At 32.5% G+C, this 72,089-nt stretch overlaps 7 protein-coding genes and 1 long non-coding RNA gene across 8 annotated transcripts in view; 5 read left to right on the forward strand and 3 right to left on the reverse strand.

Moving 5' to 3' along the window:
- Positions 1–5,393: 5,393 nt before the first annotated feature.
- LOC25489270 (calcium-binding protein CML24) lies at positions 5,394–6,419 on the reverse strand. The gene has a single exon (XM_013605181.3). The coding sequence runs from the start codon at positions 6,009–6,011 to the stop codon at positions 5,595–5,597; it is 417 nt and encodes a 138-aa protein (XP_013460635.1). The 5' UTR covers positions 6,012–6,419; the 3' UTR covers positions 5,394–5,594.
- A 2,131-nt stretch (positions 6,420–8,550) lies between these two features.
- LOC25489271 (putative F-box/LRR-repeat protein 23) lies at positions 8,551–12,752 on the forward strand. The gene is made up of 3 exons (XM_013605182.3): positions 8,551–8,699; positions 10,311–10,689; positions 12,117–12,752. The coding sequence occupies exons 2-3, from the start codon at positions 10,343–10,345 to the stop codon at positions 12,673–12,675; spliced, it is 906 nt and encodes a 301-aa protein (XP_013460636.2). The 5' UTR covers positions 8,551–8,699; positions 10,311–10,342; the 3' UTR covers positions 12,676–12,752.
- Positions 12,753–22,405: 9,653 nt separating this feature from the next.
- LOC112419816 (uncharacterized) lies at positions 22,406–27,803 on the forward strand. The gene is made up of 3 exons (XR_003009876.2): positions 22,406–22,630; positions 23,682–24,053; positions 27,215–27,803. It is a non-coding gene; the product is annotated as an uncharacterized lncRNA (long non-coding RNA).
- A 4,332-nt stretch (positions 27,804–32,135) lies between these two features.
- On the forward strand, positions 32,136–33,429 carry LOC25489272 (putative F-box/LRR-repeat protein 23). The gene is made up of 2 exons (XM_024777689.2): positions 32,136–32,425; positions 32,787–33,429. Exons 1-2 carry the CDS (start codon positions 32,136–32,138, stop codon positions 33,427–33,429), a joined length of 933 nt encoding a protein of 310 aa, XP_024633457.2.
- A 5,945-nt stretch (positions 33,430–39,374) lies between these two features.
- Positions 39,375–46,080, forward strand: LOC25489273 (putative F-box/LRR-repeat protein 23). Its single transcript, XM_013605184.3, has 3 exons — positions 39,375–39,664; positions 39,781–40,117; positions 45,916–46,080. The coding sequence occupies exons 1-3, from the start codon at positions 39,375–39,377 to the stop codon at positions 46,078–46,080; spliced, it is 792 nt and encodes a 263-aa protein (XP_013460638.3).
- Positions 46,081–47,987: 1,907 nt separating this feature from the next.
- Positions 47,988–49,892, forward strand: LOC25489274 (putative F-box/LRR-repeat protein 9). The gene is made up of 2 exons (XM_013605185.3): positions 47,988–48,357; positions 49,004–49,892. The coding sequence occupies exons 1-2, from the start codon at positions 48,017–48,019 to the stop codon at positions 49,686–49,688; spliced, it is 1,026 nt and encodes a 341-aa protein (XP_013460639.1). The 5' UTR covers positions 47,988–48,016; the 3' UTR covers positions 49,689–49,892.
- A 578-nt stretch (positions 49,893–50,470) lies between these two features.
- Positions 50,471–54,240, reverse strand: LOC25489275 (probable serine/threonine-protein kinase PBL7). The gene is made up of 6 exons (XM_013605186.3): positions 53,498–54,240; positions 52,645–52,902; positions 52,377–52,549; positions 52,015–52,094; positions 51,753–51,900; positions 50,471–51,299 (listed from the first exon to the last, which is right to left on the reverse strand). Exons 1-6 carry the CDS (start codon positions 54,045–54,047, stop codon positions 50,946–50,948), a joined length of 1,563 nt encoding a protein of 520 aa, XP_013460640.1. The 5' UTR covers positions 54,048–54,240; the 3' UTR covers positions 50,471–50,945.
- Positions 54,241–71,599: 17,359 nt separating this feature from the next.
- Positions 71,600–72,089, reverse strand: part of LOC25489277 (pentatricopeptide repeat-containing protein At1g77360, mitochondrial) — a 2,607-nt gene continuing 2,117 nt past the window's right edge. Inside the window, exon 2 of the mRNA XM_024780044.2 lies at positions 71,600–71,964. The gene's annotated coding sequence lies outside the window, so the exon portion shown is untranslated. The remainder of the gene's footprint in view (positions 71,965–72,089) is intronic.

Genomic DNA, 72,089 nt, shown 5'->3' on the forward strand with positions numbered 1-72,089 from the left:
AAATACCCTTATTAATTGTAGTTAGTGGAGTAGTTAAGTTGGATGAAATTCAATTAATAAGGGTAAAATAATGGAAATTAATAATAAATGTTACATTTTTATTCTAAAGTGACAATTATTTTGAGAAAAAGAAAAAGTGCTAAAGAGACAATTATTATGAGAGAGGGAGTAATTTTTTTAGCCCATTGTTGTGATTTTACCAGGTCTTCTTTTTGTTTGTTCCCCGCTTTTTACTACCAAAAAAGAACAAAAAAAAAAAGAGTGGGTCTTCTTTTTAGCCCATGATCCTAAATGCGTCTCACATCAGTTTCATGATCATGAATGCGTCTCGCATGATTTAGCATTATCAAATTCAATTTTGCAATCCTTTTAATCAATTCAAGAAAGTTGACATTACTATAATTATATAATTTAATTTTTTTGGAACATTTGAAAGACAACATTAAGATTAATTTCTCTAGTAGGCCTATTTTCAACTAAAATATAATTTCTTTTGTTATAAAATTATCTCAATTTTTTGGATAATAAATATGACTAATATATTTAATATTAGTGAAACACATTATTAGGAATAAATGGCCCAAAAATATCACAAATTTCTTCGATAATAAAGTTTCTGGCACATTAGTAAGAAAAACCAAAAAAAATTATAGGGAGGGTGTATATAGAAATCTTTGTATATGTCGGGGTATATATAGAAAATTGAGACAAAAGGGCAATATTAACAGGCTTCAGCTCAGCCTTTCATCATGGCAATGTTTGAGCCTTTCAATGAACATTGCTATATACATTCCCCAAAACCAAATATTTCTTTATACACCCCCACCATAAAAAATAAAATAAAAAAATTAGGTCCCCCTACCGGCATGGGCCCTAGGCCGTTGCATCCCCGACCTATTCCTAGGGCCGGCCCTGCCTTCCAAACTACTCCCTTGGGTTATTATAAGAGAAAATTGCTTTTCTGACATAGAATACTTCCTATTGACACAAGTAAATGACGCTTTTACCCCCAGCGGTAGTTAACAACTGTCAGGCCATGCGCCGGAAGTTAACCGCCACTGGCTTCCAGCGGTTGTTAACTGCTGTTGTGTTCGTGATATATTCAAGTCAGTAGTCATAATCCAGACACTCACTCCATCATCACCATCACCATCTTTCTCTCAAATTTTCACTCTCTCTCTCTATAAAAAAAAACTCTACCAAATCATCCAAAATTTCTTCCACTAAATCACAAGTAAGTTATCACTTATGCTATTGTCATACATTTTAGCTAGTATATGTGTTTATATGTTTATAATTTTAGTAGTTGTTTAATTATTAAATTTTGAATTTTTGTTTTTAATATAGTTATGTTGTAGATCTGAAATGCTAGGAACATATGTTATGAATACATGTTATAATGAAGTTATATTGCTTGAATTTATATTTTTTTTTTCGAATTTCATAAAAATTTTCGGGTTTGAATATTTGTTTTTAATATAGTTATGTTGTAGATCTGAAATGTTATTAACATATATTATGAATACCTGTTATAATGAAGTTATATTGCTTAAATTTATATTTTTTTTTCGAATTTTATAAATTTTTTAGGGTTTGTTTGGGATTTTTAGGGTGTATGTCAAATTTTTACTGTAAGTGTTTGAACGAGTTTTTCATTGATTATTTTTAATTTCTAATTGTATAGATTTGAAACAATGGTCGGGTGGATCGATGTTCATTCACAATTCAACAGCGGAGAACCTCAGAGGTTGAAGGTTCGGTGCCTTGGTGTAACGTTAAGAGGTCTCAAGAATGAACTGACTGAATTCAACCAAGGAGTCAACCCCAGAGACACAAGGAGGGTGGAACACGTTCGGTATAAACGTCCAACGCTCGACGAGGGGAGAGTATCATTCACTTGGGTGGAATTAACGAACGACGAAAACGTGTCAAGCATGTTTTGGGAGCACAACATGTTCTAGTGGATCGATATGCGGGTGACGTTGCTGAGATCAACTGAAGATATCATCAAAAGTTTGATTCCGCCAGAAGATCGTCATTAGGTACGGAATGAATGCACCTTCCAACTACAACAATTTTCTTCCTTTGAATGAGGTATTTCAAACTTGCCAAACGGCAGGAGTCCAATATCTGACCGACATTCTCATTGTTCCTATCAAAGGATTAAATTCTTGTTAGGCCGGTTTAAATGAAGGTATTGAAGTGTCAAGGAATGGACCTTATTCGTTTGACATTTAAATATCATCATTTAATCACAGCCTAACAATAATTTAATCTTTTGAATGGAACATTGGGAATGTCGGTCGTATATTGGAGTCCTGTTGCTTGGCAAGTTTGAATTTACCACATTCAAATGTAACACAATTGTTGGAGTTGGGAGGTACAAACGTCCAACTGCAACAATTGTCTTCTTTTGAATGGGGTAATTCATACTTCTTAAACGACAAGAATCCAGCATTCAATGAACATTTTGAATGATGGTATTCAAGTGTCAAGCTCATTCTTTTGACACTTAAATAGCATCATTCAAAATTCTCATCACATGTTGGAGTCCTGCTGTTTAGCACGTTTGAATTTGCCCCATTCAAGGGTAAGATAATTGTTGCAGTTAGAAGGTACATTCCGGAATGTAATGTAATACAATGTAATGTGATAACATATATAGTTGAATATACATAATACATTTTGTTTTGAATGGAACAATAATTATCTTATTTATTCACTTTTCGAATTTATTTATTCATTACACAATTTTAATTAGTTGAATTCACGTTAGATTTAATTAGTTTTTATTCGAATACGCAATTATTCAAAACGCGACTTTAATCGAAATTATTCCAAATGCGAATTTATTCAAAGTACCAATATGTCAAGCAAAATGTACCATAAAAAAACATATAAAAAGATCCAAAATAATTAGCTATTACAACCCATTACATTCAATCATCTTCCTCATCACACAAGTCAATTGGGTTGTCTTCGACAGTCCATGGGGCACCTGTTTTTGACTGAGGACCAAAACAACATGTCCACCCGCTCCTCCTCAACCTCGAATGATATACACCAGCACCTTTGAAATCCTTCTTTTTGATGGATCCATCACATGTGATTTCGTGTAATGTCATCGGCGATTTTTCTTTCTTCTTGTCGTCACCCTCCTTTTTGTTCACCTCAACGTTTCCCTGATTCTGAGACATATCTACATAAACAAATCGACGATCAAAACTTACATCATGTTGTAACAATTTTACAATAATTCATCAAAACCTAAACTAATCCTAAAAATTATACCGTAACTAATCGTAACAATTTTATCACAAATTCATAACAACAAAATTTCATAACAACCTAAACTAATCGCAACGATTATACAACAATTCATCTAATCCTAAAAATTCTACCATAATTTCATAACAATTCTACAATTCTAACAATCTAAACAATTCTAACCTAAACCTAACAATTCAAACAACCTAAATTATCATAGCATCATAAACTCAATAAACTTGTATAATCGCAATTTAATAAAAAAAAAACACTAAAAAATCAATCACAAAATAGCAATGTAATAGGATGGTAACAAGTTACTTGATTTTGTGAGCGTAATTGACGTTGAATCCGCAACAATTGAGAAAAATGACACCTCTTGATCTTCAATCTGCAACAATGGAGTTTTGGAAACTCCTATGTTGTTCTATTCATATAACAGAAAGCAATAACATTTAACAACCGCTGGAAGCCAGCAACAGTTAACTAACGGCGCATGGCCTAACAGTTGTTAACTGCCGCTGGGGTAAAAGCGTCATTTACTTGTGTCAATAGGAAGTATTCATGGTCAAAAAAACAATTTTCATTATAAGAAACAAGAAGCCTCTCTCTCCATTCCTCAACCCAAAATCAATTGAATCACAACCGACTCACTCTCATCCTCCTCTCTCTCTCTCACACATACAATCACACACTTTTTGGATATGGTTACTGCATTGAAGAACAATTTGAAGTGGTCTTGTGGAAAAACATGGAATCCAGAACCTCCGCTTCATATGTTTTTTTTTTTTTGATTAATTTTAAAATTATTTTGATTGATGATCATTGTGAATATTTTTTAATTTCTGGATTTTATTAATGTGGTTAATTTATGGGTTTGAATGTAAATAATGAAGATGGTTGACACACTTGTGTGAGAAGAGAGAAGAAAGAGACAATGGTTGAAGGAATGAGGGAGACTATGCAATTAATTATTTTTGAAATATAACCCATTTTTGTTGGTCTGGTGGTATTGGTTTAGGACTTGGGAGTGTGCTCATCCTCGAGGTCTTAGATTCAATTCTCTTAGTGTTAATTTAGGCGGGTTAATTTAGCATCTTCAAAAAAAATTGAAATGTTTTAATGAATTTTTAATTTAATTTTTTTGATTTGGTGACATGTTAATGTCATTTTCCATATATGCAATGCCACTTAAGGGTTTTTCTGAACACATCATTACAAATTTGGACACAGTGCTTTTGAAGACCAAATAGGGGGTAAGGATCAAAAGTGTAAAAAAATATAAATAGAGGGACATGATTGTTTGATTTTAAAAAGGGGGACCAATTCCGTGAGTGGGATAAAATAAGGGGATCAAAAGTATAATGTAATTCGTTGTCATTTTATATTATTAACATGAATATTGTGAATTTATTTGCATCTGATTTGTTTATAGCGAATTTGTATGGTATCAATATACTATATCAATTTGAATTAATATAATATAATTTTAGTAAAATAAACAATGATTAAATGACCATCAACGATTATAATATTCTCATAAATGTATAACATATCTGGTCCTCACAAAGAAAAGGTCCCAAAATCCAAATCCTCCATTGAGGCAATATCCACACGGATGCTCACCGGCAGGGCAAATTAACACATTCATATGCAGGTTTGTGTCAAGGATTGTGACAAATTCAAAAGCTATTTATCAATGAGGATGGGTCCAATAGAAGAGTTTATACTCTTACAATATGGTAAATTATTATTCAAATATCACCTCAAAGATGTATTTATATTAAATGTATGTCACGACTCAAATATGATTAACTCTTCGGATGGAACATATGAGAAATGAAAATGAAAGAAACTATTTAGACTTTAGAGATTTAGATTTTTCTCATTGTAATTTTGATTTTTAATAATTTCATATTTTATACATGGAAAACATAAATTTTAACCTTAGAGAAAAAAGTGTATTCCAAATTTCATTTAAGAGATGAATGTAATTCGAGTTTCATTCAAAAGAGATATGTAAAATTTTCTTATATGTTTTGTATAAGAGAAGAGACGAACGTATATAAATGGATTATATCTTTTACAATTATATGTAAGTACATCAATAAATTAATATCATAGTATTTGCGAAAAAATTTAACAATTGTTTTAATTAACAAAATGCACAATCAAACGTTAGTTTAAAATTCGAATACATTCATGGATTATGGACTATTGTGGATAAGATAACTATTACACTATATAAATTAAGATAAGATAAAAATTAAGAGGGTTGAGTAAAAAAAGTATAGGTAAAATACATTTTAGCCAATCACCATTACATCTTAGGAGCGACTCATCATCTTCTTAAACTCTTCAAAATTCACATTCCCATCAGCATCAGCATCAACGTTTCCGATCATTTTCCGGCAATCACCAAGCGAACATTTCTCCCCCAACCGCCGCATCACCGCGTGAAGCTCTTTCGCCGAAATCAACCCATTCTTATCCAAATCATACATCTCAAACGCCTCTCTAAGCTCCTTAGTATCACCACCGCCGTTGTGTAACTCCCCGAATTCCTTTAGATCAATGTAACCGTCTCCGTTCCGATCAAGCTCCTCCATCATACGAGTAACTTCCTCCGTCGTTGTTTTAGATCCGAGCGCCGTCATCATTTCCTTCAGCTCCGTGCGTGAGATCTTCCCGTCGCCGTTTTTGTCGAATTTGTTAAAGATCTTGCGAACTTCTTCTTGGTCCATGGCCTGAGAAATAGAAGAGTTTATGTCTTTCTGATTTTGAGTTCAGTTTGTTTGGTATTGTGATGTGTGATTTATAGAAACGTGATTTGGTCACGGAAACGCGTTTTTTAGGTAAAAAGTTGAAGAAAAAAAGAGAAATATTGAGGTGGAATAATTACAAACGCGGTTTTTGAGTGAAGTGAAAGTGAAATGTTATGTTTGGGAGTGAAGGAAAGTAGATACTATGATAAACACCACAAGAAAACAGGAAGCGTGTTTTGAATTATGGTTGGAAGTTGGAACACACGAGATTCATGATTCATTGCATGTTATGTTGTGCTGTTATTGTTTGTTCGTCAATCATAAGTTTTTGTGGTTAAGTTAAAAGTTGGTATGACAGATATTTATTTTTTTAATCTTTACAAATTTTATTTTATTTTATCTAGTACAAATATTAATTTTAATTTTTTTTTTTGTTCCATCAGAGGGTAAAGTTCAAGAAAAAGAAATAAAATATATAGTGAAACGACATTCCAAATCATGAAGGTATAAAATACATTATCAAAGAAGAATATATGAAGGTTCTCATGAGCTTAGCTCAATTGGTATAGACAATGCAAATATGCAATGTTCGGGTTCGAACCCCAACCACAAAAAAAAAAAAAAGTAATATATGAAGATTATTAGGATGAACCTTCAAATTAGTAAATTAAAAGACATGTAATCAGCCAAAATTGAAGATTGGTACCACTCCCTATCTCATAGACAAATCCATACTAATTACACTATCCTAAAGATCATATATATCACTGATTGAATGAATATAAAATATAGATTTTTGCTTATAATAGTGATCGAAGGGTGTATATATCCACGTTTCAACATGGAGCGCATCATAGACTCCAATTTTATTGGCATAACTAACTAGAAAAATGTCATTGCTATCGTGAAGAAAGCCAACACAACTTGAAAGGTTAATTGAGCTTTTTGTGTGTCTCATCGTAATTGAGCTTAATCCATCCCTTCCGTGGGCACTTTCAACCAATGAAGATAATATCTCTTTGTTGAGGCCACCTACTTACATATGTTTTTTTTTTTTCCACTTATAAATCTTCCTTGCCATCTTAAGGATCACATGAATTGAATTGTTGAGGCGTTGGAAGTCCTTTTTAAAAAAATTAATCGCAAAAATTGTTTGCCACCCATCCTTGTGCACTCCCACCATTGTACTGTTCAATTAGTTGAAACTCCCGTCCCTAAAATTCAAAGAGAACAGGTGAGTACTGTTCAATTAACATGATCCAAATCTAGGTTGGTTAAACACAATATCTTAGAACATGGATGATTGTTTCATTTGTATTTCGACAAGGAGAACAGGTGAGTAAAACTTCAAGTCCTCATCTACTTCTATGATAATTAGTAACCAGCCACTCATGAGCAACAAACAACATGAAAGTTTGGATTATATGAGGACTCCTTCAACTCAACAAATTTTTCCAATTTTCACTAAAGGTAAGGTTGTGCTCCCAATGGAGGTTGGAAACGCTTTGAAAGTGAAGATTGTCATGAGAAATGAAAGATTGCTTCTTTAAGTGTTGGAATAATAACTGATATGTTTAAATTTTATAATGTGGACTTCAATAGCATTTTCACGAGTTTCCATTAAATGTCAATGTGAAATAACTTTACATCGACCATGTATATTTATAAAACCCTTTAAAAATTATCAAATTATTATGAAATTTTGTTCAATTTTTATTTTTAATTGCCATTCTTTGTTACAAAACCATCTTTCAAGTTTATTTAATTTTTAAAAATATTTTTACAGAAAATATTGTTAAAAAATTATGTTTATTTGTCATCAAAAGATTAGACAATTCTTCTTTCAAATTATACTTACTTGTCATAAAAAATTATATAATAAAAAAATATCATTAATGTTGTAAAATGACTTATAATTTTAAATTAAGAGAGTGGATAGTAACAAAAAAAAAAAATTAAGAGAGTGGATAATCTAAGACCCGTTTGGATTATGCTTTATTTCGAGTTTACGCAAAACAACATAGTCTTTTATGTTAATTTATAAGTTCTTATTAACAAAAATTGTACATTTGTAAATTATTCTTTTTATAAACTACATTTTTTTTTTGTCAGATAGCCTATTGCCTAAAATTCACCTTATAAAGTGAATAAGTGGGTTGACCGGGTTCGAACTCAGGCCCCTGCATATAACAATGCATTATCCTACCAATTGAGTTATGCTCACAGAACTTTATAAACTACATTTACTAACTTATGAATAACACATAAAAACTTATTTATTTGCATAAACTTAAAATAAGTCTGATTCAAACGATCCTAATGGTTGTTGGTCTTTTAACCATAATGATGATTTTTGAATAAATTATCAAATTGATCTCTATATAAACTCCTATCAAATTAGTGCATAACTCTATTAATAATATTTCAAACTAATCTTTTATCTTTATTAAAGATTTCTCAATTAAGTCTTATATCATGTGTAAAAATTTAAAGACATACTTACACTTAATAGAAACACTTTTGACGAATCAAACAGGGACCAATATGTTGAAGTAGTTCGGAGTCTCACTTCACTTCGGTGTGCTTCTCTGTTCTCAACTGCTGCCGTCAGCATACTGCCCACCGTCAATCGGAAACCCCGGAGACGCTATCCCTTAACCACATCTCGTACGGTTCTCAATCTTTCTTTATTTTTTCTTTTACTTATTTTTTTTCTTCATTCTCTCATACTCATTGTACCATGAACTCTGTTTTATTATTAAAATATAGAAAGCATCCTCAATATTTTGCTGTTTCAATGCTTATAATTCGTATTCATTGATGAACGTTATACCCATTTAAAATTATAAATTTGTATTCTTAGTTGATGTATATGATCTATATTATAAAACTAAATACATCAATTATTCAATGAATTCGAAAAAAGAATGTTTACTTACAACAGTGACTGTTGGAGGAAATAGCTTTCAGTTGAAATAACAATTGATATCTGTTAGGAAATTATAGGGAATTTAGAAATTTAGGCAATTTTGATGCTCATTTATAATATATTATAGAAAATCACAGGAATGAAAGACAAACATACAACAAGCTGTGTCAGTATTATTTTTCTATATGACAAAACCAATCCTCTTAAAAACTACATTTATAGACCTCGAGGTATAATATTACTATGCATGACCCTTTGAACTCTTTGTAGAATAATATCCACGGTCTATAGTGTTAGTAAGCTAAAATTGTGAAACGAATTGTTTGGATAGAGTAAAAAATTGGAATTTACATAGAAGAATTAAAATTCCTTAAAAAAATTACATAACTTGTTAAAATCCCTCATCCAAACACATTCTTAGGGTGTGTTTGGATGGAGGGTTTAGGAGGGGAGGGTTTAGTTTTCATTTTTAAATTACGGACACTATGAAATGTTTTTTAAAAAGTTTACATATTAACATAATAAACAACGATCATATAGTACTTTAATCACACTTGATTTATTTTAGAAAAACATGTTATATAGTCCGTAATTTAAAAAAGAAAAGTAAACCCTTCCCTCCCTTCCCCTCCTATACCCTCCCTCAATCCAAACACACCCTTAGAGTTATATTTTCATAAACTAGCTCTAGCATATTAGCATTTGCACAACACATAGCCATTGATTTGTCAATTTTTGGGTTAATTGCACTTTTGGACCCCTATCTTTCCAAAAGTTGCGGTTATGGACCCCTAACTAATTTAAATATAAAACAGCCCCATATGTTTTGATTCTTTGGCAGTTTTGGACCCCCAAGGAAAAATAAAAAAAAAATTGACACGTGGCACCTCACTTAGGGTGCCACGTCAGCGTTGACCGAGTCAACAATGGACTGGGGGTCCAAAACTGCCAAAGAATCAAAACATAGGGGGTTGTTTTGTATTTAAAATAGTTAGGGGTCCATAACCGCAACTTTTGGAAAGATAGGAGTCTAAAAGTGCAATTAAGCCTAATATTTTTTTTAAACTTGATTTATGTCAAATTCAGTGTGATGCAAATACCAAACATCTGATGATCACGTATTATGTTATATCATATATCTCTCTCTGTGAGCTTAGCTCAGTTGCTAAGGACAATGCATAATATATGCAAGGTTTGAGGTTCGAACCCCGGACACCAAAAAAAAAAGTATATCTATCTTTTTGCCCTTTTCTTTATTTTTTTCTCTTTTATGTACCTAAAGTTTATTGGAAATGGAAACTGATATACTTTTATTCTACTCCATGGTGTTTCACTCTGAAAATGTTTAGGTATCACTTAAAATTTTATTCGACTTGTTTGTATGATGGCACCATTTTTGAGATCAGCAAGGAAGAAAAAAAGGGAAAGCACAATGGGGCCAAATTGGCTTGAACTTCCTAAAGACATTACAGAAAACATTCTTCAAAGGCTTAGTACCATTGAAATTGTGACAAGTGCATGTCAAGTGTGTCCTCTATGGTGGAACATTTGCAAGGATCCTCTCATGTGGCACACCATTCATATGATAGACAATGACAGTTACCCCTACAATAATATAGATCTGGTAAAGATTTGTCGTTATGCTGTTGATCGAAGTTGTGGTCACTTGCGAGACATTGAGATCGCGTCTTTTTGCACCGACGATCTCCTTCAATACATAGCTAGTTGGTAATATTATTCTCCTTTTGCTCACTTTCAAGTCTTGTGAAATTACTTATTCATTTATTTATGATGTTCTATTATGTAATGTTGGCTATAATACTGATTTTTTCCTTTAATCGGCAAATATTATTCTCTTTGAAATTGTGTAAGAAACACAATTCTCGTGGACAAAATTAGTACAAGAAAAAACGAGTACAGTGGAACATTAATACAATGGTGCCATTTAAAAATGGAAAAAACACCTTCCAAACCCGCCCATACCAAAAGCTAAAACAGAAGCTTTACAATCCGAAATTGCTTACTACTAAAGGGACAAAAAACACAGTAGCAGCAGCACAACCGAACCAAACAAAGCTATCACAACTTACACAAACAACAGCCCAGCGCATCTAATAATGATGTTAGCGTATTCCAACAGAAGTTTAAACCAGCCGCACCACGTGGCTGAGAAAACAACATAACAGCAGATACCAAAACTAAAAAAACGAGGAATACCCCAGCCTCACTATCAAAACTGCCATCAGCTGTGCCAATCCACCCCTTACCTCATTAGACAATCCCTCGGATTCCAATCCCATTCATAGAATAAACAGGCTGGAATATTGATTCTGCTCAATGCCCACGTCTAAGACAAAACCTTAATTTCCTCCATTATGTCCTCTATTTGTATTCTGCCATTTTTGAATATTTTGTCATACCTAGCTTTCCATATGCTCCAGATAGTTGCATGCCAAATAAACCTATGGCCATTCTGAATCCTCTTATTCCTAGCCTCCCCACTCCAACACTCCCAATGGTGGAACAAAGTTGGAGGAATAATATAGTTGAAATCCAACCATATCATTACCTTATTCCAAAATTCATAGCCACCCTGCAATGGAGAATTAGATGATCCACTACCTCATCACATAAAACACAGTTTTGTGAACTTTCTTGGGTTAATACATTTCTACACGCACGATTCATTCTTGTCGGAATTCTATCAAGGAGTAGTTTCCAGGAGAAAGTGATCACTTTGGATGGAGCCGGACTCTTCCAAATATGCTCAAAACTCTCTTCTCATCATCACTTCTATTATTCTCCCATACCATCTTCTATAATACTAATGATGTCTTACAAAGTCTTGTTACTTGGTTATTCTTTAGCCTATTGTATCTCATGTCCATGCATTGCAACCCATTTTTTTTAGTCATTGGTCATGATATGTAATGTGTTTCATTTTTGTTTTATTTAACTAAATAGCATGTATGCATTTGAGGAATCAATCTTGCTTTTGGTACATCTTTTATCCAATATTTGATACATCCTTTTGAAATGAGGAACTTGCCGGCAGTTATATTTTATGTATTTTGTGGTGCTGATTTTTCAAATGTATTTTATTCTTTTATCGATCATTTTTCCCTTTCATGATTTTTTTTATTCAAATCTTACAGTGGAAGTCAACTACGTCGCATACAGCTTACGAAATGCCGAAATATTTCGCACAGACAATTTAGTAAGGTTGCAAACAAATTTCCTCTGCTAGAGGAGCTTGACATTTCATTTAGCAACCTATGTAAGGATTCTCTTGAAGTCATTGGTCGGAGTTGTCCACTTTTGATATCACTAAAATTTAGCAGGATGTTCTGCAAAGACATTGAGTTGAATGATGACGCAATTGCTATTGCAAAAACCATGCCTAAGTTACGCCATCTTTCGATGTTTGGAAACTTACTCACTAATGTCGGATTGCATGCCATTCTTGATGGATGTCCCCTTCTTGAATCTGTTGTCCTGCGAAATTGTTTCCATCTTGATTTGAGTGGAAGCTTGGGGAAAAGGTGTCGTGATCAAATCAAAGACTTGGTACTTCCAACTGATGTAGATGAAAATTGTGATGATGAAGATTATTTTTATTTGAGCAGTCTAATGGAAGATGAAATGGATTTGGATTATCTATTCTTTTTAAATATGTATGACTTTTTTTTAGATTTACATGAAAATGATAACTAGATGGTGACAAATGTTATTGATAATGTTATTCCTTTGGTTCATGATGATGGTAGCAGTTTGCTACATTTATTTTCTAATTGGAGTTTTAATAATGTTTTCCATAAGCTTGTCTTTGTTTGTCTATGGACACCATGGAAAACAATCATCTATTTAGTGAATATCAATTTTAGAAGCCATCTGCAGATAACCGTGTGGTGGTGTTCAGTGGTTAATAGTCTTATATAAGTGTAACTAACTAGTTTCTTTTTTTTTTTATCAAAAAATTTTTAGAGTGAGGGGATGGTGCCCCAGTTCAAGACAGGAAAACCTTCGAGCTCAAAGAACATTTACAAAGGTTTACATTTACCTCCCTAGTGTCTAATATTATAAAAATATATAAAAAAAAAAATCATGAAATTATCATGATAATGTTGCTCCCGACACATTGCATAGCTTTGGTAAAAAACGGCAAATAGCGAGAACAAGAAAAACGAGATTTTTTTTTTAACTTTGAAAAGTATAATAAAGTTACAATTACAATCCTATCCATACGTCAACACTGTTTTAGAAAACAAGAAATAGGTTTTTTATAGTATCTAAAAAAATCCTTATTCCTTAACTTTTTAATGTTTATATTTAAATTCTATAGTTACAATAGCTGGTGGCTTGTACGATAAACCACTCTTTTGTTCATTGTTTTACGGTCATGATATTCCAACATTATAAACTTTAAAAATATTTAATTGGTCCCAAGACCAAATGCATAGTATTTATGCGCACACAATGAAGCACTTGTTCTCAAAATGTTTATTTTATTTTATTTTTTATTATTAGAAAAAATGTCTCTTTGCATGTGTGCCTAAACACTATACATATGGTCTTGTGACCATAGAAGAGTGTAACGCCCTACTTCTATTAAAGTGATAAAATACATGAATAATCGATATAATTAAGAAATAGATGCTACGTCATTATTCAAAATTCAAACTCAACATGCATGCATATAAATTTCAACAGTCGCAGCGGAATATAAACCAGAGTACTCAAAATATACATGTCATAAATCAATTATTACATTAACATAGATGAAATCTCAAAACCCCAACACGCGGGTATATCTCCAAACATAACAAAATCCAAAACAAAAGACAATTTAGACCGACCGACGCCTAGATCAGAGCCAACCTAAATCATATAAACACTGATACCGGAGATAGCTCCCGGTATCCACCAAGCACAAGAACTCATCAAGCAACTAATCCTGCACAATGTCTACCCATCCATACAGACAGGTAGGCGGTCAAAACCACTGGGAGTAAGTATTACATCATCATAATCCAAATAAAAGTTAATATGGATATTTCAATATAAACATCATGCACTTGATCAATAATAATGTTCTCATACATATACTTACATCAAACCCCAATATCTCACATCAATAATCACCAATCACATGTGTCATGAACAAATATCAATTCACAATTATTCATACACAATCACCAATCACATTTCCAAATAAGACTCATGTCATGATATGCACCTATTGACACAAATGCATGTGGTACCAAATCACCTCAAGGTCGTCACCCGAATCCAGACCACCAAGGGTCTCTGCAAGACCAAAGTCTACAAACTAGATCTCAAAAGATCTCTGCAAGACCGAAGTCCACAACTAGATCTCAAAAAGATCTCTGCTAGGCCGGAGCCCAATAATGAATAAAACATCATGTAAAATCTGAACACGACTATGATGCATGGACATGTACAAGGACTCGATAATGCGACAACAATCCACAATTTTCACCTGAATATATTGGACAACACCCAATTATATTGATTATCTCCACAACTTTGCTTTATCAAGAAAACATGCACATACACAATTAATTCATAGTATTCATCATTGTAACGCCCTAATTGTTATTTTATTATTTTTAGTCTTTTATACGATTTTAAATGATTTATGCTGATTTTGTGGTGTGGTGTATTTTATTAAATGACTATTTTTATTATTTAATAGAATAAGTGAGAATTAGGATTTAATTGGAGTTTTGGTGTTAAACGAGAATTAAGTGAATTAGGTGGGAATTAATTAAATATTGGGAAGTTATATTATTGAGAAAATTAGAAAAATAGAAGTCAAAAGCAGTTTTCACGTACAACTAAGTTTTGGGAGAAAAACCAAGAGTAGAGCCAAGAGGGGAGAAACTGATTTTCGTAGAGCTTGTTCGTCAATTCAAGGTAAGGGTGAGACTAACTCTCAATAGTTATAGTCTATATAATTCTGATTCTGTTTTAGCAAAGGTTCTGATTAATTTTAGAATTTGGGATTAGGGTTAAAAGTTGTAGATTGATGATTAATTAATGAAAACATGGGGAATTGGTGCAAAAACAGTGTACAGACCTTAGAAGATTCATAGGTTGATGTTTAGAATCAGTTTTAAGGTTAGAACAATGAGATTGGGTGAATTTTTGAGAAAAACTGCAATCTGCCCGTACAGACATTCATCGCTCGCCTCCGCGAGTAGCTTGTCTCGCCTCGCGAGCGAGCAATATTCATCGCCCGCCTCGCGAGCAAGATCGCTCGCCACGGCGAGTACCAGAGAAAGAAACCTTGATTTTTAAAATGTTGTTTTAGGTAGTATGTTGGATGATTTTGAGTGCCTGGATGTTTATGGAGAGGACTGATCAAGTTTTTAGATCAAAAAGAGGATTAGGGAGCTTAAAAATGAAGATTTAGTGAGAAAAATGTCAAAACTCCCGAGAGCACCATTTTTCTGCTCGCCACGGCGAACAACATACTCGCCATAGCGAGTAGCCTATTTTCTTGAGTTCGCCTCGCGAGTTGCTCAGTAGCTGAGGTCGCATCTGTGTTTTTGAATACTTTGTGGTTGGATTCTCGTGTAGGACAAATGATTATGATTAATAATGCTATTTTGCCAGAGCTGTTGAGTTGAATATGAGTGATTGTTGTTTGATGTACATTTATATCTAATTAAATTGTACAAGATTTTGAATACCGTTGTGCAAAGGTTGTCGTGTCACAAATTGACAATGTTGAGGTGTAAGTCATGAATAAATATGTACTGTTGTATACTCGGAGTAGTTCTCCATGTTGTCGTTGTCGTAGGAGAGTTGTATGTTGATATACACAAAGTCGAGGTCATTGTAAACTCAAAAACTGTTGAGGGCTTATGCCCTGGAATGCTTTGTCATTCAAATTGTTGAGGGCTTATGCCCTGGAATGCTTAGTCATTCAACACGTGGAATACTGTAGTTGTTGGTTGAATCTTGTTGTTGTAGGTGTTGTTGAGTAAGATGTTGTAGATGTTGTTGAGTGAATTGTTTTTGAGTGAGTTGTTGTTGAGTGAGTTGTCGTTGAATGAGTTGTTGTAGGTGTTGTTGAGTGAGTTGTTGTAGTTGCACGATTTTGACAGTATCAGGTCCAAAAATAAGCTTTTCCAAAAAGTGCGTTTTTCACCATTTCGCGCGTAAAATTCAAACCGTTAATCGGATTTTGATACTGTTTTCGCCTACACGCTCCTGACACTTGACTCTAACATAATTTACAGAAATTTCATGTTTCAACCATCTCAAAAATCATTTTCCAAAACCTCACATAATCACTTATTGGCGAAAACGCTTAAACTTCGACATTCCACCCGAAAAACCCGTTTTCTCCCAAACGACTCAACTAACACAACCACAACATGAAAACAGAAATTTCTCTAAGTTCAATTCATCCAACAACATCAAAATTTCAGCCAACAACCATATATATATATCAAAAGTTCATTTTGGTCCTTCACATGAATCACTAAACTCAACTTCACCAATTCAAACCACAACTTCACAAAATGGAATACCCATGGTACAAATCAACAACAGCAACATATCTAACTTACAACAACTTCAATTGAACTTGAATCTTATCACAATTGAACAACAACATAGCACAATTCATCAATTTAAGCATAATTCAACATATATCACTTTCTCATACTTTGAACATGAAGTTTCACCAACAACAATTCAATTATCAACAACTTCATGCATTCAAACATAACATCATAATTGGAGCACGAATTCTAACCAGTATGAATAATTAATCAATTACTCAATTAAGCACTTATTCATACAACAATTGAAAATTTACACTAAAAATGATTATGATGAATTATAACCCCCTTACCTTAGTTAGATTAATCTCCCTAGCTTAGGCTTCAATTTTGCTCCTAGCTCTTCTCCCAACCCTTGATTCTTCAAGTCCTCTTCTCTCTAACCCTTTTCTCCTCTTGCTCCCACTTTCTCTCTCTATTCTCTCAAAAATATCTTATGAATGAAAGTGTGTGGAAATTTCTCATAAGTGTAGGTTTTTATACCAAGTCCCCTTAATGGGCCTAACTCTCAACTTATAGAACTTAACCCATTTCTATTCACATCTCAAATGTTTCTACACTCTAACGGTAATTCACTAACAACGGTCAAATAACGGTAAAATATCAACAATGGTCACTTAACGGTAAAATATTAATGACTACCCTAGTAACTTAGCTCAATAAACACTAAAACTAATCCTCATCCAAATTACTAATTTACCCGTAAGTCCAAAAACGACTAAAATACCCTTTTAATACGAAAATCCACCAAAATGTACCCAATGACAATTAATCGCATATAAGCACATATAAACACATATAAAACAATTAAAAATAAACCTAACAAAATCGGCCTGTTACAAAGAGTACCTCTATAAACTCTCATACACTCATTCAATACCTTATTTTATCTTTATGTCCATCTTTCTATCACTTCATTAACTTATTCCATATATCCCGTCACTCATTCATATCTCTTTCTCTCTCAATTCATCAAAAAGATAAAAAAAAATATTTCTCTCTCTCGAAGTGTATATATATATATATATATATATATATATATATATATATATATATATATATATATATATATATGTCTTGTTAACAAGTGTATTAAGGACATTGTTTAAGGAACCACAAAAAAAAAGTTTGTCTTGAAAATACAAATCAAACATGTATAAAAGTCATAATTACACAATTTTCAAAGTAAAACCTACTAATTTTAAATGCTTAAACAATGCCATAAAAGCACTTGTTAATATTTTCATATATATATATATATATATATATATATATATATATATATATATATATTGACTTTAATAGTAATTCTTTAGAGTTACTCCGCATTTTAGCATATGATGATTTAAATAATAACTAATGGTCATGATTTATTGCTAATAATGTATAAGGTAAGGTGTTATACCCTGTTTTTGGACCTAAAAATATTGGGCCCAATTTCATTTCAAACTTTGTCAATTATCAAATTTCAACTGCACAGTTCAAATTGTCTCTGCCTCGCAGTATTTCCAATCACAATTTTGCTTATGTTTTCCTTGCATAAAACTTTTCAAAATGTCTTTACTTGTCTTGTAAGTCATTCAAAAGTGTCTCTGGATCGTTACATTGCTTTTTCTACAGTTTATTTCAAAATTTGCAAAAAGTCATACAGAAGGGTATTTTGGTCATTTCCTGCAGTGGGACCCATTTTCATCCTTGTGACTGTCTCCGAGTCTTTTCAGTTTGTTTTTAAACATTTCATCAGTAAGCCTTATCAAATTCATTTCAAACTTGCATCCGAGTCAGCGTCAAGTCAATTTGAGTCTGTTTAGGTCAATTTTAGCCCTAGGGGCATTTTGGTCATTTCACACAAAATTTTGGCATAGAGAGGTTACTTTGAAGTACCTCATTTAGGCCATTGGTTCGTTTTAGTCCGTTTTGTCAATTTTATTTGTGTTTCGCTTTACGTTTGGTCAAATTACCAATTTTATTTTTATTTTTATTGTTTTTATTATTTTTGCATTTTTGGTCCTCGAAGAGGTCCAAAATTGCATTTCAGTCCAGTTTCTTTTCCAATTTTCATTTCAATCCAGTTTCTTTTCCAATTTTCATTTCAGTCCTTTTTGTCAATTGCAGTTTAGTCCTCAAGTTCTTATTTTTGCAGAAAGGTCCAAAGTTCATTTTTTAAGTCCAAAGCCGTGCCTCTTTCATACAAGTTCAGATGCCACATGTCAGTTTCCTATTGGTTCCAATGCACACATGTCAGCTATAAAAGCATTAAGTCAGATTTCAGAAGCAATGATTACACGCCACATCACAAACACTTTCCAATTTTCTTTCCCATTCTCAAAGATCAAAAACTTAACAATTTTCCAGAATCATCAAGAACATTCAAACCCTAACCGTTTCTGAACCAACTCCAAATCAATCCAAATCAACTCAAATCAACAGAAATCAACACAGAATATTACAAATCAGTACAGAATCAACAAGATTTTTTGCAATTCTCAGAGATTCCGCATCGAATCTTCATCATCGAATTGAGTTTCTTCGCAATCCAAGGTGAGAATTCGCCATTGACGAACTCCAGCACCGATCACGAAGAATTCGAGAGCGTGAAAAGAAGAAGGAAAGAAGCAGAATCTGGACCGGTGAAGAAGAAGAAGAATCACTGATTTATTTTCAGTTTCAAAACCGGAAATCAACAAGCAAAAGCCAAATCCAAGCGTTTCCGAAGAAACTCAACAGAATCTCCATAAAAAACTCAGGTAAAACTCAGAACCTCTTTTCAACAAATAGTATCATAGTTTAAACCTGTAAAAAATCACGTAAGCAAGAAGATCAAAAATTTCCAGAATTCAGAGAGAAAACTATAACCGTAAACATCAAAACCTAGATCCGTAAGGATCAAAGCTTTGAAAGCAAGAACGAGTACCAGAAGAGCAGCGAACAACGAAACGATGTAGATCTTCAAGGATCTAAACGTTTTATTTCAAAAAGATCAAAATCAATTTCAAAGTCGTACGACAAATTTCCAGATCTACATCGTTTCAAACTGTATTTGAAAAAATAACTGCTGGATTCGTGTTTAGGGTTAAAGGACGAATCAAAATATGCAAGAATCTTTGAAATCTGGAAAATTAGGTCACCGGAAACTGCATGAACTCGCCGGAGAAGATGAAGTTTCCGGCGGACCTTCAAGGTCTCCGCCGTAGCTTCATCCTCGTCGGCGGCGAGGTTAGAGAGAGTTGGGAGATGAGAGAAGAGAGAAGAACTTAGAGAGAGAAAGGAAAGTGGAAAATGATTTAAACCGGTCCCCCTTCACTTTTATAGCCAGTGAACCGGACCGGTCCAGAACCGGTCCATTCCCCTTTGATTCCTAGCCGTTTGATCTAGGGTTTCAGGATCCTAGATCAATCGTGTGGCTCCTGTGCATCCGGACCTTGTAGTTTTGGGCTTTGGTTTGGGCCTAGGTTTCTTGTGTATTTCTGTCTCTTGTCTTGCTATTGGCACTGTTCTTCTTTGCTATTTGAACCAATGTTTTGATTAAAAATCTTGATAAATTTCCTAGAAAATCCATGCTTACTTCTTGATATTTTCTTGATGTTTTATGGTATTTTTGCATATTGGAAGTGGCAAAATTCTTGTATGATTAATCCATGGCATTTTAATTCTTTCTTGGATTATTTCTTATGATTGTTTTTTGTCAATTCTATCATTGATATGTTAATGTGAGGTGCTCATGCCTACAATCCTATGTTGATTTTGCTGTTTTAGATTGATTCATGAAACCTTGATTGTATGAGCAATATATGCATATTCTAGAAAATAATAAAATACTAATTCTATCTCAAAATTGGTATGAAACTAAGCTTGCTTGTTTCTAATGATCCTATGATTATAGCTTGAGATTAAAGAAACTATTTCAAATTTGCTATAGCATGAGAATTAGAAGCTACAAATGCCTTAGGTTTCATATCAAAATTTTAGGTTTTATTACCATTTTATTACTATCTTTGTGGCATTTTGTGCGTTTTTGCCTCTTGCTACTCTTTATGCTTTATTTCACTAACAAGTTTATTTCCATGTTTCATGCATCTCATTTAGCATTCCCTCCACTTTCTTTAGCTTAGCATTTATTTTTGCAAGTTTTAACTCATTTAGTGGTGTAATTTGTTATAATTGGTTTGTAGCTTGGCAAAGGGGCCATAAAATGTATTTAGGCAATTTTTGTAATATGGACTACGGACACTATGACGCACCGACACACACACACTCACCCTAGATGTATGCTTAGGATTGTATGCATAGATGTATGGCTAGGATTGCATGATTAGATGAACGCTTAGTTTCGAACACTTAGAGAAAATCCAATTTTTTCCAAAAATATGCAAATAAATTCACTTCAAATATTTTTATAAAAAAATGGAGTCAAAACTCCAATAACTTTTCCCTTTTATTTTCTTAAGTAAAACCTTTAATGAACCTTGACCATATTTAGACTTCATTTAGCAAAATGACTAATTCCACCTCACATTTTCCAAATCTTATGCCCTTGAGGCCTCTCATCTCTATTCTTCCAAAATCTCTTTTCAAACTTAAAATCAACCAACAAAAACAAAAATCTTTTTGAGAATGAACTACGAACGGTTTTGATCCCTTAAAAGGGTACGTAGGCAATGAGTCAAAACTCATCCAAGCCGAAATAAAAATCAAATTCTACTTCTTCTCACCCCCATTCTTCACTAATCATACTTTCTTTTTACAAATAAGCAATAAAACTAAAGCGTAGAAATAAACTTAGGAGAGCGGTTTTTATGGAATACCATAATCGCTCCGGGTGCCTAACACCTTCCCGTAGCGAAAACGACCCCCGAATCTAGAACTTTTTAAGGGTTTTTCTCCTTTTACCCTTCCCAAGAAAAAAGAGAGATATCAACGGTCGAAAGGTTTAAGTCCAATTAATGGCTTGGCACCCAAAAACCATGATAACATAAGGTTTTACAGCTCCTTGCTAAACTAACACACCTCCATCTTCGCAATTATTAACATATACAATTTTAATCTATAACCCCTGCATACTTGAACATATATTAACATATATAATTGTTCGTTAATACTTTATTATCATCAAAACTCTAGAGGAATTATACAAACTATTTTTGTTCCAACATATTTTTCATATGAGATTAATCTTCATCTCTTTTATCATGTGATTTGTAACATTTAAATTCATGCTTATTTCATTTTTATAATTTCTTTACCTTTTCCTTTCAATATTTAATCTTTTGAAGTGATAAAGACGGATAAACATTGATCAAAGAGATGAAGACAAAAAATTTCCCCAATTTTGTTTAGGTTCCTGCCAAACATTTGACAATACTTTAATTTTAGCCCTGAAAATCCACATAGCAATGGACACGGCAAAATTCTGTCAAAGTCAACAATTTTTGAGTGATTGGGCAACCTGAGGGCAAAAATGAATGGAATGTGCAATGTTGGGGATAAACTCTAAAAAAATTTAGGAACTAAAATTATACATAATCCATCCACAATTTTCAACTTTATACACTCTTGCAAATTCACTTCAAGGCGTAATAATTTGAGTTACTTCCAACTCAATCAAGGGGGCCAATTTTTTTGACTGCATCAAGAAAATTTATTTGTAATATTTATCATATTTAACATGATAAATAAGATCTTGCGATGCTTGAGTTACAACTAAGGTCTTCATAAAAGTAAAGTGTTCAAGATTGACCTAATAACCAAATTTCTCTATTTCTGAAAACCACGACCAACTTTCTTAAAAACTAATTGGGCCCATCGAGGCCCAAAAACAAAAAACCGGGTACCAATTTAAGATTAGGTTTTGTTAACCAGGTTCATATTCTTCCCATCTTCTCCTACCTTCTTAAGGCTTAGCGGCCGCTATTTAAAATACTTGTTTTCATTGTCACTAGACTCATTTGAAACCTCGATGACAACTTTATAGGTATTCAGTCACAATGCCATTCATGGTAGAAGATTCTCAAAATCCAGTTTCGTCCTTAGAAAAAGATTCTCCGAAGTCAATAAACACATCCATGTCATGTCAGGTACACATTGTTTAGCAACGTTTTAACATTATGATAGATAATATATTACTATCCATGATTTTGATTTACTAGAGTACTAACAATTTTCACCAAAGATCTTCATATCATCACGGTTGTGCTTGTTATTCCGATCTGGTTGTATGATATGTACTTTGTATCCTCTTATTTCTAGTATTGGAAGAAAAAAAAAAGATAATGAAAATTTGAGTATGTTTATGTCATTTGATGGTTACGATAAAATAAGGAAATTTAGTGTTTTGACTTTTTTAAAAGTATTTTTCTAAAGTACTCCCTCCGTTTCAAAATACATGTATATGCACTATTCACTTGACTTATTTTGACCATACTTTTTAACTAATATATAAATACAAATATTAGCATGTAAGATGTTGTTTGATTTGTCTCGACAAATATTTTCAAAATATTAAATTTTTATAATTTTTTACTTTAGAAAATTAAAATATTAACAGTCAAAATTATGCATCGGCATATGTGAAGTGGTTGACTTGGACATCTATTATTTTGAAACAGAGGGAGTAGTAATTTGGACTTGAAACTTGTGTTATACGTAGCTTTTAATAAATAATTGTTGATTTTCAATGAAAAGTTACTATTTTAGTTGCCTTAGAATGTGTAATATTGCACATGTTAGACAAACCCTTTTAAAAAATACACAAGTCTCTCCCAAGCTTAAGACTTTACCTTGAATTTATTGTTTTATCATGAATATGAATATTTTATTCCACAAGCACGTGCGCCTGTGCAAACCCACCCACTCTCACTATAGTTGAATATGAATTTACTGTTTTGATTTGAAGATTGTGATTTCACCTGCAAGAATTGCATCATATTTATTATATTAGTTATGTAAAACTAACATACTTGAAATTATCAACCATCATTCCACAATTAAAGATGTATAACTTGTGATTTCACCTGCAGATACAAACATAATTTCAATATTCAACCGCTACAATTAACTGCATTCCATATATGATTATTATTTTTTTTACACTTTCTTTCTGATTCTCAATTTTACTCCTCTCTTTAGGTTCTCCATTCTAAACTACTTGTCGTCTTGTTCCTATGATGGCACCATGGGGAGAGCACAAAAAAGAGGAGAGCACAATGGGGCCAAATTGGCTTGAACTTCCTAGAGACATCACAACAAACATTTTCAAAGACTTGGTACCATTGAGATTGTGACAAGTGCATGTCAAGTGTGTCCTCTATGGTGGAACATTTGCAAGGATCCTCTTATATGGCACACTATTTACATGAGAGTCAACAACCGTCATCCCTACAATAATATGGATTTGGTAAAGATTTGTCGTTATGCTGTTGAACGAAGTTGCGGTCACTTGGAAGACATTGAGATCGTGTCTTTTTGCAATGGTGATCTCCTTCAAACCATAGTGAGTTGGTAATATTCTTTTCCTTTTGCTAGCTTGAATTTCAAGTCTTGCGAAGTTGAGGTTGAACAATAATCATTAACAATATCATGATTCACACTAATTTAAGTTAAAACTTAAAAAACAACTTATTCTATAACTTCATACATGAACTTAAGCACATGCACAACTTAATTTCACAAAGTTCATCATACCCATAATTAACATGATTATTTAGCACGAAAATCAATTAATCATAACATCAATTTCATGAAAATCACTTAATCAAACATAACCCATAACTACTCTATCACTTAATGATAAATATAAATTTTTCCTCTTACCTTAACCTTCAAAAGCAACTTTAATCTTTACTTTAATCTCCCTCTTAAGCTTTCCCCCAAGTTAGATATCACTTTCTTTTGAATTCTCCTCTTCTACCTCTTTCTCTCTATCTCTCTCTCAACCTCTTTTCTCAAATTGAACAAATGAGCTCTTAACCTAATTTTACAAAAGCTATATCTCTTATATACTATTGAGCTTAATCACACTCACTAACCAACTTAGTAACTTTCTATCACTCACAAATGTTACTACACAGTTACTTCATTAAAACCCTCATTATTACTCATACACTATTATTCAATTAATTACCCCAAGTTACTACTATCGTTATTACTAAAGCTTGACTTGTCAAGCAATTGTTTACCCTAATTTTTTTTTGGCTAAACCTAAACCTAATTATACAATAATCCCGCCCAAAATGGAGATTTAATTGCTCAAGGTGCCACTAATTCCATTCTATTTATCAGCAGAGCCAACTTGAAATTAGTGGGACCTTGAGCAATTAAATGGATTATTGTATTAGGTTTAGCCAAAAAAAATTAGGGTAAATAATTGCTTGAGAAGTTAAGTTTTAGTAACAGATAGAAGTAACTTTGTGTAAATAATAGAATAATGGTTTATGAGTAATAATGAGAGTTTTAATGAAGTAATTGTGTAGTAAAATTTGTGGGTGATAGAAAGCTACTAAGCCGGTTAGTGAGTGTGACTAAGCCCAATAGTATATAAGAGGTATAATCTTTGTAAAATTTGTTCATGTTGAGAAAAAAGGCTCAGAGAGAGATATATAGAGAGAAAGAGGTAGAAGAGGAGAATTCAAGAGAAAAGGAGATCTAACTTGGGGAAAGCTTAAGGGAGATTAGAGTAAGGATTAAAGTTGCTTTTGAAAGTTAAGGTAAGAGTAAAAGTTTATATTTACCATTAAGTGATTATAAGTGGCAGATAGTTATGGGTTATGTTTGATTAAGTGATTTTCATGAAATTGATGTTATGATTAATTGATTTTCGTGCTAAATAATCAAGTTAATTATGGGTATGTTGAACTTTGTGAAATTAAGTTGTTCATGTGCTTAAGTTCATGTATGAAGTTATAGAACACGTTGTTTTTGAAGTTTTAACTTAAATGAGTGTGAATCATCCTAGTCTCCTCCATTTATTTAGGATGTTTTGTTGAATAATGGTTGCTATAATAATGAATTATTTCTTACAAAGTCTTGTTACTTATTTAATTTTTGGCCTATTGTATCTCATGCATTGCAATCAATATGATTTCTTTTGTCATTGGTAATGTGTTTCTTTTTCGTTTTGTTTAACTACAACTTATATATCATGTATGCATATGAGAACTCACTCTTTCTCACCGCTTTTGCAATATTGGATGCATCCTTTTGTGGTTCTGAGTTTTCAAGTTTATTTTATTCTTTTAATCAATCATTTTTCACTTTCATGTTTTTTTTTATTCAAATCTTACGGTGGGAGGTTACAATTAACTCACTTGCATTTCTGAATCTAAATTTATAAGTGAACTTGCTCACTCACTTTCTTTAAAACAGGTGAATCCAAACCCTTCCTTCTGTTTGTTATTAATTTTGATTTTCAATTTTGAGTTTTGAATGATTGTTGTTGAAGACTAGGATTATATAACTTTTGTTTTTGTTGAAGATTGGTAGTATGAGACTTGTTTTAGATTAGATTTTTGAATGGGTTATGCCAATTCCCTTGTTTATAACGATTTTTAACTGGATTTTTGTTTAAAAAAATGAAGAAAGTGTATTTAAAAACCAATTGAAATAGAAGAAACCATCTGATACATCTAATAAATTCTCAATTGAATATTCCCTCAACAAAATTATCCATTGAGTAGGAATATGTTCCGGTGAGTCAACAAAATTGAATATATTAACCCGAAATATTTATTCTAATTTGCACATAATAATTGCGATATTTTCCTCCAAACTACGTAAATTAAAACATATTTTAATTTTAATAGAGGACAATAACATTGATCGATACACATTTAACAAAAAAACTAATCAACTGATACACTTTTTAAAAATTTCATATATTGGAAATGATGAAAGTACCTTTTTATAAATATTTATGCTCAATTTAATTAAATAAAGTTTATAGTTCATATCTTCTTCTTTCACCACAATTGGAGCATCTTTGTGTTTGTCTAATAGTAACGGAAGACATAGTCGTAAGCCTAACTTTAATCTCTTTACATATTCAGTTGATAAAATCATAGAAACTATGGATCGAGAGTCACACACTCAAATCTGGTCATAATTGAAGAATCAAGATTTACAGATAGACATAGTTTTTGTGGTCTTATTAACTGAATGTGTAAAGAGATTAAGGTTAGTCTTTTCACTTTATTTTTTGTTACTATCAGACAAACAAAAAGATGCTCCAATTACGGTGAGAGAAGAAGAAATAAACTATAAACTTTATTTGAGATATTGAGGAAAAATATATTTATAAAAAGGTACTTTCATCATTTGCAATGTTTAAATTTTTTAAAAAGTGTATCAATGGATTAGTTTTTTTTGTTAAAAGTGTATTGGTCAATGTTATTGTCCGCTATTAAAATATGTTTTAATTGACATAGTTTGTTGGAAAACATCGCAATCATTATGTGCTAATTAGAACAAATATTTCCTCCAAGCTTTTTGACTCAATGGAACATCTTTCTATTCATTTAGCTTATGAAGCAAGAGTTGGCAATCCCGTACAATATAGATGAATGTATCCATTCGAAAGGTTAATTATTCAACCTTATATACTCTCCTGTTTAGTTTTCATAGTTATTTCTCCATTTCTCTAAGCTTAATCTTGATTTGGTCTATAGGTTCATACGAACTTCAAAACAAAATGTAACAAATCAGGCTTATGTGGAAGGTTCGATTTGGAAAGACTATATACTAGAGGTGGTGTCTACATTAGCTTCCTATTATCATCCCCCGATATTCCATCGAGGAGAACAAGAGTTCCGCATAACGATGATGGAGGAGAAGATTTTCTAGTGAATCCTACATTGTCAATCTTTAACTATCTGGGTCGTTCGTTTGGAAAACATACCAATTCTACTTTGAGTGTTAGGGAAATGAAAGCTAGACACATTTATGGAAATGTTATCTCAAGGTCAGCTACATCCACATCCACCTCCACCTCCACCTCCACATCCACCTCCATTTACTTGATATATAGCATATGGTTATTTTGATAGTTTGGCTGCAAACTTAGTTTCAAGAACAATGTGCTACTTCTAGTACCATTAAAAATGTTGAAAAGTGTTTCTTATGAAGCTTATTTCGAGTGTTTCCTTATGACTCTTATGTATTTTAAGAGTGTTGAACAATAGTTGTAAACTTATTGAGAGTTTCCTTATGACTTTTGATGCTTATGAAGGCAAATTATAAAGTGTTTTTTATTGTGTATTTATAATTTCCAACAAGTTTCATATGATTTAATATAGTAAATTCATTTGCAATATTAACATAATGAATGAAATTTGGCATGAAATTGAACATTAGATCAAGAATGCAAATTTTTCTTTGAATTTCCTCACTAATTAGTGACGGTAATAAAATCGTCATTAAACCATAGTTTGTAGTTCGTGAGGGAATTCAGTTTGGTCACAATTCGTGATAGAATATTCCCCCACAATTTGAGAGGGAAAACCAATCCATTATTAATTAGTGATGAAATTATTGGAGAATAGGATTGAATGCTCCCTCGTAATTAGAGAGGGAACAACAATCCGTCATTAATTAGTGACGGAATTATGTGTGATTAAGTACGTTTCTGCTTCATATTTAGTGACAGGTTTATATTATTAGTGACAAATTTTATCCGTGTCAATTAGTGACGGAAACCAAAATCTCTCACAAATATCTATCGAGGCTAAAAATCGAAACGGATTACTGATCGTCACAAAATCCGTCACTAAATTCGTTTGTGATGGAATTATATTAGTTTAGTGACGGATTTCTACCCTCTCTAAAATTGATTTTTCTAATAGTGATGGATTGTTGATCAAAATCCATTACACTACTAAAAAAACAAAAATTAGTGAGGGAAATTTAGTGAGGAAAAACATGAAATCCCTCTCTAATTCCGTCACTAAATTTTGCGACCAAAAAATTTATGAGGAATTTTATGTTTTCCGTCACAAATTTCCCTCCCTAATTTTGCTTTTCCTAGTAGTGTTACCTGTTGAACGATTGTTATTTTAATTTATATATTTTATTTTCCATCCCTTACTATCGCTAAGACTACAATGCCTACGAGGAATGCAAAAAGTAATTTGTTAAGTTGTGTAATAATCTGGTAGAAAATGATGGTTGTTTTTTAAACTCTAAATATATACGAGATCAATCATGTTAACGTTGTATTCAATAATTAGTTTACATTTAGGTATATTAAGATTGATGAAACAAATAGTTTAGGTTAATTAAAATTGAGCCTAATTATGAATTGTGTTGTTGATAGACTTTTAGCAAGTTTACTAAAAATGCATCGAAGTAATAAAATAAATTCGTTCCCACAAAGACTGTTTTAATCTCAATAATTCAATAGCGTTATTACTTGAGATGTGTAAAAGTTATATTTGTTGCCACTAGGCAGTTGATTTGGTTTGATTGCATAAAATTTAAATAACTGAAAGTAAAGGTTTGATTAGAGAATATGAGAGAGATGAGATCATGTCTTTCGAATCATCTAAGTTCCCCTAATTGGTCAACTGCACCTATTCTTATGAATGATTCTCTAGTTTCACGATAGTTAACAAAATAGCCCTAATCAATCCCTTGACTTAGGACCCTCTTCATAGATTGTAACCCCTAATTCCTTAGGTGGTCTAATATTCTTTGAAGCTTTTAAGTTGATAGTTAACTTAATATCACAAATAAACGATTATCCATTCATAGACTAACCATGTTTATTTGAACAATTCAATTAGGTTTAAGTTGAAAGCTATGGTCAGTAGTCATTCACTCTCACCAAATCATCTTTATATTTGATAAGGATATAAAGAGCATTAAGAACAATTGAATTGAATAAAAACTAGATTGTCATTCACAATAAATATAGTTTCACAGCAACATGTTTCAATTAGGGTTACAAAGAATCATCTCAGACCTAATATCTAAGAGATTTAGCTACTCATAATCGAGTTTACAAATAACATAATCAATATAGGAATGAAAATATACATGAACTGATAGAAGGTTGAAGAAATCGTCCTCCTAGCCGTCTTTTAGTGTCAAAATTGCATTTTGCTTTTCTCAATTCGTAACCCTTGTTTAAATAATAGTCTTCAGCTTAAATAGGCTTAGAAATTCGCCCAAATCGTGTCATGTTTTAAGTAAATCTTGACATGTTTTTGCCTTGTGTAACAAACAACTGAATTAGGGTTTCTGAAATCGTGTCACGTTTTTGCCATCGTGACATGTTTTGCTTAATGCCGAGAGCATATTTTTGGCTAATGAAATCGTGTCACGTTTTTACCAAATCGTGACACGTTTAGCTCTTGCTTCAGGTCTTCAATTTTTCCTGTTTTTCGCACTTGAACATGCTTAAACTAGCTGTGAACTCCAATATTCTTCAAAAAATTACATTAAAAATTACGTAATGACGAGATGTCATTAGTTGTCAATGATAAATTTTGTTTCAAATAGGAACTTGTGAATTGATAATGTACTTTAGAAATTTTGCGTCTCACAGCGGTGGCTGTAATTCATCCCAATTTACAAGTAATGATCGGTGTGGAAAACACCACCTTCATAAAGTGTTTTGCCGTCATTGAACTTAAGGAAGTAAAACGCTTACCCAGAGATTACTAGTATTGAATCTTGCCCATTCGTTAAGATTAAAGTTAAAGTTAAGATTTAAATTAACTCTCTAGAGTACTTACTCTTGGAATCATTATATATATATATATGAGTCAGGATTCGTTAACACCAAATCCTAACCATTGATTTCATTTGATCAAAAGGCTAATAAATGAAAACTTAAAAGTATCATGTATCATATTTATTGTGATTTTCATTTCCTAATTTATTCCTCCAGATTCTCTCTTCTCATAATGAGATTGTAACGAATTCATATTGTGACTTATTTAAATGAACTGGATGCTTTGAGTTCAAATATGACTTTTTGTTTGAGAGTTTGTATAGCTTTCAATTCACTAGCATATCAATTGCCATTAACATTGTCAATTTGCAAAGGAATTCAAGTATTCAATTGCAAATTGAATTCAACCTGAATTGATGGAAGCAATTGACGTTTTACTGAAAAAACAAAAATTATTCATGTATACGTACATAGACAAATTAATGTAAATGTCACTAGATGATGTATACGATCAGTTCACTTTTGTTTATGTGAACTATTTTTATTGGAGTGCAAGTAAATTCAGTTTATCTCACACCCATCCACTACGGAATTTTTATTGGAGTGCAAGTAAATTTAGTTTATCTCACACCCATCCACTACGGAAATAAGAAATACAATGAAGAAAATTTGTGAAAAAATGGTAAAAAATAAAATAAAAATGAGCATGATAAAATGATTTGGAAATTGATAATAAGAGAAAGAGAAAGATAGGATAAACAAAGAGGAATAAAGAGACGGAAGAAGATGAAGGGGATGAAGAAAGAGGAGAGGATAATGGCCCAAACAAATTAGGAAATTGCAAATACTGATGGAGAAAACCAATGAAACAAATTAGGAAATGAAAATCATAAAAAGATATACTACATTATACTCTTAGGTGGTTTACATGATATTTTAAATGAACAAATATAAGCCTTCAGATTAAAAGAAATCAACGCTTAAAATTTGGTATCAACGAATCTATTGACACCTGGTGTCAACGAATCCTGACTCTCTCTCTCTCTCTATATATATATATATATATATATTATAAATTAGATATATTAATTAATCAATAATTAATTATTTTTTTTTACTTATAATAGTAACTGAGTAACCTAATGGACATGAATATCTAAAGAGAGACTCATTATATCAAGGAAGTGAAGACTATAACAGGAGATATTTAAAAAGCAAAATACAACGATCCATTCTGGCTTGAACAATGTATTTTCATCTAAATTATTTTTTGGAGTGCCTTTAGAATTCCTCTTAAGATATTTCACTAAACAACTCACTTGTTGTAACTATTTTATGTTTACATACGTGAACAAGATTGAGAAAGAGATCTTAAGTTAGATCCAGAACAACTAATATAACAACTAAACTTGCTAACATCTAGAAAAATAAAATGAAATTGATAAATAAAAACGATTTATATAACCCTAGAAAATATTTGACAATTAATGACAAATGTCTCTAGGAAGCTCAAGCAGTAAACAACCTAAAATTTTTGTTGTTTCGATGTTCAAATAAATCTTGATTCAAATTAGTCCTTATACCGATTTAAAATTATAGTACCTTTGATTTGAAACACACTTTGTTATGACTTTAGGGTTGTATGTTTTATAAGCTTAGCATTTACAGAACACATATCATCTGTATTATCGATATTGAATTGAGTTGATTGAGGATAATAGTATTATTCTTTTTGTTGATTATTTCATATAACAGAATGATGCAAATACCAAACATTTGATATCACGTATTATATCATATCTCTATTTCCCTTACTTTTTTTTTGTTACTTTTCTATGTACCTAAAGTTTATTTGTCTTATTTGTAAGATGGCATCATGTTTCAGATCAATAAAGAAAAGGAAAAGGGAGAGCACAATGGGGCCAAATTGGCTTGAGCTTCCTAGAGACATCACATCAAACATTCTCCAAAGGCTTGGTCCAGTTGAAATTCTGAAGAAGGCACGCAATGTGTGTCCTTATTGGTGGAACATTTGCAAGGATCCTCTCATGTGGCGCACCATTCACATGAGCAACAATGAAACTTCCCCTGATGTGGATTTGGTAAAGATTTGTCGTTATGCTGTTGGACAAAGCTGCGGTCACTTGGAAGACATTGAGATTGTGTCTTTTTGCACTGATGATCTCCTTCACTACATAGCTAGTTGGTAATATTATTTTCCTTTTGCTCACTTTCAAGTCTTGCAAAATTACTTATACATTTATTTATGATGTAATACTGTATAATGATGGCTACACAATGCTGAATGATGTTTACAAACTCTTGTTGCTGTTAGTTTTTAGTCATATGATTTGTAATGCATTTAACATAATAGCATGTATGCATCCGAACCGAGAACTGAATCTTTCCTTTGCGACATCTTTTTTTCAATATTTTTTGCATTCTGATGAAGTGAAGAATTTAGCGGCTGTTATATATATGTATTTTGTAGTGCTGATTTTTCAAAATGTATTTTATTCTTTTTATCAATCATTTTCCCTTTCATTATTTTTATTCAAATCTTACAGTGGAAGTCACCTACGACACATGCAACTTACAAAATGCCGAAATATTTTGCACAAACAAATTAGTGAAGTTGCAATCAAATTTCCACTGCTAGAGGAGCTTGACATTTCATTTAGCAACCTATGTAAGGATTCTCTTGAAGTCATTGGTCGGAGTTGCCCACTTTTGAAATCATTAAAATTTAGCAGAATGTTCAGTAAAGACATCGAGTTGAATGATGACGCTTTTGCTATTGCAAAAACCATGCCTAAGCTACGTCATCTTTCGATGTTTGGAAACTTGCTTACTAATGTCGGGTTGCATGCCATTCTTGATGGTTGCCCCCTTCTTGAATCTCTTGTCCTGCGAGATTGTAATCATCTTGATTTGAGTGGAAGTTTTGGGAAAAGGTGTCGTGATCAGATCAAAGACTTTGTACTTCCAACTTGTGTAGATGAAAATTCTGATGATGAAGATGACGATTCTTTTTATTTGAGAAGTCTAATGGAAGATCAAAATTTGGATTATTTATTCATTTTAAGGGTCATTCAAAAAAGTACCATTAAGTCAGCAGTTAGGTCAGCGTTTAGGACACATGGAAAGGAAATACATAGTGCCTTCAGGGAAGCATTAGGGGAAACATTAATTAGCAAGTATTTTAAGTAGCACTTACCTTTTAAAAAAAAAGCATGTAGCATCTAGCTTGTGTTTATTATACTTTTCTATTTTGTGGTGTTGATTCGTTGAATGGAATTTTATTCTTTATTTTATCCTATATTTTTTCCCTTTTTATAAATTTTTATTCCAATTTTACAGCACAGTATGAAGCCATTGGTCAATGTTTCCCTCTTTTGAAATCAATGAAATTTAGCAAGATGGTGATGCATTTGCTATTGCAAAAAACATGCCTAAGCTACGTCATCTTATCATTGGAAACTCTCACTAATGTTTTGGTTGCTTGCCATTCTTGATGCATGCCCTCTTCTTTAATTTCTTAATTTCAAATGGAAGTTGTTATGATTCTGATTATTCTTGTTAATAAAATCTATGTGGCAGTGCATGCGTTGCATACTATGATTCTGATTATTTTCTCTTGCTAAATAGTTTTGATGCATTCTATGTGATAGTCTAGAGTATGATTTTGATGCTGATAACAGTTGTTATGATCACAATCTAGAGTTTATATGACAATCTAGAGTATGATTTTGATTATTATTTGCTCTATCTAGATAAATTTTCTTCCAAATGAAAATGAAAATTTTCATGTCGTTCCAGATTGATGAGACTTATTTAGCTTTTTTGCTTTTTTTGAGACAAAAGGAGTGAAAGGAGTCTCCTGTGATTGTGAACTATATTTTCGTGCATCTTCAGCAATAGAGGGAATTTTAGATGTATCATCTTCCACCATATCAACTTCATAATTGTTTAATATTTTATCCGTGCTACAAATATTATCTGTTGTACGCACCATTCTGAGGAATAGCATATGAAATCTGTTTATATATGAATGTGAAATTCTGCTGACTGCACGAAATCTGAATCTGTTTTATTGGGACAAATCCTTGATGCCAAGAAATAAAGTGTTCTTGAATGGACTTCCTCTGTTTGGTCTAGTCAGTGTGTTGTTCTTTTTTCTCTACAAGTATTGATTGCTCCATTTTGGTTAGATTGTGATATGCAGAGAATCATTTTTATATTTTAGCATAGTTTTACCTTTATTACGTACAAGATACCTATTAAAACAAGTAAATAGCTCTTGTTTATTCTTTTTTTATTGGTTGGTGTTGATTTGTTAAATTCAATTTTATTCATTTTATCAATCATTGTTCCCTTTTATGTTGCTATTCCAAAATAATGTTATTTCCCCCTTTTTCTAAATTCCAAAAAAAAAAAAAAAATTGTCAGATAATTTCTTGCCTAAGGTGATTACATAACATATAAGTTTTTGTCATCAGCTCAGTGTACTATATGATACTATTTTTATTAATTAAATAAAATAAAAGAATAAAGATATATTTTACTATTATATCTTGTTTGTAACACAAGTAGTTGAAAAAATGTTTGGGTGGATGGTACTACACGATTACTCAGAATTTATAGTGTAATGGGTTGATTGTATGACAGTATGTGTTTTACCCTGCGATAATGCTAAACAAATTTATGTCTTAAGATATTTTGTAGAAAGTAAAGAAAATAGGGACTTTTTTCCGAACAAAACATAATTGGAAGGATCGGTTAAACACTTTCAAAGCTTTTGTTAATAAGTGAATCAGTTTTACATTACGGATACAAATGTTTTTCTATAAGCATGTTATTAAATCTTGCTCTGATTTGTGTTCTTTATTAAAGGTTAAACATGCTCAGGTGTAGAAGGACTGGGGATGCTAATGCATGGTACTTCCATGCTTGCTTGAAAAACAGGGGTAGAAGGAATTCTATCTTGGCTTTGCGGGGGTGCATCTTCGGTAGAGGATGTAATATATTTCATCCTTTTTTTTTTAAGGAATATATTTCATCCTTGTAATTTGAAGATTATTTGGTTTTGGATCTTTATGAATTTTGACGGTACAAAATTGATGATATGACAGGGGGTAAACTAAAATTTGCTCAAACTACAAGGGGTGAAAGTACCATAAATTTTGTAATTTGTTGTCATGAAGGTCCAAAATCAAAGAATCTTCAAATTACAATGATGGAATCTAAAAAAAAAAATATAGGAGTAAAACACTATTAACCCTGTATATTATATCAGTTATATGAAGCCCATATACTTCAAAATGGATGACTTATCGTATCCTCTGCGTATCCTGCACCGATACCTGCCCGATACTTTCTGATACGTATCAAGAGAGTATCCGAAGATTAAATTTTATTTTTTAAAAACCAATTATCTGATACTTTTCAGATACATTTGGGATATGAGGGATAGGCGGTGGAAAACCGATATGTGCGGGCTACCTAATTTTTTTTTTGAAGGAATGTGTGGGCTACCTAATGTTTCTGTTATATTTGGTATATATGTAATTGACTAAGTAATGATGCTTTCTATTTAGAATATATCATATATGTAATTGACTAATTGTCGTTTTCTTTATTATCAATATTACTTACATTTATATTTTTATTGTTGCCGCCGTCTATTTTGTGCCTCTTTGTTTGTTTGAGAACGATGCTATTGTTTTGTTGTGTGAAGGGAATTTCATTTTTGTGCCTTATCGTTTTTCTATGTCTATTTGGTCTAGTTTTTGCGCCAATTTTTTTGCTTTTGAGTTTTAGCCCATATTTTATATTTTGAGTTTTAATATGTAGTTTAAATTTAATTTTTTATTGAAGTATCCCAACCGTATCGTATCTTAAATTTTAAAATTTTCCCGTATCGTATCATGTATCAGGGCTTTTACAATTAACATACTTTCAATTTTCAACCACCATTCAACAATTACATATGTATAACTTGTGATTTCACCATAATTTCAACATTCAACTGCTGCAATTAAATGTAATGTGTATGATTCTCAATCTCAATCTTACTCCTTTTCTCTTCAGGTTCTCCATTATCAACCACTTTTTGTCTAGTTCCTATGATGGTACCATGGGGAGAAAACAAAAAAGAGGAGAGCACAATGGGGCCAAATTGGCTTGAACTTCCTAGAGACATCACAACAAACATTCTTCAAAGGCTTGGTACCATCGAGATTGTGACAAGTGCATGTCAAGTGTGTCCTCTATAGTGGAACATTTGCAAGGATCCTCTCATGTGGCGCACCATTTACATCAAAGACAATGACCGTTATCCCTACAATACTATGGATTTGGTAGAGATTTGTCGTTATGATGTTGAAGAAGTTGCGGTCACTTGGAAGACATTGAGATTGTGTCTTTTTGCCCTGACAATCTCCTTCAGACCATAGTTAGCTGGTAATATTGTTTTCCTTTTGCTCGCTTGGAATTTCAAGTCTTACAAAATTACGAACTCATTCATTTATTTATGATGTTCTGTTGAATAAGTGTTGCTATAGTAATGAATGATTTCTTATAAAGTCTTGTTACTTATCAATTTTTTGGCCTATTGTATCTCATGCATTGCAATCAATATTTTTTTTTTTTTTTTTGCCATTGGTAATGTGTTTCTTTTTCGTTTTGTTTAACTTTAACATAACATATATATCATGTATGCATATGAGAACTCAATCTTTCTTTTGGGCACCTTTTTTGCAATATTTTGTAGTGCTGAGTTTTCAAGTTTATTTTATTCTTTTTTTTTTTTGTTTGTTAAGTAGTCTAGTGGCTAGAAACTCACTTTTTCAAAGTGAATAGTGAGGTGTCAGGGGTTCGAACCCCGACCCCTGCATATGCAATGTCCCTGCATATATTTTATTCTTAAAATCAATCATTTGTTATAAACATTGACTTCACATTTATAATCAATTTTGTGAAATAAACAATAGTTTTAAAATAGCAACATTTAAGTTTATTTTATTTTCAAGTTTATTTACTATTTTTTTATCCTTTTTTTATCAATCAATTTTTTTTACTATTTTATTTTGGAATGGCAACATTGACTTCATACTTGGCAAATAAAAATCACATTATTTACTATTTTAATTATAACAATAGTTTTGTGAAATAAACAATAGTTTTGTGAAATAAAAATTATTAAATTTATTGTGATTTTAAATATAATATATATAGACTATAGAAACTAGATATTTTGCCCTTTCACCTACAAAAAAATATATTTTGCACTTTTATAAATAATAAGAATTTATAGGCAAATTTGTTAAAGGATATAATTGGAAGAAAGAAAGACGTCCAAAATCATGTATAGATAATTACCGATCTCATTCTCATGTTCTCCAGGAAGAACTTGCTTTTTAGGGTTTTCGCACGGTTGGCAACTTTTTTTTTTTAAGCGAAAGATGAGGCAGAGGGGTCTCCTCAGCCACATCCAAAATATATATAGATAAAAAGAAAATAAAGTACAAAAAAGAGGAGGGACATAAACCAAAACCCTCAAAGAAAGCAAAAAACGATAGAAAGAGAGATCAAAGCTTCAATTGAAAACCTTTAAAAGTACTTACCTTGAGCCCCCCATTGCTAGCTTCTGCCTGCTGCTTCTGATGTTTCTTCTTTTTCTTTGAGACAACCATTTGAAATTGTTGATTAGAGACATCAACTTCAGCCATATTATCCCATGATTGCTAAGAAAATCCATATCCCACGGTTGGCAACTTCTCACCCACTCTCTTTTTATTTTTTCTTTTTACTTTTTCTTTGTTTTTTTATTCATACTCATGAAATCATTAACAATAACAATAATCAACATTGCACTCAAATTCACTATAATCAACATTAACAATCCAATTTCTAACTAATTTCATCATTAAAATGCAAAAAATCAAACAATTTTCATTGAGACATTTTATCAAACACAGAGTTCAACCTAAACAATATGAGTTCATTGTGTCATTTCCATCTCTAAACTACCACATTTGAGTGAAACTTACTCTAATCAACATCTAAAGTATAATTTATAACTAATTTCATCATTACCAAGCAAAAAGTCTAACATGCAAATCAACCCTAAAACCTTAAAATTCCACAACTTTTATCAAAAAATCTAATATTTAAATAAAATAAAAAGTCAATGCCAGATGATTATAATCACTTACTTGTAATTGAGTTAGAAATTGAAGTTGATTTTGTTGAGTTTGATGAAATTCGCACAATTTGCGAGAAAATTCATTATTGTAGAGTTTGAAACACAATGGTTCTATGGCACTTCTATGTTCTACTTGTGCAGTTCTATAACAGAACGCAATATTAGTTAACTCACGCCGGATATATCGAACGTGACGTGGGATTATGAATCCCGGACCTTGCATATTTTATGCATTGTCAATACCAATTGAGCTAAGCTCACGAGGACAAATTATTGTGATTTTAAATATAATAAATGTATCCCCTAAAAAAAATATAATAAATGTATTCCCTAAAAAATATATAATAAATGTATAGATATTTTGAATTTTCATATTGTAACAAAATATATTTATTTTTTTCAATGAAAAAGTAATATAACAAATATAAATTCTTTTTTTTTTAATGAAATTAAAAGCAATAATATTTATAGGCAAACTTGTGTAAGGATATAATTTGAAGCGAGAAAAACGGCCCAAAAATGTGTCTATTTCGTATTTATAGATTACCATCTCCTTCTCATGTTCTCCACGAAGAACTTGCTTGTTTTCGCACGGTTCCCAACTTCTCACCCACTCTCTTTTTGTTTTTTATTTTTACTTTTTCTTTGTTTTTTTATTCATTTCATGAAACCATTAGTCTATGAACTCTGTTTTACAGAAAACATAGCATCTGAATTATCGATATTGAAAAAATTGTGTTGATTGAGGATAATAGTATTTATTCTTTTTGTTGATTATTTCAAATCACAGAATGATGCAAATGCCAAACTTTTGATATCACGTATTGGATCATATCTCTATTTCCCTTTCTTTTTTTGTTACTTTTCTATGTACCTAAAATTTATTTGTCTTATTTGTAAGATGGCACCATGTTTCAGATCAACAAAGAAAAGGAAAAGGGAGAGCACAATGGGGCCAAATTGGCTTGAGCTTCCTAGAGACATTACATCAAACATTCTCCAAAGGCTTGGTGTGGTCGAAATTTTGACAAATGCACGCAATGTGTGTCCTTATTGGTGGAGCATTTGCAAGGATCCTCGCATGTGGCGCACCATTCACATGATCAACAATGAAACTTCCCCTGATGTGGATTTGGTAAAGATTTGTCGTTATGCTGTTGAACAAAGCTGCGGTGAGTTGGAAGACATTGAGATTGTGTCTTTTTGCACTGATGATCTCCTTCAGTACATAGCTAGTTGGTAATATTATTTTCCTTTTGCTCACTTTCAATTCTTGCAAAATTACTTATTCATTTATTTATGATGTAATACTGTATCATTTTCCCTTTCATTAGTTTTTTATTCAAATCTTACAGTGGAAGTCACCTACGACGCATCCAACTTACAAAATGCCGAAATATTTTACACAAACAATTTAGTGAAGTTGCAAACAAATTTCCACTGCTAGAGGAGCTGGACATTTCATTTAGCAACCTATGTAAGGATTCTCTTGAAGTCATTGGTCGGAGTTGCCCACTTTTGAAATCAATAAAATTTAGCAGAATGTTCAGCAAAGACATCGAGCTGAATGATGACGCTTTTGCTATTGCAAAAACCATGACTAAGTTACGCCATCTTTCGATGTTTGGAAACTTGCTTACTAATGTTGGGTTGCATGCCATTCTTGATGGTTGCCCCCTTCTTGAATCTATTGTCCTGCGAGATTGTATTCATCTTGATTTGAGTGGAAGTTTGGGGAAAAGGTGTTGTGATCAGATCAAAGACTTTGTAGTTGTACTTCCAACTTATGTAGATGAAAATTATGATGATGAAGATGACGATTCTTTTTATTTGAGAAGTGTAATGGAAGATCAAAATCTGGATTATTCATTCATTTCAAGGGTCATTAAAAAAACTACCATTAAGTCAGCACTTAGATCAGCAGTTAGGTCAGCGTTTAGGACACATAGAAAGGAAATACATAGTGCCTTTGGGGAAGCATTTGGGGATACATTTATTCGTTGAATGCAATTTTATTCTTTTTATCCTAAATTTTTTCCCTTTTATAAATTTTTATTCCAATTTTACAGCATTGGATGAAGCCATTGGTCAATGTTTCCCTCTTTTGAAATCAATGAAATTTAGCAAGATGGCGATGCATTTGCTATTCCAAAAAAACATGCCTAAGCTACGTCATCTTATGATTGGAAACTCTCTCACTAATGTTGGGTTGCTTGCCACTCTTGATGCATGCCCTATTCTTTAATTTCTTAATTTCATAGAAAATTTGTTATTTATGATGCTGATTATTCTTGTGAATAAAATCTATGTTGCAGACTTGCAGTGCATGCATACTGTGATTCTGGTTAATTTCTCTGGCTAAATAGTTTTGATGCTATCTCTGATTATGTTTTAATGATTATTCTTGTGAACAAAGTGTATGTGATAGTCTAGAGTATGATTTTGATGCTGATGACAGTTGTTATGATCACAATTATTCTTTTCAACGTTGTTTATGTATGACAATCTAGAGTATGATTTTGATTATTATTTGATCTATCTAGATAATTTTCTTCCAAATGAAAATGGAAATTTGGATGGTTGTACTTGAAGAGACTTAAAGAGACTGAAACGTTAATGATTTGTTTTTAAATGAGGTGCGCTTAAATTTTCCAATAACCTTGTACACATGCTAACCTACTTGTGTTGGCCGAGTGGTGTTGGATTGGGACCTTAGTTTGAGTGTACTTATCTCAAAAGGTCTCAGGTAAGATTATTCCCGTACCAGTTTCGATGGAATAGTTTGGCTTCTTCATAAAAAACCTTATATACATGCTTGGATATAATTGGCATAAGATGATTATCTTTTCCTGTATTCGTTGCTAAGTGGTTCCAATTGTGGTTATACTTTCTCCAATGTGGTTCCAAATGTACTTTGAAAAGGTTATACTTGGTAACTTTCTCAATTCCAGCATGTTTTTCTGCAAAATAATTTCTTGCACTAAGAAGATCATGTAGCATATAAACCCACTTGGGTTGCCCTGGTGGTATTGGTTTGCGATCTGGAACTGTGCTCCTCCTCATGGTCTCAGGTTCCATTCTCTCCGGTGCCAATTTGGTTGGGCTAATTTAGCTACTTCAAAAAAAAAATCATGTAGCATTTAAGTTTTCGCCATCACTTCAGTACTTCATGTATCCTCTTCCTACCATATCACCCCCATAATTGTTTAAGATTTTCAACATTCTTTTCTATGACTAGATTAACAATGACCTGCACCTTTTCCTGTGTAGAATTATCAGTCAACTGAGTCTCACTGTTAGGGGTAACTAACAACTTTCCATCAAAATTATAGTCACTGTCTTCCAAAGTCTCCTTTTGAAATGAATATTATCTGTTGTACCATTCTCAGGAATAGCATATGTAATTTGTTTATCTGCATTAGTTTTCTTTTTTTGAATATTTTATGCACTTGTTAGATCAAGATATTCCCACACTTGCTCAAAAAAATTGCCAAGAGAACCTGAGCTATGTTCTCAGTCACATTCTCACAAGCAAAATTGAATGATGTGGATACTTTATTTCAATTATTAGGTTCCTCCAATGATGGAATTGATTTTTCGATTGCATGTTTTGCAAGGAACTTTGGACCAACTTTCTTGATTGGTTCCCTCTCAATAACTTTCTTCTTTCCTTCATCTTCTTTCAAGATTTGTTTGTGATAGAAATCGGGTAATTTCTCATAGTCTACCTCCAGATTCAATGCAAATCCTTCCCTCTCAACCATGATATCATAAAACATTATATTTTATATATCCATATACACAATAATTCTTGCATAGTGAGCAACGGTTCAATTTCTTGTACCTCATCATTGGAAAGGGGAGTTCCCACGACACTAGCAATTTCAAGCAGGGTTCTTTGTCTCTATTATTTTTGTGGAATTCCCATGAGCTTAATCCATATCTGGGCTTGAGTTTGTCATTGAGTGTACATTTTAAAATAATTAGACTATTTAGGTTCCAAGTTCCCATATCCAAACTCTCCTCATATAAATCTAAAGAGGGGAAATGAAATTAACAAAATCCCATACCAAGAGATATCAATTTCCATTGACCTAATGACTTCCGTACAGAACCGACAACTTATTAGACATGTCCCTAGCTGTCAAGGGTTTACCACCATTATTCATCAATAAAAGATCATGCATATTACATCTATAGTCATCCATGCCCTTTTCATACTCTTCTTATGTGATCTTGATGTAAACCGAATCACCTTTGATTGCTGGTTGAGGGAGTTGACTTGGCTGCACATCAAAAGTGTTAGTTAGTGTTTGAGCAAAAGATTAATGAGTTTATTAGACAAGGGCTGTATTTGGTTTAATGGAAGGAGATGAAGAAACACACAGCCAGGGGGCAGATGGTCGTTATGGTCGCAAAAGACTGTTGTAGAAATAATCGGTACTGAATAACTGAACCCTCGTGCAAACACCAAGAAGCACGAACGAAGATTGCAGCATCTATAAGAAAATTCAAAACATGTAAGACAATCCATCATCGAATAAAAAAAAATCTCAGGTGATTTTTTTCATTCGATGATGGATTGTCTTACAAAATCCAATTTTGACTAACATAATCCAATCAAAATTCTACTATTAAAGTATAAAAGATCTGAAAGAAAAAAAAATTCACTACAAAATTATTTTAAAGGGGTGTTGTGACGGTTTGGGACAGTTGCAATTCACGAAAAATATTTTAAAAAACATATTGCAACGAATTGGAACTGTTGCTATTTGTTGAAATTATTTATAAAAAAAAATAAAAAAATAGTTTTTTCATGAATTTTTAATAGACTTTTCAACAATCATATTTTTATGACAACGAAATTAATCCATAAACTAAAATATGAATTTTATATTCATATAAAATGATTCAATAAAACATGAACAGACGAGACATTAAAGTTTATTGAGTTTCTAACATGAAAATTTAATCAATCATGTAGATGATCTCTGACGAGGAACTTGTTTTGATCAACTCAATATGAATAGATTTCAAAGAACGTCATACTCATTTTAGTAATTCTAAGTCTTCCATCTAATAATAAATTAAAGATTATATAAGACACACCAATTGACTAAAATAAGCAATAAAGTCACAAAATTCATGGATTGTAACATATCCCACAATTAAACTATTCTGATATATTTGTCAAAGAATGCACAATTGCATAAAAATACTTCTTAATCACAACCATACTCTTTCTCCAAGACTTGGATTAGCTATGTAATGCTACACAAACAGTGCATATATAAAATGCTTACACTATCATTAAACACTTCCAGAACATAAAAACTATCCAGAAAAACAACCATAATATTTTTCATAATCAACAAACTTTTGATAGCTTCTATGTAGAAGCACTTTCCAACCACAACTTGTAATAGAAATAATTGAGCATTAAGAGATGTATGTTTCTATCTATACCGTCGAATCAAATATATATTAAAAAGTTATTTACATTCACTTAGCACAAGGCTTCCATATTCTAAAACAAATGTGTAGGGCAACAACCACAGGTTTAGTGAAGATTGTTGATTATGCCCTTGAACGAAGTTGCGGAAATCTGGAAGAGATTAATATTGAGTGTTTGTGCATTTATGGTCTCTTAAAATGCAGAGCTAACCGGTAATATTATTTTTCTTTTGCATGTTTGTCTTCATGTGTGTAATGGAATGGTGATTCTCTTTTGCTCCGCTCATTCCACCATGAGTGGGATATTTGCAAAGAAAAAAAACTAAAATGAGTGTCACTTTCAATTTTTAATATATTATAATTTTTTGCAATAAACTCCTCTGATTAATGAATAAAAAGTACTAAATTGAAGCATAAAAAGAATTTGGTCTTTAGCTAATCACATCTAACCAGTATTTATAGTAATTCATCCATTTTGTTGAATGCAGATTATTCTTATAAAAAAAAATATCTCTTTATAGTTTTTATTAAAATCTTACAACGCAAGTAACTTACAATGCATACGACTTGGAAGACCGAGTCTTTGTAAAGGATTTAATGAAGTTGCTAAAATGCTTTCACTATTAAAAGGTATAAGGATCATCTTCATTTGTTAAAATAAATGGAGTATGCAATTTGAAGAGAGATAGACATAAAAAATAGATTGTGGGTCTGGCCATTAAGTATGTCCTAACTCTTATTAGAGGAGCTGGTTGACACTTCACTTAGGTGACATATCTAAAGATTCTCTTGAAAGTTGTTGGTATGTGACTCAAAATTGAGTCTTTTGGTTTGTGAAGAATCGTGACACGATTTGGCAACCGTGTCACGATTTCTGATGCCGAATGCATGTTTGGTTCTGAAGGCAAAACGTGACACGATTTTGGAAAACGTGACACGATTTTGACAGATCTGAAACACATTTTAAGCACTCCATGACCCATTTTGTTGGGTAAGCTTGGTGAATCTCAATGAAACCAAAGGAGAGAACTTTTAGGGTTTTAGATACTAAAGGTTGAGGGTCTTTGGGTGAGGTTCAAAGCTTCAAGATGTGAATCTTGGAGAACCAAAAGAGGGGGCTCTTGTGAAAAGGGTTGGTGCCTTTTGGGGAATATTCATGGGGTTGGAAAACACAAGAGTGGAGAGTCATTTGTGAGCAAGTTGGGTGAGTCTTGTGAAACCAAAAGAGAAGATCCTTAGTGAAATCGAAGGCTAATGATTGGTTCTCTTTTGGGGGTTAGATTCTAGAGTTGGGAAACAATTGTAAACACCTTGGGATAGTGAAAATCATGAGTGTCTTGTTCATTGATGAGATTGGGAAAATGGGTAGAAATTAGGGTTGTTCTTTGTGAGCTTGTTGAAGCTAATTTCTTGTAACCTATTTGTATCTCTTTGTAAGAACTCATTGATAGTGGATTGGAGAGATCAATCTCTCCCCCAGATTAGGTCAAGTTGGACCGAACTAGGTCAACAATTTCTTGGTGTTGTTATCTTTTCTTTACTCTCTTTATCTTGTTTATACCTTGGTTGGATTGTGTTTTTGTTATGCACTTGGTTTATAGACTAGGTCTATATTGTTGTTGTTGCTTGTGGTTAATCAATTTTTGGTTGTTGGTTGACATTGATACTTGCTCCACACATCTTTGTTATTTATTGGTGTGAAATTTGAGATCGAATTCACAACAAAAGCATTGGTTGAGGTTGCCCTCTTTTAAAATCATTGAAATTTAAAAACAAGGGCCATGAAAACATTAAATGCGATGATGATGCCTTTGCTATTGCAAACACCATGTCTAGGCCTTCTTAAGATTTTTGAAAACTCACTCACTAGCTAATTATGGGTTGCTTTCCATTTTTTATGCATGCCCTCTTTTTGAAGATTTTTTTTTAATAAGTTAAACTAGCTCACCTAAATTGGCATCGGGTAGAATCGAATATGAGGTTTAAGGATAAACACATTTCAAGGTTCCAAGTCAACATCACCAGACCAACCCTAGTGGGTTCCTCTTCTTAAAGATCTTGACTTGCGAGAATGTCTTAATCTAGATTTGAGTGGAAAACTGGGGAAAAGGTATCAAGATCAAATCATATATTTACGGCTTTCAAATTACGATGTAGATGGCAATTGGTATGATCATGATAATTCTTGTAGAAAAAAGTAATAAATAGTTGAGGGTATAGTAGAAAAATTAGCATTTAATGTTTATTAGTATTACAAAGCGACTTCTAATTCAGCATAAATTTTTCTCTAAAATGACTTATAATTTAGGACGAAAGGAGTATTAATTATGGACATTTAAATGTACATAATTAAACTCTCCATTAAATTCATTCATCAATCCTAAAAGAAATTTTTAATCTATGTTTTCACATTGTTCTATGTTCAAGCAGCAGGAAACCAAGGTAAATTATGTCATCATAAAAAAACTAAAGTGAATTAGATTCAATTGCTTTAATGTACCATCTCAAAATGAAGTAGATTGCACATCACTTATTTGCTAATTTGGTTATTATTATCAACAAAAAGCCTGTAAAGGTGCAATGTCAATGAAAGAGTGTTCTTGAATGAATTTCCTTTCTGTTTGTCTGATTGGTCTGTTCTTTATTCTCCATTTTGTCACACTTTGTAACAACTTTTTAATAAATTTTTCTTTCATACTCCCATTCTGCTTTTATTCTCTCTTCCTTTTCTCTCTCCATTATTTTTTACTAAAAAAAAAAAAGAAATTATTACATAAGTTATCTCAAATAATCGTTCAAATACCACTGCTCTATACAAAAAGATATTTCAGTTTGCCAAGCTGTGTGTGAACTAACAAGCAATTGATGCACTGAAACAATACTATTTCTATAACACTATAAAATTCGTCAACTAATGACAATTGTAGATGCCCTAATCTCTATGGACCAAAACAGACCTCCATTCATTTTTTATTTTTTATTTATAAAAAATTTGTTACATTGTTTTATGCGTAGAGCCACCTTTTCGACAATTCTAAAACTATGATAACATATTAAATATTAATACCAATTACATTAAGCTTAAAAGAGAATATTTATGTATATTAATCTACTAATCAACGTTTTACGATTCGAGAGTTCAGCTCAACTTGTTTTACCTATGTAAATTCGAACTATAAACTCGACTTGTAAATTTGTACGAGTTTACCTAAAATTAAAAGTATATAAAATTTATTATATACAAGACATATGTTAGCTAATATAATATTGCAAATAGGTCAATAGTGCAAAATATAAAGATAAAGTATACATAACCATCATAATAAAGAGTTATGTTCAACTTAGCATCAAAATACAAAATTAAATTGAAAAATCATGATTTTCATTAGACTCTAAACCATCCAAAAATACAAGTTTCACAGGTTTCAAAAGTTGTTAATAAACCTATCCAAAAAATAAACTAGTTAATTTTTCAAAAGTTCAATCCTTCTAAAGTTTCATAACATCATTAACATTGGTGTCTTCATCTCCAACTTCATCAAATTCTTCTTCAGATGATAAAAGGTTTTCAATATTAGAACCAAATACATGGTTTGAACTCACTTCAACATTAGTTTCAGTATATTGGGCTTGAAAAAAGAATTGAAAGAAAATGGGCCCAAAAAAAAGTGGTTTTTTAAACATAAACTTGGCGGTCGAGTTTACTCGAGTTTAACATGTGTTAATTCGGTCAAACTCATCAAACATTTCGTTTTTCCTAAAAACCAAATTTACCTCCGAGTTAACACGTTTTTTCGCACCTAAAAACGTAAACTCGATAGAGATTACGCGTTAACACTCGATTTGTGGAACACTGCTCCTAATGAGTAACCGAGAAGTTGTCAAGCTTCTTTTCTTCTTTATGGGACATATATAATATAATATATTTGTTAAGAGATTTTTCACTTAGTCGGTTTTGTATGGTTGAACTTGAATTAGAGGTTTAACATTAAAATTAATTATTACTATTTATTTATATTACTTACATACACACACCGTGAGACTTTTTTAAGTTGCACTTTGAAAACATTTAGGGGCCATTGTGAGTGTATATAAAAATGTGGTGAGGCTGGAATCAAATTCAGTTGTCTTGTTTGCATGATGGCATCGTCTTCAAGTCCAAAAAAGGAAGTGGAAGGGGATAGCATAACGGTGCTAAATTGGCTTGAACTTCCAAGAGACATCATCGCAACAAACATTCTCCAAAGGCTTTCTATCACTGAAATCATCACTAGTGCATGCCTAGTATGTCCTCTATGGTGGAACATATGCAAGGATCCTCTCATGTGGCGCATCATTAACTTAACCATACTTGATACTTCTTCCAAGGATTTAAAGAAGATTGTTGATTATGCCCTTGAACGAAGTTGCGGAAATCTGGAAGAGATTAATATTGAGTGTTTGTGCAGTGATGGTCTCTTAAAATACATAGCTAACCGGTAATATTGTTTTTCTTTTGCTTGTTTTCATGTGTGTAATGGAACTGATGATTCTTTTCCTCTATTCGTACATATTTGTAAAAAAAAATAAAAAATACATATTTTAAAATGAGTGTTACTTTCAGTTTTCCATGTATTATCAATTTGTTTGCAATAATATCCTCTAATTAATATTTTATGCACCACTCTCAAATCAATATCTAATAATGATTGTTAAAAAAATATCATAAAAATGATGAATACATAACTAAAACTTGATAAGGTTAATTTGGTAAAATTACTATTATATTAATTTTTTCATTTATGATACTTCTTTAATATGTTTAAAACAAATATGTCACTTTGTGTGGAACCGAGTATTATTTAGAATGTCTTGTTGTTTATGAAAGGCTTTGAGATTCAATAATGTTTTAAGATTTCTTTTAGTAATTAAAAGAACTATTTTGAGAAGAAAAAACACATTGATTCAACTCTTTAAAATAAAGAATCTATCAAGAATAAAAGTACTAGAATGATACCAAAAAGAATTTGGCCTTTAGTTAAATATCACATTCATCCGGTATTTATACTTTATCCATTCTGTTGAATGTATTTACTTCTTAACAATTATTTTTCTCTTTTTATAATTTTTATTAATATCTTTCAGTGCAAGTAACCTACGACGCATACGACTTAAAAGACCGAGTCTTTACAAAAGATTTTGTGAAGTTGTTAAGAAGCTTTCACTATTAGAGGAGGTTGACGTTTCACTTAGCTGCATATCTAAAGATTCTCTTAAAAGCATTGGTCGAGGTTGCCCTCTTTTAAAATTATTGAAATTTAAAAAGAAGTGTTGTGAAGATATCAAATGTGATGAAGATGCCTTTGCTATTGCAAACACCATGCCTAAGCTACGCCTTCTTATGATTTTTGGAAACTCACTCACTAATGTTGGGTTGCTTTCCATTCTTGATGCATGCCCTCTTCTTGAAGATCTTGATTTGCGAGAATGTCTTAATCTTGATTTGAGTGGAAGATTGGGTAAAAGGTGTCAAGATCAGATCATATACTTACGGCTTTCAAATTACGATGTAGATGACACTTGCTATGATCATGATAATTCTTGTCAACAAAGTCAAAGGAAGATGTATACTCATTCTGATCTTACGGTCTGGTTAAGTTATGCGGAGCTCCCTAATACTCCTACTAGATATTATGATGTTGATGATAATGATAATGATAATGATTATTATTGTCCAAGTCTATGTGACAGTCTAGAGTATGATTTTGATTATTTACTCGAACTATATGAAAATGAAAATTTGGATGGTTCATCTTATGATTATGCTTGAAGAGACTCAAATGTTAATCATATTTTTAAATGAAGCGGACTTCAGTTTTCAAAGGACCTTGTACACATGCTAGGTTGGCATGCTTTGTTAATCAGATAGTTTATCTTTTCTTGTATTTGTTGCTAAATGAGTCCCAATGTGGTTTTTGTTTATGCACTATTTTGAAAATGTTATAGTACTTGCTAACTTTCGAAATTTGAGCAATTTTTATGTAAAATCTTCTAACAAGCAGTTATGGATCAAGATTGGATGACTTTGAGTTTTTTTTGCCTCTGTGACTTTATTTTTATCTCTCTCTTAATCAATTAATCTCTCTCATCAAAATAATTTATTTTAATCATCCATTTATCTATCAGTTAAATACACTAAAGTTAGCAAAGTTACCAAAAAGTAAAGTTAGTTAAATCCATTATCCTTGTGTAACACTCACAAGTTACATGGAAAATGTAAAGGATCGTGATGCCATCGATTTAGGTATTTTGTTTTGAAGTACGTAGTTATGTCTTGCTACTAACTTTATGTGATTATTTTGCTATATGCATTTGCATTATTATAAAGCCATGACCCATGAGGTCCTTGACCTTGACTTGGAGGTAGTTGAGATGATGTAATCTCAAATAGGAACAACTTTGAAACAAAATGCCAAAGTAGAGTCATGTACATCGAAATCTAACAATGTATCCAGACATAACACATCTTTTAGTAATGGCCATAAAAGAAGAGGAAAAAAAAATGTACAAAATTTATTATTTAAATTATATCAGAACTAAGAAAAAATCATATATGCTGAAAACTATTAACTCATATTCCACCTAAAACATGCACGCTTGTGAGCCTAAAACTTAAAAGGATCATAGTGCATAATTTTACAACATGAATCAAACAGACCGGGATCGCTTGCAGAAGTTATTTCAAGTAGCTTTACGCAATAAACGATCTTGACCATTAATCTGAAATCAGACATCTCAGATTACACAATAACAAAACAACTTTAAACGATCTCGCCTGTTCATTTGATATTGGACAGTTGAGATCAGTAATTGCGTCAACACGAAATCAAAATCTGAATTATGAAAATCTGTAAAACTTTGTAACCTTTGAGAAAAGGTAAAGGGAAGATATCTACACACAAGCAATCTTCCTCTCAGCTCCTATTTCTATTTACAACTTCAACTCCCTCACATCTAACCTTTAGCACTCTAGCAAGAATCAAGTCAAAATCTAAAGTTACTTTGAGGTCTCATCATCATGTTTTAACTAACATACGTAGAGATAATCATCATCCTCAAACTCTGAAACTCCGAGCATTGCCAAAGCCAGGTGACTTTTCATCTCGTTATTCGGTTGTTGTAATTGAGAATAACAATCGATCACGCACCCATTTCCAAGAAAACTTGACTTTTTTCTTTTGGAGACAACAGGTTCTTCTTCACCTTTCAGTATGGCAATAATCTCATGTATGCTAGGTCTCCTAGATTCTTCATTTGTTAGACAAGCAGCTGCAGCTTCAATCATTCTGCCGATTTGATTTGAGAATCTCAAATTGCACTTCAGTTGAGGATCGAGCAACTCTTCAATGGCTCCTTTCCCCTTTTGTAAATATGGTTTAGCCTGCAAATCAATGAGTCAATAAAACCATGTCAATTTGATAATGCTGTTGTCGAACAAACTTAGTGCAGCTTTCAAACTACAGCCGCAAATATGATCGTATATAAACCCCAAACAAACTTTGGTGACATTTTGATAAATGATAGTACTATAAAGGGAACACTTCCATTAATTATGGATACTGCAATGCACACAACTAAATTCTGCATTAATTTAATTTATCTGTCTAAAATGACTCTTTATCTAGGTTTTACATTGTTCTATGATCAAGCAGGCAATAAACTAAGGTAAATTAAATTTGATGGCTTTAATGTACTATCTCAGAATGGAGTAAATCACTAGATTGTACAAAACTTATTTGCTAACTTGGTTATTATCAACCAAAAGCCTCAAAAACAATAAATTTAACAATGATATAATCAGGAATTATAGCCATTTCTTGAAGTGTTAACTCACCCATAAGACTAGATTCTCCTCTCCCGGAGACCTTTTCGTTTCAATAGGTTTCCGTCCAGTAATGAGTTCCAATAAAACCACTCCAAAAGCATAAACATCAGTCTTATCGGATACTTTCCCGTGTTGGAAGTACTCAGGGGCCAAATATCTGTGAGCACAGGAACGTTATAGAAAACTTAATTCCAGTGATTACAATGTGTAAACAAAATATACAAATAGGCATCAATTTCGTAGAATCAACATGAAGGGATTAAGTTTGTACCCAAATGTTCCTTTGACGGTTTTGCAAAGGAAAGGAACTGAAGGTGCAGAAGTCCATGTAGCTAGTCCGAAATCACATAACTACAAATTTAAACAAAACCAATCAGAACGAGTTGTGTGGGCTCCTCATGATACAGTTTCCACAGTAATGAACTAAAAGCTATGAAGCACTAACACAAACACCAAACATGAGACATGACACTGACATCGACACCGATAACAATTTGAGAGAATGAAATAGTTGAATATAACCACATGTGTCGGTATCGCGCTGGTGTTAGACATGTGACACGACTTCCATCCTAACTGTCGATACTACTTAGACTACAAAGTCTGCAATTGATTCAGAAGAAAGCATCTCACCTTCGGAGCCTTCTTAGAAGAAAGAAGAATGTTAGAGGGCTTAATGTCTCTATGAACAACACATCTTTCAGTTCCATTATGCAGATAAGCCATAGCTTCTGCAATCCCAACTGCAACCTTGTACCTAACAGACCAAGGGAGTGTTGAACTACCCTTCCCACCTTTCTTCCTCCCTGTAAAAAAACATAACCAGAATCAGTAAAACTGGTCAATTTCAAATTCAAAAAGTTCAACAAAACATAAGAAAAATCTAATAAGTGATTAGTACCATGCAAGTGGCGCTCCAAGCTTCCTCCTGAGACATACTTGTACACCAAAAACAAACCCTCCTCAGGGTCAATACAAAAACCAACAAGAGGAACAATATTTGGACTATGAAGAGAACTAGCAATCATCAATTCTCTACAAAAGGCCTTCGCAGATTCCTTATCTTCCTTGTCCAACTGCTTAATTGCTACAGCAGTTCTCAACAGCCCAACTCTTCCCCTAAAAACACAGCTCAATGCACCTCTCCCCAACACCCTACCTACACACACCATCACACAAAAATAATAATAAATAAAAAAATCATTATCTCACACAAACGAACAACCAATAATAAACTTCGATTGGTGTATGTTTAGTTGTTATCGAATATAATTGATTCTGTCTCCATAATTGATTCTAACTTGAAGCTAGAATCTTAAGCTTCTGCATCTACAAATTGATTTTTAGCCTCCAATTATGGTCAACTCATTTTCAACTAGTATCAATTTTACAAAATCAATTTTGTCTATGCAGAACCAAACACACCCTAAAACTACAACATAACTAAATCAACCTCACATAAAAAAACTCTTTCAAAATCAATTTTTGTTAGCACAGAACCAAACACACCCTAAAACTATAACATAACTAAAATCAAGTCACTTTTAACCCGAATCAATTTCACAAAATCAACTTATCCAAAATCATTTTTTGTAAACCAAAAACCAAACACACCCTAAAACTAGAATCAATCCACCTTAAACCAAAATCAATTTCACAAAAAAACTCATTAAAAATCAAATTTTTATCACCACAGAATCAAAAACACAAACTAGAACATAACATTATAACATAAAAAACACTAAAAATGGTACCTTTAGAGAAATTCCTAGTAGCATACACAATCTCACCATAACTAAACCTAACCAAAGAATGAGCAACAGGAGAAATAGTTTTCTCCAAAGACTCAATTCTCCTCAACTTCAACTCCTTAACAAGAGATTCACTAACCCCATTATCCAAATTCACCATCAAAACAGTTGCAGCATTTGAAGAACTCAAATTCAAACTTTCCAACTCAACTTGAGAACAGAAACTAAACCTGAAACTAGAATGAACAGATTGTGGTTCTGCATTGTTCATCAATTCTGCTCCACACCCACCAGACTCAGCTAACAACCATGCTTTGTTGTGTTCTGAAGTAGTTGTTTTGTGACCTTTTTCATCGTTTTTGTGGGTTTTTCTTGATGGGTTCTTAACACCAACACATGAAAAACCGAATTCCCAGATCATTTTTCGCAGAAAGTGTCGAAATTTGAGGTTGTTTTTGGTGTTGTTGTGGTAGTGGTGGTGTGTGACAATTGCAGAAGATGGTGATGAATGTGTGTTGGAAATGTTAGTGTTGGTTTCTACGGTGAAACTCATTATGAAGTTATAGATCCCAACAAAATGCACAGAAATCTAGGATATAGAAAAAGAAAGAGAAAGTACACACTTGAGTTGAGAGAGAGAGAGAGAGAGAGAGAGAGAGAGAGAGAGAGAGTTTTATGGAGTGCTGAAAAAGGGAAAGGTGCTTTACTTGTGGGGTGGGAGAGAATTTTGTAAAGAATGAGAGATAAGAAGAAGGTATGACTATGAGTGTCTATAAATAAATAAATGTAATTGAATTTTGTTGGTATCAATTTGATATCATTTTTGTGTAATTGTAAAGATTAATTTTTTTTAATATTCGATAACAATGAATAATAAAGTTTTGAATGATATTTTACTAAAAAAGAAGTTTTTGAATGAGATTTAACACAGTTGCATTTTGATAGTTTTAATCGGATTTAAAAATTTTGTTAAGTTGAAAGATATGTCTTATAATTTTATTTTTTTTATGTTAACCCTTTAGTTTTTAAGGAAGATGATCCTAGTTAGATCGAAAGGTAAGTTAAGTCTAGATAAAAAAAAAAAATTGATTAAATAGCTTAGTGATTAGAGCTCATGCAATTAAATTGTAGAAAAAGTAGAGTGTTCAGGGTTCGAACTCCGTTCCCTATATATAATATGCAATATCCGTACTAATAGATGTGAAAATTGTTTTACATCTATTGCTTGATTATTTTACTATCTCATTTAAATGCTTTTGAATTATGTAATTGAAATTTGATTTAATTCAAGTATTCATTCTTAGGAAACCGGCAATAAAAATAATAAGAACTTTTTCCTTTTTTTAAAGAGCAGTAATAAAAATGTTGTTGGGTCAAACCCAATAATCAATAATAAAAGTAATAATAAATTATTAAATAAAGAAATCCTAACAAAAAAAAAAATTATTCAATAAATTAGTCGAAAAATGATAATAAATATAATAAAGTTGTAGAATCAAATCAGAGTGGGAGAAGGTGAAGAAATGAAAATGGAGGATATGGGGTTTGGTTTGGAAGTAAAGAGAATCATGTTGTGATTGATTAGTGATGAAGACAGGGAACCCACAAAGCAATATCCTTGGCATGATTAGTTTATAATTAAGCTGGTTTTAAAGACTAATTTATTAATCATTTTTTGGGGTCCAGATTCTCTTAATTTGCTCAAGAGAAATGATGATAATGAGTTTAGAAACTTTTTATATAAAATACTTTTTTAGTTTTTTAATAAGAATTTTAAATTATTTAAATTCACGGATAATCATTTTTAAATTTTGAGAATCTACTTTTGAATGGAATGTGTTGAAATTCTCTTTATTTCTCTAGAAAAATGGATTCTTACATTTAGGAAGAAAGATAAACACAAATGGCATGTGGATTTATTATTGTCAAACAAAGATATTTTTTTTAGAAAAAAGATAAACACAAATGGTATGTGGATTTATTATTGTCAAACAAATATATTTTTTTGGGGGGAAAAGATAAACACAAATGGCATGTGGATTTATTATTTTCAGGTAAAAAAAAAATTAGAAAAAAAAAATAAACATAAATGGCATGTGGATTTATTAAACTTTTTTTTTAAGAATGTGGATTTATTATTGTCAAAAAAAGATAAAGATTTATCAATTTTTCATTTAAAATGTTTAAATACTAACATCTCTTTTGTGTTTTTATTAAAAAAAAAAAAAAAAAACATCTCTTTTGTGTTTATTTTTTTTCCTAAAAATGATACCCTCTAATCCCCAATTTCTCAATCTATACAAATATAGTATATCTCATTTTTATGACTATATTTTTTATGGGTTATGGCTATTTTTAATCATTAAGTAATTACTATAATAGTTCATTTTATTATTAAATAGTTACTTTTTTTAGTTCATTGTACCGTATTGTGTGAAAAAAAATTCATTGCCCCATATAAATGTGAAAGTATGTACGTGATGATGGCTTGTTGCACATGCACTTCAATTATTATTCATTCAGAAAAAAATAATGAAAAAAGAGGACTGCTGATTAAATAAAAGTAGTACTGTATTCTACTAATATTTTATTCATATGGGTGCAGGTGATTAGGAGTACTGTATTATGAAATTAATTAATTTAATTTTTCAGTTAGTAGAAGTTATATTCTTTTTTCCTAAGTGGGAAAGGGACATAAAAATGACACGAAATGATATGTGATTGATGAAATTAATAAAATAAGATTGGACATGAATTTGTGAAAGGGATTTGGAACACACATATGACAATTGGTTTTGCAGTTTGGTGACCTTCCAACGGCTTCTAACCCTAACAACCACTAATGACAGCCCAGCTTCGCTAATTTGGTTTTATCTCGAATCTTAATTAAGCAAAACATTGTCTTAATAATAATCTATTTTTTCTGTGTATTTAAATACTAAATTAGCGATGTTAAGGCAAAACATTTTTTCTGTCGTTGTTACATGGTGAGATGAGATTAGATACTAGCATCACCATGTTGAGATGAGATTACAACATTTTATGATGATGACCATACTAACTTCATTTAATGTTATAGATTTGGACCGACTAGTTTCCGTCCATATTTATTGTTGTAGCACAACGGAAAACGCCATAGAACCATAATCACGACTTAAAACCTAGATTCACCTTAGTTTTAGTTTTTGGTCAACGTCCATTGAAATGTATTTATGGCAATAAATAGTGAATTTTATCATGAACGTCTGGGGATGGCAGTTGGACCCAGACCCGATGGACACCCGCAAAAAATACCCACAATGGGTAGGGTAAAACTCCGCTTTTATGGGTATGGGCACGGGTAGGGTAATTACCACAAATTTTAATGGGTATGGACACAGGTAAGAGTACTATACTACCCAGCCCCGCAACCCGCATGTACATATTTATATAATATAATAAATACTTTATTTATGTTTGGTGTACAATTATTTAATTTATTTAGCTATTTAAGTGTAAACCTAAACCTAAAATCTAAGCTATTTAAGTTTAAACCTAAATACTATGATTATTTGAATGTTTTTATTTTAATTTTTTAGGGATATTTTGGATGTTTTTTTATTTGGCTAAATACTACGATTCGTACTATTTTATTAGTTGATTTAAATAATTTTGGATCATAGTTTTATTTCAATTGTGATATTATTTATTGTCTTTTCATAGAGAAAGTGCGGGTAATGGGTGCGGTATGGGCACTTAATTGCCCATAGGGTATGGGGAAGGGCACTAAAGTTGTTGCCCACGAGGGTACGGACTTGGGTACGGGCATTTTTTACAAATGAGGGTATGGGGATGGGTACTATAGTACCCTATCCATTGGGTACCCATTGCCATCCCTATGAACGTCACTCTTCTTCAAGTTGGTCATAGTATGATAAAGACATATGAACTTGTTAACAATTAAAATAAATGTGTTCGATAAACCGGCGACTGAATTTTAGATGGGGATCTATCAGCCAATGGAATGTAAAGCAATTGCTAGGACAATCAAGCAAGTAAAGTTGATTTTTTCTCAAGTACACTAACTTAGTACGTGGATCGCAAATGCCTGAGATTGAGTTGAGACTTAGTACGTGGGACTAGACAATGTTGCACAAAAATCACATTTCATATTTGTATCGCCATTAACCGCAAGGAGGGATGGGGAAGAAGCACATTCATAGTGGAGTTACATGTCGATGACGTTGTCAACAGATCAAGTCATGAAAGAACAAACGCATAATTAAATGTAGGGGGCCACGATGCCCTATATGAGAGAAACTCACGCACCACCTATAAAATTAGCCGAGTAAAGGTTCATTGTTGTAGGTCACGTCGTTTGACTAGTATATACTAAGTTCATATTGTAGTTAGACACATTCAAACAATTTAACAAGCTAATTTCACTTCTTTTTTTTTTATCTATTTAGCCTTTTGTTTTTATCTTTATTTATCCATTTCATAGTGTTGCTCAAAATCTTCAAAACACAATCGTACATAACACTCTACTGGAGAAGTCAGGTAACCTTCAAATGAGGGACAAACTTCATTCCTCGTCAATCGCTTGAAGAAAAGGGGATGATGGTTGAGGATACATTAATTCAACCGAACCTCGGCTAAATTCTTGTTCCATTAACAAATTTGGAACGCCTTGTGGAATAATAAAACCTTTACCACTAAAAATTCAGGACTACGTTTGGTGTATGCTCTTGAGGTTTGGAAAGAATCTCATCAATATGGATCAACCATCATCGTCAAACGCTAGAGGGTCAGATCAACCTCGACCAAACGAGCATTCACAAACGTTGGGAATGCCAACACATATGTCTCCTTCTGGCGCTTGAGGCACATCCAGTTGAAACACTTGAGACTCCAGTAGTTATGACAATGTCCTACATTATATAGAAGATTACCATGGGGATACATGTCATCATGTATCAAATCTCAAAAAAACTTGATGACATTGTTAAATTCATGGTTCATAATGAGGCTCAACAAGTCGAGTCCTTCGAATGCGTACGAGCCAATTATGATAAAAAAAAATATATAAAAAAAAAAAAAAAAAAATTAAACATCAATACTCCGCATGGGGTACAAGGGAACCATAATCTAGCAGGCATTGTTAATCAAAGTCAGTCGATTTTTGATCAGTATGACCTCAATAGGTTTAGAGTTTCATATACAACAAGTACCTTATACTCCTAATTCTCGTCCTAGTATTTTTGCCATGGTTAACCTTTTGGTGCACCTAGTGACGAATGGTACTTTTAACTATGATAACGTACAACTTCGAAAGGTACATATGGTGAGGAGGCCACCTAAATCAGTATGACACATTGGCATGACATAAGTCATGCCTTATGGTTGTATTATGCAGGCGACCAACATGTCTTGCCCTAGAGGATACGCATAACACCGACCCAATATCAAGAATACAATGTCTAGTTTTAGATTATCTGATAAAGCAGCCATGGGTGAATTATCCTGCATTGGCTAATATTGTAACATATTTGCCACAACTTGATGCATGTGTGCCTTAATCCGTAGGTTTGAAGACACCTTGACTAGTAGTGAGTTAAAATGTCTCCACAACGTACCATGAAAGAATGCCTAAGATATATGACAACATCACACTATCGACATCTAATTCTATATTTGTTTGTTCTCTCTCGGCGCGTCTTCTTTTCTTTTGTCTAACATGTATAGATGCTGAGAGACTTCACATTTTAATTATTTTTTTTGTCAAATAGTCTAGTAGCTATAGCTCGTACATTATAAATATGGAGAAGTGGGGTGTCCGGAGTTCGAACTCCAACCTCTACATATATAATTGATAATCCCTACCAACTAAACAAAACTCAGAGAGAGAACACATTGCAATTCTTTATCTCTTGCTGGTTCTCTGCTTCATCTCAATACCAAATGCCGACTTTTATTGACAAATATAATTTTTTTAATAACTCATGCAAATATAAAATTGACACCTAACAGTGAAGTCATCTTTAAATAAATATTACTTTGCATTGCCGATTTATTTAAAAATTGTCATCTTTAGAAAAGGTTTTGCTCAAAAAGAAAAAGGTTTTTTTTACTATATTATATCTGCTTATGCTTATGCAAATTTTCAATCAAATATTTCAAAAAATGTCAACAAAGGAAAAATGAGAGATCACCTAGATCGGTATGACACTTTTGTTGTTGTCCTAATTATCTCTTAGGAGCATATTTCTTCACTGGTTAACAAATTCTTCAAGAAATCGTCAACAAATGATAATAATAATTCTTCAAGAAGTAGTTCAAAATCACAAAGAAACCCCTTAATAAAAATACTGATTTATATGCTTATGCAATGCAATTTATGTAACGTGTGAAAATGGTCTCCATCGTTCTTACGTTATTGTGAACTTTGAGTTCAAAAATTACAATAGTTGGTCACTTAAGAAGTGAGAGGTCTAAAAGAGTATTGATATTTTTGTGCATCTCATTCTTACAATTTTTATGGCAATTTTGTTTTTCTCTTTTATGATTGATCAAAAACTAAAGAGAAAAAGGAAGAGCGAGAATAAAAAAATAATATAAGTATAAGAAAAAATTATCAAAAAATTGTTAGAAAATGGTTGTACAAATATCATTTATCGATCTAAAATGATCAAAGAATCTAAACATAAACAGATGCAAGATTATGTTGTGGCTTGACACGTGTAGAAGGGGTCCTACCTCAAAGAAACCTAAACAAAAAATTTGTATTTTTTTTTTTTACGTGAAACCATGAATTTGGTTTTGTACACTAATTTGACTATATAAAATTAACCATACGCATTATGCATGCATGATTTATTTTTTGGTCAAACAAGGAATGTTTTTTTTCCTTGCAAAACCATGAATGATTGAATTTACTACTAGTACACTTTCATTAATTATAGTTAATGGAGTAGTTAGAAGAATAAAATGTAATAAATAAGGGTATGTTATTGGAAAACAATAATAAGTGTTGTATTAGTATTATAAAATGGATGAATAATTTAAGACAAAGAAAAATAATAAAGATAACACTTATTGTAAGATAGAGGGAGTGGTTTTTATCAAGGTGACAACTAGGGTATCCATGGAAGAATGGTGGGTAATTTAGCCCAACCAATGAACATTCACCTTTTTAGGTGGTATCCATAAACTATCTTGACCCCACCAATAAATTGCTCATTATGATTGGTTGGTGAGTAAATTACCCACCATTTTTCAAAGGTAGTCTAGAAAAAACCTTTTATCAATAAATACTTATTATTTGTAAAAACCTTATAATGTATTTTAAGACAAATGTTAGCATTTTTCATAAAAATTTTAAACTAAGAGTAAATGTAGAGTATAAGATTACATACTTACAAATATATCCAATTTTATGAATATTGGTTGAATTGATAATATACAATGTTGAGTGAATTCTTAACCGGAATATACTACTCCTAATAACAACTGTTGGTCACACTTTACCCATTATCTGAATAAGATAAGATATGATTTTATTTTATTATTGACGTAGAATCTCAACTTTTTTTTGTGGATATAGATGATGATTAACAAATGTATTTAGCACTAGTTACAAGTCTTCGCATTTGTCTTAAACAATGGAATTTTTTTTTGGTAGTGAAACAATGGAAATTAATATGCCACTAACTTTTCTTCTTGTTTGGGTTTATTTTGTCAAGTGACGCCTAAACACAAATCTTACTAAGTTAAACAATTTAGGTTCGGTAATGTTTCATTTTCACTAACCGTATAAGATAAAGAAAACCTATAAATATAATGTAATTGAGCACTGCGTACCATATTAAAATATCCAAATATATATTCAACAAACGAATATGGGTAAAAATAAATAAATAAACAATTGCTATCGCCATGGAAGAGTACAAAATGGAACCAACATAAATGGCGTACGTGCATTGACTGTCAAGTCATAAAGATTAAAAAAATTAAATGTGACAAAATTTTGAGTAACATTTATCCTGTACATATATGAGCATGCCCTCTCTAGACTTTAAGGACATTGAAATAAAGTTTATTGGTATTTGGTTGTTTTTAGATGGATCAAAATTGTTGTTGACACATCTTGTTAGGCTGAAAAATACGAATAACTATCAAAATACCTCATCGGTAGTTAACTGTCGAGGAAATACAAAACCGGCTGTAGTTAACTGCCGAGGATTTCCTCGGCAGTAAATTGCCGAAGCGTCCTAAAGCCAAAAGGCAAAGGCAATAGCTTCATTTCCTAAACCTGTAATGTGTTTCAAACACAAAACACAACATATGTACCTTTTTTTTTTTACACATAATGGTTCAAATGGCAAAACAAAATTGGCTCAATTTAACAAACACTGATTAAACGAACAAACTAATGAACCAATGTCATCAAAATACAAACAACATAATGTCATCAAAATTCGAAAAGTAAAAAACAAGTCCTAATCCTACAGCTGGTCCTGGTCCTGCTGGTGCCTCCTCCTCGGCCTCTGGCCTCGCCTCCAGGTAATGATCGGCGCGATCTGCTGCCTAACATCATGCAAGGCCCCATACAACTGCTGAGGGGTCATGCTCATCACCTCCTGACCCAAAAAAACTCATTAGCATGGGCAACAGCGCCGCTAACCATGTCATAGGTATCAGGCGAGCTTCTAGCCTCGTACCGCTCCCACTGCTCTACAATGATATGCTCTTCATTTGGAGGCCTCGGAATATCTCCCAGAAGAAGTGGCAAAATCTGAGCATGAGACACAACGATGTACCATCGTACATAGCCATCTGCCATACGCCATGTTTGTTCTCTTGCATGCTCACCCCAGTCAGCCGCCTTAAGCGTGTGAGTGCGGAAGTCGATGAAAACCTGCACAATCTCAGGCAGTGACAGCTCTACAACATCCGACGGATGTCTAGGGACGGTTTGGATGTATCTGTACTGCCTCAAAACCCTCTCGAGCAAGTGACGGTATACCCTCTGATCACCACACATAATCCAGCCTGAATACCATAATACCTCCTCGAAAGCCTGGAAGTCCCTGTGCTCTTCGTATGGCCTCCAGCATACGTCATCAAACGTAATACGATCAAGCAATGACCGATACGTGACCCCCTCTCCATGACCCTTCTGAAGCTTCTACCTCGCCCCAACCGGTAAATTTTCAACATATTTGGTGTTTGGATCAACAGCATAAAACTTAGGAAAGTGCGCCAAAAACCATGTCTGCACAAACCAAACAAATCACATTTATAAATTATTACGCACGAAAATTATAACAAAAAAATAAAATATAAGTTTTCTTACAGTGAGTAGTGTCACGCTTCCCCCAATTTGTCTGTCTTCATGTAAGAAGGCCTCAACTAACTCACTGTATAGATATGCAAGTGTCATCCCTTCCCACGAATAATTACGCATCGCCGCGTAGCCGTCCTCCATGGTCGTCAGATAGATCAACTCGATGCATTTGTTACTTTATCCCCAAACAACAAGCATCCAACCAAGTAGAGAAGGTGACACTTCACACAATAAGTCCTAACCCTCTCCAACTTCTCCAGCTCCTCTGGATCCTCTGTATCCGCCAAAATGTTAGTCCTACCAAGGCTAGTCGTATATAATTCCTTCAGCTTTGGATAACGAATGTACGCACCATACTCTGTATTGCAAATTTTCTCTGCCTCCCACTTCGATGCACCCAAGTGCCTCACCAGTAGTGTCTCTCCCTCATGTCTCGGCATCTTCTTTCGGTGGCCCAACATCCGCCCTTCAATCTGAAGATGGATAAGACATGCGACATCCTCCAAAGTCATGGTCATCTCCCCCATGGGCATGTGAAAAGTGCTGGTCTCGGGATGCCACCTCTCGCATAGAGTCATTAGCAAAGCATGAGGCACAGTGGCGTAGCCCAAGAAAACCAAATCATGTAACCCGCTCTCCTTAAGCGGATCCCAAAACCATCTATGATTGCTGTTTGGACGTCTGAGACTCAAAATCTTACCCCATGATTAATCGGTTTTACATAACGGAACTTACGACACTGAAATAATAGAAAAATAAACATAGTTTAAACAATGTAAACATTTAACTAATAAAAATAAAACTTAACAAATGCAAAAATAAAAAACACAAATTTAATTTGCCGCACATATTTTTAATTTAAGACATAACACATGTAAAACTTAAAAAAACACATAGCAAAACCAATTTAAATCATAATTAAACATAAAGAAAACAATAAAAGTTGAAAGAAATAAAATATAAAGAAAATAATTAAACATAAAGAAAAGAATTAAAAAAAAAAAACATATAAAAGTTGATATAATAATTAAACAAACACACATATAAAAAAAATAATTAAACATAAAGTTACATTCTCTGAATTATACCAAAGCGGCAGTGCCACATGCTTGGCATAAGAGTGCAGCAAAGATATATTTTCCGGTCCTCCAGGAAAGGGAGGGTCCATAGGTAACACCTCCGGGGCAGCCGCTGCAGCAATGTCATCATTGTCTGGTTCATGCTGCTGCTGCTCTGGTATATGATCATGATCATACCCACCATCGGTCACATCGTGGTGTACCTGATCCTGATAATTCAGGTACTCCACCTCAGACTAGTCAACAAGCTGTGATGGGTCAACAACCTGTGACTCTTCAGGCTGTGTAGCCTGAGAAGTCCCTGAACCATCTCCCCTCCGACCTCTTCCCTTCTTTGGGATGTGCCCACTTTGCCTCTCCTTCCAATGGCTTTGGGTCATCGCACACCTACCACCAATCATCTTAGATGGATCAATGGGGTCCTGATCGGTCATATCTGCACAAAAAATTAAAAAATTAACATCATTTCCATAACCTAATCAAACACATTAAACCTAAACTAAACATAAACATCATTTAACACATTAAAAGTACAACAATGAACATCATTTCCATAACCTAAAATCATTCGATATAATCATCATTACAATAAAATTTATGTCCATCATTTCCATAATAACCTAAACATCATTCAATAATTAACATACACTTAATCATTTCTATACACTTAATCATTTGTGTCCATCATAATTCTCATAACCTAAACTAACTAAAAAATCAATATACACTTAATCAAACTATAATTAACATCATTTCTATCATTTCCTTAACCTGAACTAACTAAATAATCAATATAAATTTCATTGAGGCATTTGATCAAACACTTTGTGTGCAAAGTATAAAACATATTCAAATTGTGTTCATTTGCCACCATTCAAAGCCACATTATGATTTAAACAACATAGGCAACAACTACATTCATTTAGCAATTCACAAACTAAACATGCAATCATCAAATTGTCAACTTTAAAATCAACCCTAACCACATGCAAACTACTCTAATTTTTTTTTAAAAATAAACCTAAACAAACTAACCTTATCATTAAAATGATTGATACAACTTACTTGTGATAATGTGCAGTTGATTTGCTTGCAATTCGTGAAAATGACTTTGGTGAAGATTGGAAAGAATTTGAGAAGTTTTGAGAAGTTTTGAAACTGATATGTTTCTGTTTTCTGCTTCTGTTTATGTTCAACACGTCTCAGCAGTTAACTATCGAGGTTTTCCTCGGCAGTTAACTGCAGCCGGTTTTTTAATTCCTCGGCAGTTAACTACCAAGGGGGCATTTATGTATTTTACTTGTGTGCCTCAGCTTTATGAAATGTGTCAACAACAATTTTCAAAAGAGATTCTTAAGTGGTCATAATGTAAATAGTAAATACGTATAAAACATATTCTATGTTTATGTGCAAAATCAAATCCCTTTTAAATTGACTTTAAACTAATACTAGCCCTTTTCTTCATAAAATTATACTTTCATTCCAACTTAATACATTTAAAATAAAGGAAATGCTAATTTGTTATCTTAGGGTATATACTGTGGGTTTTATTCTTCTTCTTCTTTTAGGGTGCATTTTGAGTTCTATTTTATGTCTATGTGTGCAATGAGAATACTTTCAACTTTTTTTTGTCAATCAAAATCAAGTCCCTATTAAACAGATTTTGATCTAATACTAGCACTTTTCTTTGTAAAATAATTACTTGCACTTTAACATAACATATTTAAAATAAGAGAAATGCTAACATATGTTATTATAGCATAATTTAAAAAACTAAGTATAGAAATATTGTTTTGAAAATTTATTCTTCTAATACATAACTCATATTTTAATTTCTTTTTTAACGCTTTAACTTATATATTTAAGGTATAAGTTAGCATGATCTTTAAAATAATTAATATGTTCAAAAAACCTTATCGATTTTGTTTTAGTTCAATTTGCATGAAATATAATTAAATTTTAAAGCACATTTAGATATGTAATATTAAACAATATTTTCTCAATAATGTTGTAAAATATGCCACGTCGAACTGGTATTTTGTCATTAATTAATGTTCGGTAAGCCATATATTTCAGACAATGGACAAGCACATCCAATATGATATGATCATAAATCAGCGACTGTCGGTAATAGAATGTCATTCATTCTTTCCAATTGAACAAAATAATGCAACCAAAGGTTAGGTTTTAAGACTTGATCATTAAGCTGGTGGTACTAGTGGGTCTTCAAAATTTAAATGATCATCAATTTGAAGTACACGAGCAACAACCATGAGATTAGCATCCAAACGATAAAATATTTAAAATATATTCTCTAAAAGTGTGGTTCTAAATTAAATATGAAAAATGATCTCTATTGAGTAATATTCTTTAATTTTAAGAATCCATTCAAAAAAATTAAGAACCAAAATTCACAATTTCGTAAATTTAATATCCGATTTTTACAATTTCAAATATCAAAATGTTGATCCAAGAACACTTGAATGAGATGATAAGTGATCTCTTCCTTTTAACAAGATGTCATGCGTTCAAATTCAATTTTAGAAATGTAGCCCTGTTAAATCTCTTGAACAAAAATTTAGTCACTCGTTACAGTTCTACTTAGCAATCCTCTCAGTTTAAGATATTAATCTCTGTAGTTGGACGCAATTCAATAATATCCACGAAAATATATCAAAATGATGATTTTTGTGTCAAAAGTCAAAAGACGAAAATCACATACTAAATGCTGAGAAGAAAAAAGAAGAGTATTGTGAGTTTAACTCCACCTCCTAACATATCAATTTACTATATAAGATGCACTTAAGAGACAATACCAACCCATTTGGGGTTGGCCTAGTGGTTGGCTTGGGATCTTGGAGTTTGCTCCTCCAAAGGTCTCAGGTTCGATTCCCTTTGGTGCCAATTTCGATGGACTAAGTCCATACAGAGCTTGCTCTGGCTTTAAATGGGGCCCCCGCAAGTGGGCGGTGGCATTGGTCCCCTCGGATTAGTCGATTCTTGGATCGGATACCGAATTTTCAAAAAAAAAGACAATACCAAAATGTTGATGCACTATATAATTATTCCATAACTCGTGATAGGAATTTACATCTTTAATAGGAAGCGGTGTTAAATCCACGTGATTTGGTGCATTTCTTTGCACATAGAGCACAGGTTAGAATATTTACTCTGAGCCTCACGTTCATGCAAAGTGAAGTTCACGAAATTTATGAGACGTGCAGAAAAGGGTACAAGCACATTTGATGGTTTTCTGCAGACATCAGAAATGTTCTATTTCTCAAAATCTGAATTCAGTGATTAGATTCTGTACATAAGAATATAGTTGTACTGTCTCCTACTATAAATGATTCTTAATCAATCGATGCATTATTGTATTTAAAATGCAAACTAAACTTGTGACATAATACATATATGCAAGTTCTTCGGCCACCACAAAAAAAAAAAAAAAAAAAAAAAAAAAACAGTTTCATTATGTCCTTGTAAGCTTAATATATGTAAGATTTGAGGTTCGAACCCCAGATATAAAAAAATAAAAAAAAATCAGTTCCATTATATTATATATGGTGAATTCACCAATCCTTAGGTCATACATTTTAGACCTTAGCTTTAGTCAATTTGGTACAAATATTTCGAACAAAAGTTAAGTGGAAAATTTAGAGAAAGGATCTAGAAATCTATTGATCAGGAGTAATTTATAATAAATTTTTATTTAAAATAAAATAACAATAGTTATTTTTTAAGAAAATAATAGAAAATAAATTTTTTTGAGGCAAAAGAAAAATAAAGTAGTAATATAATGATAATTATAAATAATTAATAATATATATACAACAATCAAGCCTTATCATACTAAGTAGATCGGCTAAATAATCGATTATTGATTATTAAATAGCATCCCTCATATAAAATCAAAAAATCTATAATAGTCATATATTTGTGCATTTCACCTCTTAGAGCGTTTGATCTACTAAACAATAAGTACTGAACAAAACAAAACAACACAACACAAAGTAAAAGAGCACGAGATTTTTTTTTATGGTATTCAATAATTTTTGGTCTTATACGATTTTTTGTAGACAAAAGACTATTTTTTGGTCTTATACGACTTGTACGTGAGACCAACGTTGTATTGTGGTTTAGTGGGGTACACAAATTTCAGTTTTTGTCTTGCCCATTGCCTCGAGTTTATCCTGTCTTTGAAACAATTTTACAAATCAAACATTGTATAACTAGGGTTGTCGCGTCTTGTCCTTCATTTTTTGCATATCAGACGCACCTTTAAAATAAAGAAATAGGGTGTCTGGGTCAAACTCCGGTCATGTATTCGTGTGCATGTTTTCTATTTTGAACTGTTATATGTATGTTACTTCTAGAGAAATTAAGTATGTGTGGATGAGAGGGGGGGGGGGGGGGGGGGGGGGCAGCCCTTAGATGCCCCCCTCTATATCCATCCCAGAGTAGGATCAAGTCTGCATTGTCATTTTCGATTATCAAAGTCGTATTGAACAGTCATTCAAACATGTGCTCAATCAGATCGCTTTCATCCATCTTACTGTGATATGTCATGAAGTGTCATTCTTAGATTAGCACATTATAAGATTGATTGAACCTTCTAACGATATTCGTAAGTAACATTATATTGAATTTCTTTAGATTAACTCTGGTTAGAGTTCAAGAGCTCCTAAATCCAAAGCATAGTGCTCCTAACTAGAGAGAAAACTCTCCTAACCAACTCTAACAATATTCATAATGAATTCTTGTAATAACCATTCCCTACTCATGGACACTCACTAATTAATGAAAATTGCGCTTCACCCAACAAAAAACGATCACTTTCATACAAACTGACCAAAATACTCGTCACGTGAGTTAACTCACGTTCGGTCAGATGAAGTATAACCTACATGAGTTAACTCACGTTGGGGTTATAACCTACAAGAGTTAACTCATGCTGGGTTATGACCTACATGAGTTAACTCACGTGGAATTTACCAATGTAGCGAACATGACTTAAGTCACGTTGGGTTTAACACCTGCGTGACATAAGTCATGTGGTGGGTATTTTGATCAGTTTGTATGGGAGTGAGCGTTTTTTGTTGGGAGAAGAGCAATTCCCTATTCAGCCCATCTATTGTGCTAAGGCCTAAGGCCCCAAACCCAGTATGCTAACAGATACAGGATGGCATTGGTGATTGCTCATAACACCTCATAATGCAGCTTTTTACCGGAAACAAATTTTCGGTTGTGTATTTTATCTAGAAATACACTACCAAAAGTCACTTCCGGTAGTGTACTTTGACAGATTCGAGCATATAAGGGGGAGATCAGCACTCACAAATGGAATGTGTATCAGAATTTAATCAAAGGACTGTTCAACAAAGCGCTCAGTATTTTAGTTAAACCATCAAGTAGTCTGTAACATAACTTTGGTATAATTCCCCTAGAGATTTACCGAAAAATAAATAAAACAAGACTCTGGTATTCATGTAGCAATTAAAAGTTGTGATTTGGCTCTTTGAAAATGGATAATTCATCTTGATGAGAAAAGAGGGATATTTTACTACAATAAAACAAAAGATGATTTTAATAATTTCATCATTTACTATACATGAACATATAATATTTTAAGTGCTGATTTTCCGGATTTCTCATGTTTTCGTTTAAAGTGAACTACTAACTTTGAAGAAGTCAAATCTTAACATATGACCACGTACACCATACACCTTAAGCATGCTCTGCAATCGAAACCATAAGAGCACTTCATCCAGGATGCCAAACAATGAATAACATGATAACCTCATGTTGGTTTGACACGGGTAATGACACTATATATAGGTCAATACTAAGGGGGCGTTTGTTTTTGGGAAACACAAATTATTCACAGGAATAACATACCCGGGAATGAAAATATGAAAATTTGATTCTTGGGTATTTGTTAAAAAAAGTGTTTGGCAAATAACTTGACATTCCTGGAAAAATTGGAAGTTACAATTTTTTTTTTAAATCTATGCATAATATCATGGGAATAATGGAAGTTATGGGAAGTTACTCCATTCCCAGGAACCTTTATACCCAGGAATATTTTTTTCTCAACCTCATAACAAACATGGGTATAATCATTCCCTAGCCATGTATTTCCAGGAATGTCATTCTTAACCTTGAAACAAACACCCCCTAATGGGTTAGTTTTGCACAAGGAATCATATTAAGGAATGATTAGTATCCCGTGCTTATGAGTGAATACAGTAGCAATCTTGTCAGGTTGGATCATACACTATATACGAGTGAAATACTATCCCATGCTTGACAAGGGTCAATTACATTAGTAACCATATAAAGGAAAGAACTAAATTGTTCAGTACCAAATAAAGGTGATTTGAAGATCACAGTCCACAGACCACTTCCAATTCACTGCAATCATTTTTTAAAACGCAGAGGATACAAAGATTATGATCTCATATAGTAAACACAGCACCATACTAGAAAGAGAGGGTACTCATGACAACCGACAATGACCAATGTTATCAAACAGTTGTACTCTTGTTAACTACTCCCTCCGTCCCATTTTAACTGAGCCTTTTGTTCATTTCACGCATATTAAGAAAGAGTGTAAGTGAAAGAGAGAGAAAAATAGTTTTGACTGGCTTGTCAAGTATTGGTGCATTCCTTCTTATCATAAATGTAAAGTGGAATATATTGAATTTGGGAGTGATGAAAGTAGTATTAATTAGAGTTATAATTAGGAAAAAGTAATTATTATTGTATTGAAAAGTGAAATGGGTCAATTTTTTTGGGACAATATTTTTTTGCAAATGGCTCAGTTATTATGGGACAGAGGGAGTATCTTGTACAATCTCCATAAACTCGACTTGTACTCTTGTTAAGAGTTTTTTTAACAGTTGTTAAGGGTTTATCATATGCAATAATAATGTTTAAACATCAATTATAGTGTTCAAATGATAAAACTCAAGAATTTCAATGGAAGAGTGATGAGCAAAGCTCTACAACTGTGAAAATATGGCAACAGAAACAGAAAATGATACCAGAGTTCTAAGAACTCCTAGACCAGAGCAATGTTGCTCCAAACCAGAGAGAAATTCTCTCCTAACGGACTCTTAACAAACTTTCTGAATAACTTTGCCACTCCCTTGCCATCTCTTGTATAACAGAAATTCCATAAATTCAGGGCATATTCTAACTGAATCGTAATCCCTCTATTCAGCTTGGTTATTGGGCTTAGACCCAAAACCAGTGTCCTATCATTAAACATAGTTTAATACCATGTATATAGCAAATTTACTGGCAGCTAACACGAGACTCAATAGAGCTTCATTCGCCTCCTTTGTAGATGGGGTATATGGGTTCAGATTAGTATGCTATACTTGGATGCATATTATGAGGAGGGCTACAACTCTAAGGTCAATGTATTTTGCACTACAGAATATTTTCATTCAGCTATTGCATTTTGTTTTGTTAAAAAGAACATCTAACCACTGTTGTTTTAGTTTGGGAACATCAGGGTTTACGACTCAAACTTAAATTTTATTGACTACAGCAAGTATATCCGAGTTTAAACAAAAACAAGTTTATAATTGAGTTAGCTCGACTTGGTAGGTAGAGTTATAAATTCATAAGACAAGCATGACAGTAACCTTATTATAGGCTACTAAAAGCAAACACTTCAAGGAAAACCAATAATGGATAAATCTAGTAAATAAATCAATTTTTCAAGCAGGGTTGCCAGGAAGAGTTTTATGTATAAATCTGACGACAACGCAGTATCTTAAACCAATGATAACTTTATTACTGAAATGTAAAGCCTAAATACACTAAAAGCAATGCGGGATACAAAGAATTGATAATTGATACCCTTTTCAACTAACACTAAGTAACTTATCTATAGAACAAAACGTACAAGGTCAGACTTACAGGAGGATCAACCAGACAATCCATTTACAAAAACTGCATGCCTATAAAACCTTTGAAAAAACCAATTCACTCCCGGTATAGCTCATATCTTATTGCACTTTTATATTTGTAAGCATGTGACCCCAGATAGATAACTGCAAAATATCCAAGCAGGAAAATATACATTGCCAAAATTGATAATCTGGTTCAAATCAGGAACAGTGACAAATACAGTTTTAGACTGGTAAAAGATAACTGTTTTATAGCATCTGCCTAAAAC

The sequence above is a fragment of the Medicago truncatula genome, chromosome 3, assembly GCF_003473485.1.
Source record: "Medicago truncatula cultivar Jemalong A17 chromosome 3, MtrunA17r5.0-ANR, whole genome shotgun sequence".
Classification (NCBI taxonomy): Eukaryota; Viridiplantae; Streptophyta; class Magnoliopsida; order Fabales; family Fabaceae; genus Medicago; species Medicago truncatula.

Excerpts from the sequence above, each read along its gene's own strand:
- LOC25489270 (XM_013605181.3), bottom strand. The coding sequence starts at position 6,011 with ATGGACCAAGAAGAAGTTCGCAAGATCTTTAACAAATTCGACAAAAAC.
- LOC25489271 (XM_013605182.3), top strand. The coding sequence starts at position 10,343 with ATGATGGCACCATTTTTGAGATCAGCAAGGAAGAAAAAAAGGGAAAGC. Across the intron at positions 10,690-12,116 it reads CTTCAATACATAGCTAGTTG|TGGAAGTCAACTACGTCGCA; the intron begins GTAATATTATTC and ends CAAATCTTACAG.
- LOC25489272 (XM_024777689.2), top strand. The coding sequence starts at position 32,136 with ATGGGGCCAAATTGGCTTGAGCTTCCTAGAGACATCACATCAAACATT. Across the intron at positions 32,426-32,786 it reads CTTCACTACATAGCTAGTTG|TGGAAGTCACCTACGACACA; the intron begins GTAATATTATTT and ends CAAATCTTACAG.
- LOC25489273 (XM_013605184.3), top strand. The coding sequence starts at position 39,375 with ATGGGGCCAAATTGGCTTGAGCTTCCTAGAGACATTACATCAAACATT. Across the intron at positions 39,665-39,780 it reads CTTCAGTACATAGCTAGTTG|TGGAAGTCACCTACGACGCA; the intron begins GTAATATTATTT and ends CAAATCTTACAG. Across the intron at positions 40,118-45,915 it reads GCCCCCTTCTTGAATCTATT|TGGGTTCCTCTTCTTAAAGA; the intron begins GTCCTGCGAGAT and ends GACCAACCCTAG.
- LOC25489274 (XM_013605185.3), top strand. The coding sequence starts at position 48,017 with ATGATGGCATCGTCTTCAAGTCCAAAAAAGGAAGTGGAAGGGGATAGC. Across the intron at positions 48,358-49,003 it reads TTAAAATACATAGCTAACCG|TGCAAGTAACCTACGACGCA; the intron begins GTAATATTGTTT and ends AATATCTTTCAG.
- LOC25489275 (XM_013605186.3), bottom strand. The coding sequence starts at position 54,047 with ATGAGTTTCACCGTAGAAACCAACACTAACATTTCCAACACACATTCA. Across the intron at positions 52,903-53,497 it reads TACTAGGAATTTCTCTAAAG|GTAGGGTGTTGGGGAGAGGT; the intron begins GTACCATTTTTA and ends TGGTGTGTGTAG. Across the intron at positions 52,550-52,644 it reads CTTGGAGCGCCACTTGCATG|GGAGGAAGAAAGGTGGGAAG; the intron begins GTACTAATCACT and ends GTTTTTTTACAG.